Source organism: Lissotriton helveticus, chromosome 1_1 (assembly GCF_964261635.1).
Source record: "Lissotriton helveticus chromosome 1_1, aLisHel1.1, whole genome shotgun sequence".
Taxonomy (NCBI): Eukaryota; Metazoa; Chordata; class Amphibia; order Caudata; family Salamandridae; genus Lissotriton; species Lissotriton helveticus.
The window spans coordinates 2,034,526,969-2,034,599,057 of record NC_136057.1 but is presented as its reverse complement, the minus strand read 5'-3'; positions in this window follow the sequence as shown (position 1 = coordinate 2,034,599,057).

Here is a 72,089-nt window from a genome sequence, read left to right as displayed (position 1 = left end):
GCTATTGATGGAAAACTGGCGATATCGGCAGTTTTCAACAGGTTGAGAATGGGATGATAATTTAAAATCACAGAAAAAACGTTAGGTTGAATTAACATTATAATTAGAAATTAGCATTTAAAAAACCTTTGAAATTCACAGAAAAAACATAGGTTTCAGGCACATTATAGTTAGAAATTAGCATTTAAAAAACCTTTGAAATTCACTGAAAAAAACATAGGTTTCAGGCATGTTATAGTTAGAAAGTAGCATTTAAAAAACCTTAGAAATTCACTGAAAAAACCATAGGTTTCAGGGATGTTATAGTTAGTTGGACATTTCTCTCGTACAAAACCATAGAAATGCCCCCGTTATAGTTAGTTCAGCTAGCTATAACTCACCTCCCTCCAATGCAGTGCTGCTAATATAACCTTTGATACACCTACTGTAAAATACAGACTATCATTTTCAAAACCATTGACACACCAATACCATTTACTACATACGCACTCCCTGATTCCTAGGTCTACAAACACATCGACTTATTCACCCACGCAGTCACTCATCAATACAACACTATCATGAGCACTCAAACACCTATACAGACACTCACACACCACTTCTCATCCAGAGTTACTCACGCACCTAGTCAGTCATGCAAAGATCAATCACAATTCCATTTACTGACCTATACAGTTATACACACACACCACATCACTTTTTCAAATAGTAACTAATGCATATTTACTCTCTTATACAATCACTGATACAAGTGCACACTCATCCATACAGCCACTCTCACAATCACTGACTCTCACGTAGAGTCATTTATATACTTTAACTTTCACACACACTGCATTTTATATCTGTATTTACTTGGACATGTACCATTGAGACATCCATTCTTCCACCAACACACACATACACACACTCACCCACCCATACAGATGTTTCTACATGCACTCTTGAACCCATACACACAGTGAATCAACCATTCAAACATCTATGCACAGAGTCACACACCTCCCACACACACACTCAGGCACACATACAAATACTCAGGCAACCAATCAATAACCCATATAGAAGCTCATGAAGCTACTGATCAACCCATGCAGCAGCTTATACAACAACAGACTAATACAGACATTCACAAAGTTTAGTCACTAGCCCTTGCATTCAGTAAGACACATGTAATAACTCACTTAAACAGCCAGTCACGCACCTATTAAATCCTCCATTCAGACACTTATATACCCACTCATTCTTCAATTCACCTTGGCATATCTATAATACATATTTAAACTTAAAAGAAACACACAGGCACTGGATGATGTCATCAGTGATGTCATTTGAGATGTCATCAGTGATGTCATCAGTGATGTCACTGACCATGTCATGAATGATGTAATATGTGATGTCATCAGCAGTGCGTTGCGGGGGCACGAGTTATAGTTAGCTGAACTAACTATAACGGGGAATTTCTATGGTTTTGTATGAGAGAAATGTCCAACTAACTATAACGTCCCTGAAACCTATGATTTGTCAGTGAATATATATATATATATATATATATATATATATATATACATTAACAAAAACATAAATTATCGTGCATAAGCCTACTGATTTGAACGGTTTGAAATCTTTCACACAAGATGTATATACATGAAATTTTAATGTATATGTTTATGCGTTTTTTATAGAGTAACATATTTTTGATATTTATATATATATTTATATGTTTTCTATGGAATAATGTATAAATGTATATATATTTTTGACATTTTTGATGGATATTTTTGATATTCATATTTATGTGTAAATAACTATGTATATATAATGAGGATGCATTCAATTTTATGTATCAATTTATGTGGGATTAGAGTAATTGGGCACTTTGCCCTCAATCATGTTTCAAATTTAGAATAAGGTGAAATGATTTAAATATGCACTGTTCACTTTAAATGAAGCCTTATATGCCACGCCCCTATTTTGAATATGTATACCCTTGTCTGTTTCACTGTCACGTCATGTGATCAAGCCTCGTTTTGGAGGCAAAACGCGTCATGGCGGATGGCTGGCAACAACTTGCACAAATAAATCTGCGAACTCCTGCAAAGAGATCTTTAATATTGTGAGGGAGTTTACGATCCCCAGCTCCCATCCGCCCCCACCAGCTTCGGCGGATGCTTGGGCATGCGATCTCGCTGGTTTCTTCACAAATAAGATCAAGGCCATTCAGGCCACCTTTGTGGAGGAACCGGATGGAGGTAGTGGTGTGAGGCTGGATTGTGGACTGCCGCAGATTTCGGTGGCGGTGCTGTCCGACTTCCCCACTGTTTCCAGTGAGGCCTCTTTTACGTTGTTGGCCAACCTTAAATCTGGTTCGCCACTTGACCCCTGCCCTGCTAAATTTTTGGCCGGGATGGCGGCAGTGGTGAACCCTCTGGTCAACTTCATCCTCAATGCCTCCCTGAGGGAGGGACGGGTCCCCAGCTCTTGGAAAAGAGCGATGGTGATCCCCCTCCTAAAAAAACCGGGCCTTGACACCGAAGTTTTGGCGAACTACAGGCCAATCTCGTTGCTACCTGCACTGGCGAAGCTGACGGAAAAGCATGCCCATGGGGTTCTCTCTAGTTTTTTGGAAGCTAATAATCTGCTCCATCCATCTCAGTCGGGCTTCCGTCCTAATTTTAGTACGGAAACAGCCTTGTTAGAGGTGACTGAGATCATTAGGGAGACTCTGGATGTCGGCGGAAGGGCCATGTTGGTCATGCTAGACCTTTCGGCGGCTTTCGACACCGTTCCCCATAAGGCGCTTCTAGCCAGGCTTTATGACATCGGCCTGAGGGGGACGGTGTTCAGGTGGTTTACTTCTTTCCTGGAAGGCCGCCGCCAGACGGTCTGGGTTTCCCAGAGCTCCGCCGAGATGCCGCCATTGGGAGTTGGGGTTCCACAGGGTTCTGTGTTGAGCCCCACATTATTCAACATCTTTATGTCCCCTTTGGCCGCCTTGGTGGAGGCGTATGGGGCCCAGATCGTCTCCTATGCCGACGACACGCAACTCCTCTTCACATGCGGGAAAGATCAAGAGTTTGTGGGAGAGAGAATCCGGGACTGCCTGGCGCTGGTCTTCGACTGGTTCCAACGGAACGGTCTGAGGGCCAACTCAGGCAAGTCCGAGATTTTATTTTTTGGTTGCGTTGCCGATCCAGAGTGGCAGCATTGGTGGCCGCCCGACATGAGTCCTCCGGCACAGTCCTCCGTGGTGGCCAAAAATTTGGGCGTCAAGCTAGACAATCAGCTGTCGCTCCGAACTCACATTCTTGGCCTGGCCGGCACTTGCTACGGATTACTGAAAATGCTCCGCAAATTTTTGCCTTTGTTATCTGAGGAGCACAGGAGGATTACTGTGCAGGCTCTGGTCGGCTCGAGGCTAGATTATGCCAACGCTCTCTTTCTCGGCCTCCCTGACTATCTGGTCCAGCGCCTACAGGTGGTGCAGAACTCTGCTGCCCGGGCGATCTTTGGCTTAGGGAGACGAGCACGAGCTTCTGGCCTGCTCCAGACGCTTCACTGGCTCCCCATCAGGAAGAGGATCCAGTTTAAATCCTTGACCCTGATGCATAAAGCTCTGCATTGTTCAGGAGCGGGCTATCTGCAGCAGAGATTATCTTTCTATCGTCCAGCTCGTTCCCTCCGCTCGGAAGCTCTTTTTAAAGCGGTGGTCCCACGGGTGAGAAAGGCCCGTGCGGGAGGGCGGTCTTTTGGCTGCAGAGCCCCCCAGCTCTGGAATCTGCTTCCTTTTTCTCTTCGGAGTACTGTCAATCTGCTCCAGTTTAGGAGGGGCCTGAAGACCTGGCTTTTTAACTCTTAGTCTGGTTTTTAATTTTTCACTGTTTCTGCGTTGTTTGTTGTTGGTTTTTAGCTGTGTTGTGTTATTTCCTATGAGTTGAGGGTGGAAAGCGTCGGGACACTCCCTGTGAGTAGCTGTACGCTATACAAAAACTGAATAACATAACATAACATAACATAACATAACATAAATCACTGAGCAATTATCACGAAATTTGGGCTTGCTCGGAGTTATTCTTTTCTGGGGAGGAAAGATTTGTGAATAACGGTTCCATTATCTAATGTACCAAGGAGCGTTCGTGGTACGAGTAAGAAGCCCCTCTCCAAGTTTTGGGCGTGGAGCAGCAGGAAGCTAGGATCCCGTAAACCGGAATCGGAAACTGTACTCCGGTAGGAGGAAGCTGCCCGAGCCCCTGTGAGGAAAACACACGTACCTGTCGGGACGAAAGGAGTCCGAGCCAACCTGATATTCATGGAGAAGCTGCCGACAGCCGAGTCCAGGTAGGACAGTGAATGAAAGTCACAGAGGAGAGAGTGTCTAGCAATCAGCGCCGTATACTTTAAGGGAGCGCAAACTGCTTGTTTCTTCAGTGTGTGCCAAAAAACGCTGCCATTGAAAGCCAACATGTCCGATGACGTGCTGAAACGCAGAGAGGAAGTTGCGGGCCACATGTTTGTGGAAAACCCAGAGGGGGCAAGTCTTGTACCCATTTCGGAGCATGACGTCAGAGGTGAAAGTGGCCCCAACGTGAGAGAAACATTTCGGAAGCTAGAAAAGCTCATGAAACGCGAGCAATCAAAGTGGTGGGAACATAAATCCCTGACTCGCTATCTATGAGTTAAACGTGTCTCACGAGGTCTCAGAAGCACATTGGCTCCGAGCTATGAGAGCCCGGACCCAGCTATGCTGGCTGAATTGGCTGAGACCAATTTGGAGTACTCTGCACGCTTGATGGGCATTTTGGCCAAATATGCTAAAGAAGAAGATGTGATAAAGAAGAGAAAAACTTTTAAATTTGAGCGGGACTGACTTGATTATCTTCACGGACAAATTTTTACCTTTGCGCACCGTTATGATAACATTAAGGCGCCGGTCAGCAAAGGTGGTCAAAAAGTAAGGCAAGGCACTACTGCATCTGCTTACTCGACGGATCTCATTTCAGCCGCCGAAAGCGATTCAGATAATGATCCAAGAAAAAACATGCAGGCGGGGTTTACCAAACTGTCTCTAGCGCAAGAGGTAAATTGCCTCTGCGAAAGTCGCCAGGACACACTGAGATCAAAATCGAAAGTAGACCCCAAACAAAATGGCAAAGGGCCAACAACAAGCGGCTCCAACGACGCAAGTGCCACCAGAGGAAATATAAATGGAGGGAAGAGGGGCAATCGGGGAAACAGAGGCAAATGGAAAAGATTTCAGAACCAGACACAAGCCTTAACCCAACAGCAATCATAACCGTAACCGACATTGTTCTAACTCCCAAGGAAAAACAGATCTTGGGACTTGGATTATCATACTGTCCCCCGAGCAATATGAATTATGCTAATCTGAGGATGGATACCTTCAGGTTTATCAGGAAACTAAAACTAAGCAAGTACCATCGTTTGCAACCATATAAAAAACAAAGGAATCAGGCTGTACAAAGTCCCACGTTGCTCTCAACTGGAGCAGACACAGCCCTGAACGAAATATGGGATTTACAACAGGAGGGTCAAGATTTGGTACAGCCCCTGATATCTGGCACATATTCTGATAATGCTTTAGGCTACACTTCCTTCAAAAAGAAATCAACTTTTTTGCCAATCATGACACATGACAGTCTGGATTTATATCAGGATTTTGTTAAAAAAGATTTAAAGAAATGATATGCCACTACCAATAAAAAGCATACCATCATAAGCCGACAGAATCAATGTTACAATAACTTGATTGAAAAACTTAAATCCGACAAAAATGTAATTGTGAAACAGGCGGACAAAGGGGGAAATATTGTCCTTTGGCACCGTGATGACTATGTGAAAGAAGCTGAATCACAATTGGGAGACCCGGATTGTTAAAAGAAAAGTAATCTTACAGCGATTAAAACGGCTTGGTCGGAACAAAACTCAAAATTGATGGCATGGAGGAGTGGGGGTTTAATCTCGAATGACGAATTCAGATATTTAAAGAAAGACTGTCCAGTGATACCGACTTTATATTTATTGCCGAAAGTTCACAAGAATTCATTAACACCACCCGGAAGACCTATTTTATCGGCAATAAATAGCTCCACAGAGAATATTTCAAAGTATATTGACTTCTTTTTACAAGAATGGGTAAAAATGTTGCCTTCTTATGTGAGAGACACAACAGACTTCATTTGTAAACTGAGTAATCTAGAATGGGAGGACAATTATATTTTAATGACTCTAGACGTTACCTCTTTATATACGTCGATAAGACATTGCGATGGTATAAAAGCCGCTGAGCACTATTTATACAGACGTCCTGAGAACTGTTCCAGTCACAATCGGATGATTGTAGGCATGTTGAAACTTTGTTTGGAGCAGAATTACTTTGTTTTCAATGGACAGATATACCAGCAATTGAGGGGTGTGGCCATGGGGGCCTGTTTTTACCCCAGCTTCGCGTGCTTGCACATGGGGCTGTGGGAGGAGCAGGTCCTCATGGGGTTACATGGCCAAGTCATGAGAACAAATGTTATGATGTATCTGAGATACATCGATGATCTCTTCTTAGTTTGGAAGGGATCGAGATCCAGTGCCGAAGAATTTGTGAAACTGATAAATGTTAATTCTTTAAATTTGCAATTTACCTCTCAAATAGACAATGTCTCTGTAAACTTTTTGGACGTAGAGGTCTTCGTTAGAGATCACAAAATAGGGACCAGATTACATAGGAAAAAGACAGCGGGGAACACAGTACTTCACGCTACAAGTCAACACCCGGGTCACCTCATCAACAGCATCCCCTATAGGGAAATGCTTAGGTTGAGGAGAATTTGTAGCTCAGACAGCGATTGTGAGATTGCACAACTAGCAAGCAAACATCGCTTCCTAGAAAGGGGGTATAAAGAAAACATTCTGGATAAAGCCATCAGACGAACTAGAGCCAAAACAAGAGAAGAGGCCCTAATTCCTAAAATCAAAGAACCGGTAACAAACCCCGACAGCACTCACATTAACTCCAGAATCATAGTCCCGTATAGTCAGCAACACTCAGAAATTAAAAAGATCTTCCTCAAGAATTGGAACCTAGTAAAGGGGGATCCAATAATTGGAGGAGATGTCTCCATAAGACCAGAAATTACCTTTCGTAGGTCTCCTACTATGGCGGATGCCCTAGTTAACAATAACTTGGAGACAGCCCTGTCCGGCACATGGGAGGCCCTAAACAAGGGCTTCAGGAAATGTGCTTATTGCAAAGCCTGTCGCTTCGGAGTGAATAAAACTCACTATGTGAATCCATTCAGGGAAAAACCTATACCCATCACTAAACGCTTGACCTGCAAGATGGAGTTTGTAATTTACGTTTTGCAGTGCCCCTGCGGTTTAAATTACGTAGGTAGCACGCGACCCCCTGCGCATAAACGTATACTCCAACACATTAGAGCAATACCTGGCAAGGATCAATCCTACCCGGTAGCACGTCACTTTGAATTATAGGATAACAGTGACCCTAGTAGTCTCCAATACTATCTGATTGACACAGTATTACCCTTAAAACGGGGAGGGGATAGAGAGGGCAAATTACGCCTCTTGGAGACTAGATACATCTTAGAAATGAATAGCAAGAGCCCAGCAGGACTCAAAGACCGGGAAGATTTACACACTTGCTTAAAGGAATTATGATGCTTACTTTACGATAATGTGTTTATTTCTGATACAATTGATAACAGGTTTACTAGCTGATTGCATGTGTTTCTCCTCGCTGTGTGCGTATGGTCGCCTTTTACTCTGTTCTGATCAGGGAAGTTAGACATACCTCTGCTGATGCTTAAGAATAATCTAGCTCAGCTATAATAGAAAAGTATGAACCTTTAAAATTCCGGCATCTAAAACTTCCATCTTTTCTGTGAAATGATTTTATAATAATGATGTTATCATTAGAAATCTCTTTTTTTTATCCTTTGCACCAGCACTTTATGTTATACACTTTATGCACATTTAACAGCTATTATTATGGGTTGTTTGTAAAAAGAATATAAGCGGATTAGGCGATGGCTTCTCCCTTGTTTCTTGGATTAGTTGCTCACTTGAGCACTTCCAGGAAATTGATTAACAAAAACATAAATTATCGTGCATAAGCCTACTGATTTGAACGGTTTGAAATCTTTCACACAAGATGTATATACATGAAATTTTAATGTATATGTTTATGCGTTTTTTATAGAGTAACATATTTTTGATATTTATATATATATTTATATGTTTTCTATGAAATAATGTATATATATTTTTGACATTTTTGATACTTTGGATATTTTTGATATTCATATTTATGTGTAAATAACTATGTATATATAATTAGGATGTATTCAATTGTATGTATCAATTTATGTGGGATTAGAGTAATTGGGCACTTTGCCCTCAATCATGTTTCAAATTTAGAATAAGGTGAAACTATTTAAATATGCACTGTTCACTTTTAATGAAGCCTTATATGCCACGCCCCTATTTTGAATATTTATACCCTTGTCTGTTTCACTGTCACGTCATGTGATCAAGCCTCATTTTGGAGGCGAAACGCGTAATGGCGGATGGCTGGCAACAACTTGCACAAATAAATCACGGAGGAATTATCACGAAATTTGGGCTTGCTCTGCGTTATTCTTTTCTGGGGAGGAAAGATTTGTGAATAACGGTTCCGTTATATATATATTACCTACTGGCGGTCGCCAGTAGGTATATATAGTTAGGATTTTTTCTCTATGGGTTTTTTGAAAATTCTATGTCTAATAACTTTGGCGTTTGTGGACGGAATTGGCTGAAATTTTCAGGAAAATGGCACATTTTGTTTCTGAGCAGCCCTTGAAAATTTGGGGGGGTTCGTCAAGGGGGGGCTGAGAAAAAAGGGGGGTCCCAAAACATGTTTTTAACATTGAGTTTTCCATAGGGCGGTTGGCCTCACTTTTAGCCCGAACGGCTGAATGGATTTGCACGAAACTTGGCAAAATTGTAGGGACTGGTAGCCCGATGTGCCTTTTGTAGGTCTCAATATATGTGCTCCAGTGGATTTTGAGAAATTAACGTTTAAAAAAAGATATATATCTGTAACAGCGGACCGGGCAGCGCTCCAGGACGCGTACTTTTCGCGCAACGGAGCTTTGTGAAGCGAAGCTGATTGGTTCTCCGGCGTCTGTCAACATTCCAAACAGTCCGTAGCGGCCGCCATCTTGTCTCTCGGTAGGATCGAGAGACAAGAGGAGGCCAAAGCGAAGGGGCAAATGACCATAAGGGGGAATAGTAGATCCTCGCTGACCCCCTACGTTTGATGTGGAGGTTTTAAAAGGGCCCCGCGGGGCAAAAAAAATAATAATAATAATAATCGAACGGCTGAATGGATTTGCACGAAACTTGGCAAAATATTAGGGACTGGTAGCCCGATGTGCCTTTGCTAGGTCTCAATATATGTGCTCCAGTGGATTTTGAGAAATTAACGTTCAAAAAAAGATATATATCTGTAACAGCGCTCCGCTTCGCATACTTTTTGCGTTACGGAGCTTTGCGAAGCTGATTGGTTCTCCGGCGTCTGTCAACATTCCAAACAGTCCGTAGCGGCCGCCATCTTGTCTCTCGGTAGGATTGAGAGACAAGAGGAGGCCAAAGCGAAGGGGGAAATGACCATAAGGGGGCATAGTAGATCCTTCCTGACCTCTTAGGTTTGATGTACCATTTTGCCAAGTTTGGTGTAATTCCGTTCAGCCATTCAGGCTGTAGACGTATGTAAATGTCCTATGGAAAATTGCATGGGGAAAACACATTTGAAAGTGTTGAAATTTAGAACCAATTAAAATGTTACTTTGGTTTTGTATTTGTGTGTGATGAAAGTTAATTGGTTATGTATATATTTCAAATGAGAGGAAACCACAGCCATTTTGTGATACTACTGTCTGAGGTACATTTGTGAGGAATTTTTGGTGGTGAATTTCTGGTGTTTGATTTACACAGTACTAACACTTCTCCTACTTTTAAAAAGGTGAGTTGTTAATTTGTAAGGGGAACTATGTTGTACACTTGAAGATAATTTGAAAAATGTTTTCTGTTATTTATTTGCAGTCCTTCTGTTATACTAAATACTTGATAAAGTTAGTTTTATATTATGTATTACTAAAAACGATAAATGAAAGTGATTATTTTTTTCTGCAATTTACAGCAAGCAATTTCAAAATAAAATGGCTCACAATGAAGAGACCGTGGCAATTTCTTTTGAATTGTCCACTACATTGATTGAAATTGAGAGCACCAATAATGAAATATTGTCACAAGGAGGACATGACTTGTATGATTCCATTAGATTGATTGAAATGGACAGCACCAAGAATGAAATATTGTCACAAGGAGATGACTTGAATGATTCCACTACATTGATTGAAATTGAGAGCACCAATAATGAAATATTGTCACAAGGAGGAGATGACTTGTATGATTCCATTAGATTGATTGAAATGGACAGCACCAATAATGAAATATTGTCACAAGGAGGAGATGACTTGAATGATTCCACTACATTGATTGAAATTGAGAGCACCAATAATGAAATATTGTCACGAGGAGATGACTTGAATGATTCCACTACATTGATTGAAATTGACAGCACCAATAATGAAATATTGTCACAAGGAGGAGATGACTTGAATGATTTTTTTGATCAATCTCTTGATGGCGAATTTATCGAGTGTTTGGAGACCATAGAGTTACAAGAATCATCATTGGAGACTTTTCATGAGGACATTGCTGATGAGGACATGTTACTAGTTCTTTCAAATTTAGAAAATTCTGAAGAATAAATTTATATTTAGAAATCAAAAATTGTTTGAGACATTATTCATTTTTATTTTTAATTTATGAGGTTGTAGCGAAGTGATTGTAGTATAAAATGAGACTTATAGTATAGAGTGCAACATTTTTATGTTACATGGTAAGTTTACTCATATTTACTTCCCTTCTGCCACTATATTATCTCCAATGTGTATTTGACATCTCTTCTTCATCTCCGGCCTCCTTTCTCTCACTGTGTGTCTCCGATGCATCTTATCGCTGCTATTTTGTGTAATTACAGAAGAGAGTAAAATAAAATAGTTCGGAACGTGAAAAGGGGGCAAAGTAGAGTACTCCTCACCCCCTAGGCCTTTTTAGGCGGTCCCAAAAGGATCAGTTTCTGCTTTCCTGAGAGATTATGGTATGAGTTCCATATACCACAATAACTTGCATTACAACATGCAAGATATCTATCTCCTATTACCAACTTTTGGAGATATTCGCGCTAATCGCGAATATCTCCAAAAAGTAACACCTGCCCTGAGCAGTTCTTAGCCATGTTATCCAATGGGAGGTGGATAACATGGCTAAGAGCATTAGCTCGGTAATGCATGAATATCGCTGAGTTTTTAGCGATATTCATGCATTGCGGCCGTTTATTATCGCATTTGCGATAAACCTTGATAATAGCAAGGTTTATCTTCGATAATTTCTGACGATGCTTAGTGGTAAAAAATTCGTTGGTAAGCATCGTTAGCGATAAATATCGCTTAACTTTGGTAATATGCCCCAACGTCTGTTAACGTTCGATTCGAAGGAAATGAGGAAGTGTTGAAAAACATTGTCTGCGCCATCTTGCCTTTTTTGAAATGCCACACTTTTGTCGTGCACGGCAGCCATTTTAGATGTCTTGACCAGACCCACTCTCTGCACGCTGTCGATTCGTAGCATGGCTCCTCACCCACGCAAGCATCTTCCCCAGGCACTGGTCACCACCGCTCTCTGTCTTATGCATGGGCAATAAACCTCCCCCCATCTGCGCTGCTCTTCCCTGAGAATCACACTCTGTGCCCGCCCGACACCTCCCTTTCGCCCTATTCACTACCGCACCCTCTGACACTCCTCTTTCTCTGTGTCCGATTGTCCAGGCTATCAGCTAGCCCTGCAGATGTAGGTTATGGCCCCAGCTGTAAAGAATCACCCCTCTTCAAAGGAGTTATAGTAGATCAAGGCCCACACCCGATGAGATCCGTCACACCACACGTGTTCCTACTATCTGAAAACCATCCTGTATTGTGATTGGGGAGGGGACCGAGCCTGAAGCGGAAGATTCCAGGAATGACTCTTTGTACATCAAAGTTTTTACAATTATGTGTCACATTAAAAATATATAGCACTCCAACAAAGTAGTAGGAATATAAAACTTTAATAACATATAAATATATACAACAAAACAAAAACAGTAAAAACATTTAAACAACGAAGAGACCGTGGCAATTTCTTTTGAATTATCCAATAGATTTATTGAAATTGACAGCACCAATAATGAAATATTCTTGTCAGTAGCGGTCTGTTGTGCGAATAGTTCCAAGGCAGCAGAACGCGCTGAAATCTAGATGGCACGAAGGTGATGTCTAGTAAGTTGCCGCCCAGCAAATAACGGCGTGGGGCGCCGCGGGGGTGAGTGAGTCCAGTAGGCACCACAGCTATTCTTACCGGCATTGCAGAATTACTGCTGGGGACAATGCCTGTGCTGTAGCAGGGTCACAGCAGAAACAAAAAGGATTCTGTTGAAGATGTTGTTGCTTTTCAATTTGAAAACAGTTCTGGTGTCAACTGCTATGCTAATGTAGTGGTTAATGTTTTGTTTTCTCTAGAAAATGTAAAAGAGGGGGAGGCAGTCCAAAGTTACGTTAAAAGGGCAAAGGAAAGGATCGGTGGTTTGAACTATCAGTCAAAAAGGGGAGGGGGTGCAATAATTTTTCCTACCGGGTCACACTGTGCTTTCACCGGAAGTGAGGTCTGCAGGATTCTAGTAATTCAAAGTGAGGCTGGCGCCAGCATGGGAGCGCCGACGTCCCGCGGATACAGTTTCGTCACTCCACGGGCGATCATGGCAGTCATTCCCCATCGGGGGTCGGAGACTCCCGCGGCTCCTCTAGAATCTTCAAGGTCGTGGAGGACTACGGTGGTGGAGTCAACCAGTGACCGGTCCATTTCTTTATGCTGGGCCCGCTCTTGCCAGGTCGACCGCCATTTTGAGAGTTCGGCAGCTACCGGCGATCGCGGGGTCACATGAGCGGACGGGCTCCACCCTGCCGGGCGAGACGTTGCAGCATGGCCACAGTGGAAGAACCCTTTTCCGGGCGCCTGGAGCGCTGAGGGTGCAGCTGGGAAGCCTCCACCTGGGGAGGCGGGAGAGGCCTGTTCGCACCGTCTCTCCCTCCCAGTGCACCCCACGGCGTCTCGCTTGAGATTTGTTATGGCCGGACCAGGCGATGAGGACGAGGGGGGGGGGGGTCGGAGGCATGTGCAAGACATCCCCCCCCAGTGTTGTCGCAGCCATTATTCAAGAAAGAAGAAGTGTCCCGTCCGTCTTCGGGCCGGGCTTCCGGTAGATGTCGGCCGGACGCCCCTGGCTCTGGCCCCATGAACGGGTTTCTTGGTTTATCGGCTGCAGCCGGATCCCGTCGGCCTCGGCCCTCCGACCGTTGGTGGCCGGACCGGAAGAGCATGTGGCGGGACTACCTGCAACTCTCAAGGGCCACCGCGGCCGGACTGGGAGAGAGAGGGGAGGGTCGAGGAGACATTCCCCCCCCTGCAACTGTTCAGCGTTGTAAAGGCAATCCCCTGGCCGGGTCCCGCTGGCCTCGGCCTCTCCTCCGGCTACACCCTACGTTAGGATCTCCTGGCCGAGGCGTGGCAGCAGGACCTGCCTTATATGGGCTGCTCCCGGCTGGGCGTAGTCGGAACCCTGCCCCACCTTGGAAGTTTCCAGAGTGGGGGCGGATGTTCTACTGACTTGCATTTTCCCTAGTCTATCGATTTTTTTGGCGTGGCAGGCGGTGGGACAGCGAGGGGTGATTTGGTTTCTCTTACTGTTTTTCTGGTCTCTCACCACTGGCATATTTTAATGTTTTCTTGTTTCTAGGACATTAATAGGTTTTATCATTACGTTATGTTATCGTTTCTTTGTTCGTTGTTTAATAAAAGTTCATGTTCATCAGTGGCCTACTGATTTTCGTTTTCCTATTCTTTTCTTTCCGGGTTGTTTCATGCTAAAGTTTCTGTTAACAGGATACAGTGATCACTTCGTTATTATTGCATATGTCCTTTTCACTAGGGGTGCTCTCTGGTCGGGCCAGATGACGTATCTCTAGTAAATGGTCCGGGTGAAACAGGTGCATCAATCAGTGGGGAGTAGATAGGCATGACAGATTACAACGGGGGAGAAAGGTCCGCATTACGTACCCTTTCACTACTTGCAAAGATTTTCCTACGTTTATTTGCAAACAGGGAATACCTCCAAAAAGAACTAATTCCCAAACAGTCAATGTTAGGACAATCAATCAATCAATGAGGAATGAAATAGGTACGACGTGTTAAAGGCTTGCGTTACCTACCCTTCACTATCTGCAAAGGGAGAGAGAATATTCCTATTCTTCCTCGTTTGCAGGCAGAGAAGATCCTTAAGAGAATTAACTTCGAACAATTCAATGCTCGATTCAAACAATCAACAAGGGGTACTGTGAACACAAATGAACGCCGCTTATGTACATACGCATTGCTATTTTCAACAGGTTGTTCCTAATGTTTCTATTTTAGCGAGGTCAAAAAGAGATCCCATTAGTGGCCTACTGATTTTGCTCGATTCCTTTTGTTTTTTTACACGATTTTTCGCTATCTGCAAAGACTAAACAGAGTATTGCGACTCTGTGCTTGTTTGTAAATAGAGAATGAACCAAAGAGAACAATCAATCAAATGGAGAGAGAAGCAGGCACGACGGATTACAAAGGGGGCAAAGGGCTGCGTTAACTACCCTTCACTATCTGCAAAGAGAGAGTACTCCTAATAGAAATGAGGGGTGGGGGGCAGCATTCAAAGCAGATCAGTGTGCATATGCTCTCCATGTGACCCTCTGCCAATTAACATTCTGAGCCAATTGGATGATGCCGCTCTGGGGATTATTGCCGAGACACTTAACTCCTCCATTCGCTTGGCATCCGTCCCGGCGTCCTGGAAGCATGCCATGGTCAGCCCTCTGCTGAAGAAACCATCTGCTGACCCAGAGGTATTGGCAAACTACCGTCCGATATCCCTGCTGCCTGCCTTCTCTAAAATTCTAAAGAAGCACATCCACAGTGTACTGTCATCTTACACGGAGAAAAACAACTTACTCCATTTTACCCAGTCGGGTTTCAGGGCAGGCCATTCCACCGAATCTGCCCTCCTGGGAGTTACGGAAAAGATCAGGGGGCTCTTGGACGATGGGCAAACAGTTGCTCTTGTCCTGCTCGACCTGAGCGCAGCCTTCGACACCATCTCTCACAACAGACTGCTTGCCAGGCTGAGTGGGGATGGTGTCGGAGGCACTGCGCTGGACTGGATTAGATCATATTTGAGCAGCCGGACGTTTCAAATCTCGTCCTCACAGGCCCAGTCGGATGTCTTTCTGTCACCCCATGGCGTGCCCCAGGGCTCAATTTTAAGTCCGTTGTTCTTCAACCTCTATCTCCGCCCCCTTGCTGACTTAGCAGAACGGGTAGGTCTTGAACTCATGACCTATGCGGACGATTCGCAGATCATTTTTTCCCTTACCAACTCAGAGTCTTCATCCCCGTCTGTACTGAAATTAGGTCTTCAGGAAGTCTTCAGCTGGATGTCAGCTAACCAGCTGAAGCTAAACGGGGAGAAGACGGAGATTCTTCTCCTAGGGAAAAAGCGTGATCTGTGGCAGGACTTTCATTGGCCGCCCTCTCTAGGCACATTCCCTACACCAGCAACCCAGGTTAGAAACCTAGGGGTGTGCATCGATGATTCTTTGTCGATGAAGCAGCAGGCCAACAAAGTGGCTGGGACTTGCTTCACGATCCTCAAATGGTTGCGGAAGATTATCTGGATGCTGCCCGTGGATACCCAGAAGACCGTAGTCAATGCACTAATTACATCTAGGCTTGACTACGGTAACATCTTATACCTGGGTTCCAATTTGGCAGTAATCAGACGGCTACAGCTTGTCCAGAACTCCGCAGCCAGGCTGTTATGTAAGATCCCGAGGACAGCGAGGATCTCGAAGCACCTCAGAGATCTTCATTGGTTGAAGGTGGAGAATAGGGTCAGGTTTAAAGCCTTGACTTATATGTTTAAGATCAGAGCAGGAACTGCCCCTAAATATCTGCAAAAATTGGTTAGGCCCCATGTCCCTGTACGAAATCTCCGTTCTCTCAGTGGAGCAACTTTCGTGGTCCCTAGATTTAAACTGGCCCGAATGGGGGGGAAATCTTTCTCCCATATGGGACCAGTTCTTTGGAACTCCCTCCCTCTAGCCCTTCGCAAAGATGACAATTTTGCCAGTTTTAAAAAAAATGTCAAAACGTGGCTGTTTAACAAGTAATTGTGGTTATTGACAGCTGTTGCCTTTTGTGGTTTGATCTTTGAGCCCTGGCGCCGGAAAACCCTTTGTGGGTATCTGTGCGCATTACAAATGCAAAAAATAAATAAATAAATAAATAAATAAATACGAAAATGTTTTTACTTACCACGTACTTGACATTCGACAGCTTATGATATTTGCTATTAAAAAACCATTGAAATTCACTGAAAAAACCATAGGTTATAGACCATATATAGTTAGGAATTAGCATTTACAAAACCTTGAAAATTCACTGAAAAAACCATAGGTTATACACCATATATAGTTAGGAATTAGCATTTAAAAAACCTTATTTTACTCACACAAAACCATTGAAATTCCATATATAGTTAGTTGCACTAACTATATATCGCGCACCCGCAATCCACTGCTGATCATGTCACATATTACATCATTCATGACATGGTCAGTGACATCACTGATGACATCTCAAATGACATCACTGATGAGATCACTGATGACATCTCATTTGACATCAATGACCACATCACTGATGATATCATTCATGTGACAATACAATGCATCTCCTCACGTTTTAATATAACCTCTGTTTCACCCAGTGGTAAATACAGAGTATAATTTTTGAAACCATTGACACACCAATACTAGTTACTACATACGTACTCACTGATTCCTACGTCTACACACACATTCACTCATTCACCCATACAATCATTCATACATACAATCACTCATCCTTACAACACTATCATATGCACTCATACACCTATACAGACACTTACACTCTGCCACTCATCCATGGAGTTACTCACACACCTAGTCAGTCCTGTAAAGAATCAATCACACTTCCATTTTCTTGTCTATACAGTTAAACATAGAGCACCTTACATTTTCAAACATATACTAACACATACTTACTTTCTTATACAATCATTGATACAAGTACACATTGATCTGCACAGAGTCACACACCTCCCAGCCAGCCACACACACACTCAGTCTCCTATACAAATACTTGGACAATCAATCAATAACCCATATAGTTAATCATATAGCTACTGATCAACACATGCAGCAGTTTACAGAACAACAGACATAATGATGCACAAATTAAGACAGTTTAGTCACTAACCCATGCACTCAGTGAGACACATTTAATCACTCACTCATACATTCAGTCATGCACCTACTAAATCCTTCGTCCAGACACTTATACATCTACTCATTCTTCAATATGTAAAACATATTTAAACTTTACAGAAACACACAGTCACTGGATGATGTCATCAGTGATCTCATCAGTGATGTCATTTGAGATGTCATCAGTGATGTCACTGACCATGTCATGAATGATGTAATATGTGACATGATCAGCAGTGGATTGCGGGTGCGCGATATATAGTTAGTGCAACTAACTATATATGGAATTTCAATGGTTTTGTGTGAGTAAAATAAGGTTTTTTAAATGCTAATTCCTAACTATATATGGTGTATAACCTATGGTTTTTTCAGTGAATACATATATACATATATATTTTTATATATAAATACATATATATCAAAGCTCCAAGGTTCCCACCAGTTGGAGACGCACTCTGACATCCACTGTAGCAACCTTCATGAGGTAAAAGCCGGATCGGCGGGCGGATCTAGTTTACAGCATGCCTGTCGATTTACGCCGGACGCGTTTCGTGCTCATTGCACTCTTCAGCTGTTCATTTATTTATCTTCATTTGTAAAGCGCACAGTTACATCATATCTAATGTCACAGCAATCGGGAGAAAGGAAAAGGAGATCAGGGCTTTCAAATCTGCTCAAAAAGAGACCAGGAATAAACAGACCGTATCAATTGCCTGCTAGTGTCATGAATAGCCAGGTTTTAAGCCTTTTGCGAAAGGACCTTACCACTGGTTCTGCTCTCAAGTTCGGTGGTAAGGAGTTCCAAGCCTTGGCTGCCAGATAACTGAAGGACTGGGCCCCCAGTCTGGCACTCTGCATTCAAGGCTCTCTTAGTAGATTAGCCCTAGTGGATCTGAGGTTCTGTGTGGGTGTGTAAGGTATTACCATAGAGCAAAGGTATCTAGGGCCTTTGTCCATCAGGATTTAGTGACAATAGCGCATGGCCTTGTAAATGATTCTCTTCTCCACTGGAAGCCGGTGAAGAGTAGTCAAGGCATTTGAGATGGATATCTTTCTGGGAAGATGTAGAACTAGGTGGGCCATCTCATTTTGTTTCTGTTGGAGTTTTTTCAGACTACCCTTAGAAGCCCCAAGTAAAAGGACATTACAGTAATCTACTTGACAGGTTACTAGAGCATGTAAAACGGTTTTCCTGATGCTATTGACAGTAGGTTCAGGTTTTCCCTCAGGTCCTTAACCCCTTAGCTGCGGCGGCTATTCCGCTGCAGCGCTAAGGGGGAGACGGGGCCGCGTGGCGCTCCCGTATTCATGACGGAACCGCTCCATCACGGCCCTCGGGTGAGCTGTGCTTGTGACGGAACGGTTCCGTCACGGCCCCGCCCGCTCTTTAGAACGCTCAGTGCAGGCGTGGAATTCGCGCCACGCAGGCACGGCGAGCGGGCCGTGACGGAACCGTTCCGTCACCAGCACAGCCCACCCGAGGCTCGTGACGGAACGGTTCCGTCACGAGCACGCAACGGGTAAGAGTCCCAAAGCATTTTCCAGCTGCACTATTTATTTGGCTCTCAAACATGAGTTTGGGTTCAAACCATACACCCATATTTTAGGTTTTAAATTTAGGGGTGGGGGTTTGGCCCACAACTGCAGGCCACCAAGCTGATGAAAAAACAGAAGGTTGTTTGCAAACTATCATTACCTCCATTTTGTTGCTATTTAATTTAAGGCAGTTATTTGTCATCCAGGAGGAAAGTTCTTCTAGGCATAGAGGGAATTGGTCCTTAGCAGCATCCGCATGTTGTGATAAAGTGACTATGAGCTGCCTATAGTCTGCATATGACACAATTGTGATATTGTGCCTTTCTACAATTTCCGCTAAGGGAAAATATATTAGTTGAATAACGTTGGGTTCCATATTGAGCCCTGTGGTACCCCTTGTGTTTAAGATATGCTATTTGACATATGTGGGCTTTGGGCAACTTGTAAGCTATGGGATTGGATAAATGAAGTCATCCAGCACAGTGTTGTATAACTGACAGCACACAGCCTGAGTCTCTGAAGGAGTAGGTAGTGTAATACGGTGTTGAAGGCTGCAATAATCTAATAACAGCAGTGTGACTGTATGCTGTTCATCTACACACCATCTCACAGTTTCGGTGCCAAGCACGAGGGCAGACTCAGGTGAGTAGGAAGACCTGAAGCCAGATTGAATTGGGTGAAGCAGATCATTTGAGCCGATAAAACTTGTGAGTTGGCCATTCACAGTACTCTATTTTATTTTCTTGAAGAATGGTAGTAGCGAGATGGGGGCGCAGATTTTCTAGTTACCGGGGATCGGTTGAAGGTTTTTTTCTGTAGTGGACCCACCTGCTTCCATTTTTGCAGGATCACACCTGACTAGAAGGACAACAAGATCAGCTGCTGTAGATGGGGAAGAATAACCTCCATCCCTTGCAACAAAATTTTAGGTGATGCAGGTTCTACAGGAGAACCTGATTTAATTATCATAAAGAGTCTTTTTAGATCTTCCAAAGAAGGAGCCTTAATTCATTGAGACTCGCTTAGATGGTAGAATCATCTAAAAGGGTGCCTCAGTCTCTGCAATTGTAAGCATCTGCTGGAAAGGTGTCATAAATCATTGCTACTTTAGAAGGCAATCTGTTAGAACTGGTGTTCTCTAGTTGGCAGGGGTAGGTACCTTTGACCAAATAGGGACACTTGCTTCTAGTCAGGGAAAGGGGATTACACTCCTGGATAACCCCTGCTCACCCCCTTGATAGTTTGGCACGAGCAGACAGGCTTATCTCAGAGGCAGTGTGTAAAGCATTTGTGAACACATACAGTAATACAGTGAAAACACTACAGATGGACACCACACAGGTTTTATAAAAATAAGTATTCTTTATATAGACTTAACACAAGACCATAAATGACAAAAATCCACAATAGTGTACTCAAAATAGACTTAAAGATGGTAGAAGTAACTTAGTTCAAGTTGATGATAAATGCAACACGTTTCTCACAACAGTACCGTGGATGCGTAACGCAAAACAAACAAAAGGTCCGTAGGGAGGCTGATGCGTCGGTTCCTTGCTTCGGGGGAGGCGGTGTGTCACGTTACAATGCTTGTGCAAAGTAGGAGGTGCGTCTGTTCCTTCCCAGAGAGGAGGTGATGCCTTGATTCTCCTACTGCGTTGCGGTTGCAATGCGGCAAGATGGCGCCTCGATGCGATGCAACAATCCGGTGCGATGCGATAAGGTGGCGCCCATGATGCGATGAGACAGCGTGAAGACTATGCATGCACGCCCGACTGCAACAGGCCTTGCAACACGCTTCTCCGGTGATGCAACGGTGACCCTTACGGTGGTGACACGCTTCTCCGGTGATGCGACGGCACACAACTGCGACGAAGACATGCTTCTCTGGTGATGAGGCAGCGACCTCTGCGGCGGCGACACGCTTCTCCGGCGATGCGACGGCAACAGCTGTGGTGGCGACAAGCTTCTTCTCATTGAATCATGCTTCCAGCTCCCAGCGACATGCAGGCTTCTGCAGACAGAATTCCCAGCAAGGAATTTAAGAGGGGAGCTGGTGGAGAAGTCTTGTAGCCCTGAAACTTCAGCAGGAGGCAAGCACAAGTTCAAGCTCTTGGAGAAATATTCTGCAAGATGATGGAAGTTCCTTAAAAGTTCCTTTTCCTTTCCTTGGCAATGAAGACACCACAGCAGGCCAACCCAGCAAACAGCACACTGGCAGAGGAGCAGTCCAAACTCCTGCAGCTTCCTTGATTCTTCTCCTTGGCAAAGGTTTGTCTTGTTGTTCCAGAAGTGATCTAAGATCCTGGACCCCAATATTTATACAGCAAAATCCTTTGTCCTCTGAAGGCAGAGGGTCCTGTACCTAGTCCAAACCAGTTCCGTGCCGTCCTGGAGCACTTTGTTTACAAGACTTCTTTTTCCTTTGTCATTGTGGGCCACGGTCCTCAGAGACACCACAGGAGGTAGAGCCAGCATTGTGGAAGGCAAGCACATTCCTGTTCAGGCCCAGGTGCTACTCCTCCCACCACTCTAAATGCAGATAGGTCTATTTAGCCCTGTGCTGACTCACCCTGTCTCCTGGAGCCTTCACAGCCTCTGTCACTCACAAACCAGACATGTAATACACAAGCTAGCAGAGGCAGGCTGGATGGTTAGGTAAGAAAATACCCACTTTCTATAAGTGGCATTTTCAAACACAGAATGTTAAAACCAACTTTACTAAAAGATGTATTTTTCCATCCTGAGTTCAGGCATACTAAATTCGAATTTCTACTATGTTCCCTGGGTCAGTTAGGATTATAAGATTTTATAATCAAACTGCCCATTCTGGCCTATGGGGACAGGTAGCCTTGCAATAGTGAAAAATGAAAATGGCTGTAATTCACTATCAGGCATAACGGCCCGTGGTTAGAGTGCTGCTGGGTGCTGACATGGGGTGGGGGAGGGGTAGGGTGGATGGTAGTAAACTACAGATTACGGCCGATTAGAGGTAAGTAAACATATAAATGTATAAAATGAATTTCGTTGCGGGCGCTGCATCGCCAAATGTGATGCAGCGTGCACAACTAAATTCTTTTCATTTATATGTTTACTTACCTCTAATCAGGCGTAATCCGTAGTTTACTACACCCCACCCTGCCCCTCCCTTGCCCCACTTCAGTGCCCAGCAGCACACCCACCAGGGGCCGCTACTGCTATTAGGACACGCCACACAAATAATGGCATGTCCTATCTTTTACATACAATGCACCTGCCCTTGGCCCTACTTTAGGGGTGACTAAAATGTAGAAAAGGGAAGGTTTAGGGACTGGCAAGTGGGTGCACTTACCAAGTCAACATGGCACATAGGCTCTGCAGTGGCAGGCTTGAGACACACTTTACAAGCTGCTTCTGTGGGTGGCACAATCAGTGCTGCAAGCTCACCAGCAGCATGTGATTTACAGGCCTTGGGTACACATGGTGCACTGTACTAAGGTCTGACAAGTAAATCAAATAAGCCAATCAAGGAGTCACTAATCAGTACAACAATTGAACATAGGGAGCACTTGCACTGCGGCACGGAATACCGGTGGCTCAGTGCTCAAAGCATCTTAAACCAGCAAAACATATCAGAAACAGAGGAGGCAATCAGTGAAAAATGGAAGGGAGACTCACGCCAATGGTACCAGGTCTAACACAATCTTATTGCAACTGTCTACGGATGGAGGTACTGTGGCTGCATGGCACGTTCTAGGGGGGACAGTGAGTTAAGGATAGAGAACAATTCTTTGAAAGAATTATTAGCATTCTCTATTTTTTTAGTGTAAAAGTCACACAGTGTTTTTCTAATAAACATATGGTACTGCTTGAGCTCACTTTTATACCTAGCTCAACTGATTGTGCCGAAGTCCTTCTGCTGGATATGCTCTGGGCGTTTGTAGGTCTTCATGGCTGCAGCTAAGGAGTCATTGAACCAAGGTGCAGAGGTACATGTGCTAGATTGGTTTCTAGTAGTCATTGGGGGTATCATGTCCAGTGCTCCTGTTAACTGTTTATAGCTAAAAATTCATAGTATTAACACCTTCCCCATCTCAAAATTGGTTTCCAGGAGTGCCTTAGAGAAGGTCTCAGGGTTGACCTTTGTCAACTTTCTTGTGGTTGTCATTTGGTTGGTCTTGTTGGTAGGTGTGAGCTCTCATAATGGTATGCTGAATGCTATCATATAATGGTCAGATCAGGGAACTACTGTTCGGATTTCAGTCTTAGTGGTCTACATTTTGAGATAATAGGTTCTATGGTGTGGCCAGATACATGGGTAGGCCTATTACCCTTTGGGCTAAATGGACTCTTTCAAGCTCCCTGCTTAGGTATTGAGCCTCAGGATTGAGGCCATTATCAAAGTGCAGGTTAAGGTCACCCCAAGTATCATCAGATTATTAAAATGTAGAGCTGGTTGCACAATGTTCTCAACTAGACCAGAAATGAAATGGGCAGTAGACCGGGGGGGAGAGATACATTAAATAGCCTGTTAAGATACAGTCATTAGATAGAGTTTGAGAAACGAAAGCAGCCTCACAGTTTGCTAGATTGGTCTCCTTCATTTCAGAGTCAATTTATAGTGTATTGCGTTGCTTCCTCACCTTTTCAAGGGATGATCACATCTCAACAGTCCATAGCTCTGCGGGATAGCATCTAAAATATTCAGTGCTGAGGATTCCGTGAGCCACATTTCCGTCATGAATAGAGCATCCGGCTGTTTATCCGTGAGTACCTCAAAAATTAAATTTTTGTGTTTGACAAGTGACGGGCAGTTGATCGAGGGAAATTGCTTTTTATAGTCGGTTGCCGGTGCTACCTCCTCATGATTAAAATTAAGCCCTCAATAAATACCTTTCAGTGGGGGAGTGAATCCCTTAAGCGCGTGCAGCCAGACTTCTGGATCTTTAGGAGCTAGTTGAGCTATATGGCTAAGTAGCAGATAGGCTGGATGTGAAACAGGCAGGGGGTTGAACTATATGCATATTCACACAAAAAACAAAGGTTACAGGGATGTTATAGTTAGGAATTAGCAAGTAAGAAACTTTAGAAATTCACAGAGAAAAATCAAAGGTTACAAGGACATTATAGTTAGCAAATAGACTTTAAAAAAACCTTAGACATTTACTAAAAAAACAACAGGTTACTGAGATGTTATAGATGGGGTCAGATTTTATTAATACAAAACCAGAGAAATTCAGCCATTATAGTTACCTGAGATCATTCTAACTCGCACCCCTGCAATGACCTGCTTATGACCTCACATATTACAACACTCATGACATGATCAGTAACATCACCGATGACATCTCAAATGACAGTAAGTCCTATACAGCAGGATTGCTTAGCTCTGTAAGCAGGCCACACCCACTTTCTCCACCACTCTGCAAACACTCCTCCAGACGCACTACTAGTAGGGTGATGAAGTTCCCTTGGCTAATGATGGTCCTTAGGGGCCAACTACCCCCTCCTGTTACCTTTTTTAAGGGAAGGGGGCCACATGGCCCCCCTTCCCAGGTCTATTATGGCCCCAAGAAACCCATCCCTGGGGGCCCGGCCATTTCTTTTTTTAAAAAAAAAGGTCAGGGGCCAAACCCCCGACAGGGCTACTTTTGGCTCAGGAGACCCCATCCCCGGGGAATGGCCATCGGCTGGTGGGCCATGGGTGTGCCTGATGCCCCTCCGTCCCCTTTGGATCCTTCCTCCTGTGAGAGCCACCATTGTTTTTTACATGTTAGCCACTCCCTGGGTGCAAATAGCAAAGTGTGCTCTGCTTTGAGCAAACGGGAGCAAAGTGTTCTCGCTTGTCCAAAGCAAGCACACTTATTTGCTATAGCATGGTAGGAGCTCCCAACATCCCATAGCAAACTGCAATGTCCTGGGGGCATACTGGGACAGTGCTGGAGCTGGACCTGGGGGTGGCAGTCATTTATGGCTCCAGGAGGTGGACCACATGGCCCCCTCCCATTTTTCAAATACCCCGGGTAATTGATGTTCTACAGGGCTGCATGGGGGACCCCATGTATCTTATTTCAGTATAGCTCTGGGGAGGTGGTGGTCCCCGTGGCTGCGGGGGGCCATGTGGCCCCTCGCATTTTACAAAATTAGCCCCGGGGAGGTGGCGGTCTCCGGGGCCGTGGGCGGGCACGTGGTCCCCCACACTTCAAACAATTAGCCTCAAACAAATAACCTCAGAGAGGAGGTTATCCCCAGGCTGTGGGGCCCCACATCTTTATTTTTAAATGCCCCTGGAATCTGGCCCACCCAGGGGCCTAAAATAAACGTGCTTCATTTAAAAAAAGAATTCTGGACGGATCCACCACGAATCCCACCAAATATGTTCTCAAAAAATGCTCTTTGGGCCAAGAGGCCCAGGAGATCAGGGTGTTTCTACCCTACCCTCTTAGTTAGGTCAGCTTTTTGATATAAATCAGGTCCTAACTATAACTATCTACTGGTGATCACCAGTAATATATATAGCGTTTTCTGTTTTCTCAATATCTTTGGTGCCGGTTGGCGAATTTTCACGAAATTTTCAAAACTAGTGGCCCGCTCCTGTCTTGAAAGTTTCGGAGGAATTCAACAAGCGGGGTTTGAGATAAATGGGGGGTCCCAAAACATGTTTCACCTATGTAATTTTCCGTAGGAAACTTTAGAAACAGCTACAGCCCGAACTGCTGAACGGAATTACACCAAATTTGGCAAAAAGGTAGCCCTTGGTTCGAAAAGAGACCTTTTTTAAATGGTGTAAATCTGTTCAGTAGTTCCTGAGAAATTTGAAAAAGGAAAAGTTTTGATATCTAGTGACGCAGTGAAGTCGTGACCGCTTCCGAGCATGAGCTTCACTGTGATAGGCTGCCAACACTAAAAACCAGGAAGTGTTGGCAGCCATCTTATGATTCAGTAGAACCGAGTCACAAAAAACAGTGAAACACAGTGAAAAAACAAGAAAAGGGGGCAGGGTAGAAACATCCTGACCTCCTAGGCCTGCTCAGGGGTCCCACAAGGACCCCATGGGCCCAAAAAAGCATTTAAAAAAATAAAAAAAGAATTGGCCTGGGGTCGCAATCCGGCCGAGAAAATAAAATAAATGAAGCGCAGGCTCCCACGCTTCGTTGTATGTAAGCTCCCGGTTGGGCCAGGTCCCGGGGCACTGAAAAAAATGCATTGGGGGCACCAATTCCCTCCATGGTGTCCCGGGGACTGCCACCTCCTTGGGCCTCAGTTTAATAATAAAAAAAATTAAAATGTGTTGGGAGGGCATGAGCCGCTCCACACGCCCTGGGGACCACCACCTCCCATTGGGCACTGTATATTTAAATTTGGAGGTCCGTTACTGACCCCCAAGCCCCGGGGACCACCACCTCCCCGGGGCTTTCTAAAGGAAGGGAGGGGAGCCGTGCGGCCACACCTCCAGAAGCCCTTGATGGCCCTGGAGACCCTGACCCCCCAGGGCCAGCTCCTGCAGTGTCCCGGGGTGCCCAGCCACAGGACACTGCTGTTTGCTATGGCAGGACGGGAGCCGTGCAGCTCTCGCCCTGTCATAGCAAACACTGGTTTGGATTTTGTAAGCGAGTGCAGGTTTCATGCTCTCCCTTACAAAATCCAAACAGAGCAGCTCCCCTTGTGGAAAAGCAATGCCGGCTCCTGCAGGAGGCGGGGAGCCGGCAGGACCATGGGGGCATTGGGGCTCCCCCCACAGTCCTCAATGAAAAGGGCCAGCCTCAGGGGATGGGGTCCCCGGGGCCAGAAGTGGACCAGGAGGTGGGCTACGCGGCCAACCCCCAATAACAAAATAAATAAAAAAGAGGCACAGCCCCGGGGGATGGAGTCCCCAGGGCTAATAGAGGCATCAGGAGGTGGGCCACGCAGTCCCCCTCCTAAAAAATGTTATATAAAGGAAAATGCATTTATGGCAATTGCCCAGGGGATGGGGTACACAGGGACAAAATTGGCCTTGGGAGGGGGACTTCTGTTGCCCCTTTCTGCATTTATCTTCCTTCTTTCTGCACTTTTCTTCCTCTTTCTTCATATGCCCTACCTTTGTAGGCATAGTTAGAAATTAGCATTTTAAAAACCTTAGAAATGCACTGAAAAAAACCATAGGTTTCATGGATGTTATAGTTAGAAATGAACATTTAATAAACCTTTGAAATTCACTGCAAAAACCATAGGTTTCTAGAACGTTATAGTTAGAAATTTTCATTTAAAAAACCTTTGAAATTCACGGAAAAAAACATAGATTTCAGGGACGTTATAGTTAGAAATTAGCATTAAAAAAAACCTTATACATTCACTGAAAAAAACATAGGTTTCAGGGACATTATAGGTAGTTGGAGATTTCACTCATACAAAACCATAGAAATGTGGCCGTTATAGTTAGTAGACCTAAATATGACTCATGCCCCAACAATGCACTGCTGATGATATCACTCATGACATGCTCAGTTACATCACTGATGACATCTCAAATAACATCACTGATGACATCACTGACGACATCATCCACGTGATCATCTGATGCACCTCCTCATACCGTAATAAAACCTTTCATACACCCACTCTAAAATTCAGACCACCAATATCGAAACCATAGACAGACCACTAGCAGTTAGTACATACCTGCTCAGTGATTCATACGTCTACACACACATCCACCCACTAACCCATACAGTCATTCATACACACAGTCATTCATCTATACAGCCACTGATATATCCACTCATACATGCATATAGACACTCACACACTGCCACTCACCCAAAGAGTTACTCATACACCTAGTTAGTCATGTAAAGAAACTATCACACACCTATTTCCTTGCTTATACAGTCAATACACAAACCACCACACTTATTTATACAGATACTAACACATACTTATCACCCTTAGAAACACACACTCATCCATACAGATATTTTTGCAATCACTCACTCTCACATACAGTCATTTATATACTCCAAAACTCACATATACTGCTTTAAAACATATGTAGTTACTCACACATGCACCACTGAGACATTCATTCACTCCCCAACATACCCATACACACACTCACCCACCCATAGAGCTATTTCCATTTCCACTCTTGAACCCATATGTCCAGTGAAACAACCACTCACATATCTATGCACAGAGTCACACACCCCCCCCCCACCCACCCACAAAGACACTCGGGCACCCATACAGATACTCAGACAACCAATAAATAACCCATATAAACACTCATGTAGCTACTCACAAAGCCATGCAGCCGCTTACACACCAACTAACAGACTAGTAAACAGACATTCACACAGTTTAGTCACTAACCTATGCATTCAGTAGGACACATTTAATCACTCACTTATACAGTCAGTCACACACCTACTAAATAATCCATTCAAACACTCATACACCCACTCATACTTCAATATATATATATATAAAACATATTTTTATACTTTACAGAAACACACATTCACTGGTTGATGTCATCACTGGTGTCATCAGTGATGTCATTTGAGACTATAACGGCTGAATTTCTATGGTTTTATACAAGTGAAATCTCCAACTAACTATAACGTCCCTGAAACCTGTTTTTTTAGTGAATTTCCAAGGTTTTTTAATGCTAATTTCTAACTATAACATCTTTGAAACCTATGGTTTTTTCAGTGAATATTTATATATCTATATATATATATATATTTTATTATAAACACAGTCCTGATATTGTCAAGCGCCAGATCCTCTTTATTTTCAGGAAAGCGACACCAGGAAACGGACCACCACACAGCAGATGAAGTATTCAGTGCTTTATTTTTCCACCAAAGTAGACATGACGCGTTTCGACAGGGAAACCCCTGTCTTGATCACATGACATGCCCCAACCCATCAAGTGAATTTATACTGAATATTAGAGCATGTGCTCCTCCCCCACGGTCATAGAGGTGGACAACAGACTGTGCAATGTAGTGAGTATATAAATATTAACTCACCAAAACAAATTATAAAACCGTATTGTAGATAAATGTTGTTGCATAAATTCAAATGAATCCATTGTTGGAGTAAATAACTTGAATGACCTTTCAATGATTATATTTATAGACAGAATAATGGGCTAGTGCCCTTGTTAAATCTAACCAATGAAAAATCAATATTCTACTCAATAAAACAACAACATATATTGATAGAACTAATGATATTGCAAAAGTGCTGTGTGCTCTGAACAGTATAATAAATAAAATTAAATTGCATTAATTTAAAAAAACAGTGCGTGTTAAAATGATCTAACATAAAAGCAACTCCATCATTAAATTCATGAATAGCTTGCCATTATTTTTGAAAAAAATATATATATACGTATTCACTGTAATAAAAACCTGAGGTAATAGTGACGGACTACATTGATTACATAGATATTGCACAAAAATAAAGTGCTCAGTGCTTACTTAGTGCAAAGCCAACAGACATTAAATAAGTAAAGTGCTAGTATTTCAAATAAATCAGGATCATCAGAATTATTCAATTCATATCTACTTGTTGAATCAGTATGGATGCGATTAATGGACATGTCTCAGGTAAGAATATTCATTAACTGAACAGAGCCAATGATTTTATAGGACAAAGGTTAAAATCATGTGCAAATAGCAGTCAACGGCCCCCTCACTCCACAAACACCAGTAAAAACCAGTAAAACCAACAATAAGTAAAACCGGTTAAAATCCATTACAAGTAAAGCTAAAAAACCGCTAAAAACTACCCACCCACAATTAAAACCCCCATCCGTAAAAATCATTATCACACAGTGTATCATGGAATGTATCATTTCAACAAGAGCATAGCAGCAGGTATAAAGATTCCCAAGAGCGTCCTGATACTTTGTTTTTAAAAATTATCTCACTTGTGTCACGATTGTTGTTTGTGTACTTTTTAACTTACGCTGCTTCCTGGCAGTACTCAGACCTTTGGGGGGTACTTGAACGCACTGCACAGAGGATTGTAGCGCTGTTAGCGGAGCCCAGGCCCAGGCACGTAAACATTCCTTGGTCGCCATTGTCGGCGAGGCAACAGGCCACGCCCACCTCGAGGCCAGGCCCCCCCAGTATAAAAGCTCTGTTTAAAGCGCATTCACCGGAACCTGCATACTCCTGAGGCGGAAGCCGGGAGCGTCCTGATACTTTGTTTTTAAAAATTATCTCACTTGTGTCACGATTGTTGTTTGTGTACTTTTTAACTTACGCTGCTTCCTGGCAGTACTCAGACCTTTGGGGGGTACTTGAACGCACTGCACAGCGGATTGTAGCGCTGTTAGCGGAGCCCAGGCCCAGGCACGTAAACATTCCTTGGTCGCCATTGTCGGCGAGGCAACAGGCCACGCCCACCTCGAGGCCACGCCCCCGCCCCCTCCAGTATAAAAGCTCTGTTTAAAGCGCATTCACCGGAACCTGCATACTCCTGAGGCGGAAGCCGGGAGCGTCCTGATACTTTGTTTTTAAAAATTATCTCACTTGTGTCACGATTGTTGTTTGTGTACTTTTTAACTTACGCTGCTTCCTGGCAGTACTCAGACCTTTGGGGGTACTTGAACGCACTGCACAGCGGATTGTAGCGCTGTTAGCGGAGCCCAGGCCCAGGCACGTAAACATTCCTTGGTCGCCATTGTCGGCGAGGCAACAGGCCACGCCCACCTTGAGGCCACGCCCCCGCCCCTGCTTCGGGGCTAGAAATCATGTGCATCCACCGTACGCGCAGCGGACGGGTGCAGCGGGCGCGCCTAAGGCAAGCCCGTCTTCGCCCGTCCTCGCAAAGTCTTCGCCTCTCGCCAGACCCCCTGCTCAAAAAATACATGTATACGATAGCGACCTACTGTGGTCACTTAACCCTGGTCCCAGATGTAACTATCTAGAAGGATGTATTGGTCAAACCGCCCTTCAATGCAAATTCTGCAATTTGACTATACCTGAGCCACGACCTATCAGCCACAAATCGCCTAGGAGAAGCCAAGCTTTGCTTACCATCTTACAGCTTAACGTGAGATCCCTGGTTAAACACCATGCGGAGGTAAGAACGCTTCTAATAGACGAAAACCCTGATATCTTGTTTCTGTGTGAAACCTGGATGAGAGATGACCTTACCAGCATCCCTAATTTAGCATTACCGGAGGGGTTTTCCATGATCACCATCAATAGGGCCTCGAGAGGAGGGGGCATTGCTGCGATTTATAGATCGTCCTTCACATGCTCTTTCCTACCGGAAAGCATAACGGGCAGTGAATGCGCATGCTTTACTATATCCACAAGCCCTCATTTCTCTCTTTCGGGGCTATTCATATACAGACCACCGGGGCCTTCCACGAAATTCAGAGAAGAGCTTATTGATATTGCCCATGCTTTGATTACCAGCTCAGCTAACTTTACCATCCTAGGGGATCTAAATCTTCATTTCGACGACACCGATGATGTTAATATTAGTAACTTCTTAGCTGACTTAGCAGCTCTACAGCTGACCCCTCTTATTCAAACCTCCACTCATACGGCGGGTCACTTACTTGACCCGGTGTTTACTAATATCCCAGATGCCAGAGCAGACGACCCGAAACCCATGGCCTGGACCGACCACTCCTTGATCAGTTTCTCGATCCCGAGTGTCTCCCCTCCCGTGATAAAGGCACCTACTTCATGCCTAAAACGGCCTTGGCATAAATTGCAACATCTTAACCTTGCGGATAGCCTGGGCGAGCTTAACTTGGAGGGTATGAGCGACATTGATACGTCGTATGCGTCCTTCCAGGAATGGCTCAACAAGGGACTGGACGCTGTTATACCGGCCAAGTGGACCAAGGGCCGCAACTGATGGAGCGAGATAGAAAACAAAATTTTGTTTAAACTCGTGAAGTCACATTTCCATAACATGAATAATAATATTAATGATTTGTGATTTGTCGTGCTAATACAACTTAGATTAAACTTTACACATGGGGGGACTAACATGTGTGCTCATAAACGTGCATAATTGTTGCATCTTTTTGTTCGTGCAAAATAATAAAATAATTTATTGTTTTCGTTTTTGTCATTACTAACTGCTGCAAACTTAAAAGAAGCATGTGCTTGTTTTGCTTTTCCTTGTCTGTGTGATGTCATTTCTACTATTCTAGGTGCATATAAGTCTCATGGAATAACGGAGACTGGTAGATATAAACGCTGCTTTATTTGTTTGCATTGGCTAGGTAACATTTTGATTAATCGGGTGGGTTAATTAATTAGTAAATCTTGGGGTGGATACAGAATCTACCTTATTTCTTACATTAATACTTTTCTTGTGTTTGTTTTATACTAGAAAACATAAGTTGTCTGCTTTTGGGCCTAGTCTGCCCGAGCTTCAAAATGCTGAATTTTACTTCTGCAAAAGTGCTGAGACGCCCATTCTGAAATAAATTGTTCGTCAAAAGCTGCGTTCACAAAGCAAAAACTGACGTGCTATCATCATTCTGTCGGACATGGCCAAGGTCGAAAAAGAACATTTTGTCAGCCCTTAACTTGGCATCCGCGGAAGTCAATTGGAAGTTAATGGACGCAGCGAGAACGACTTTATACAAATGTTGCAATCCTAGGAAGCTCCTGGTTGCACTTGGAAGGGACAATGGTCTCTAAGAAAAGTGACTTAATGGAAGTTTTGAAAAGTGGGTGACATGTCACTTGTCACTCTCAGCCAATGGGACGTCGAAGATTTCTGAAAACTTTCCTTTGCGTAGTTTAGTTAGCGTAGAAAGGTATAAAAAGTCATGCCCCTAGGGATGGGCTGGCTGCTGCTTTCTGACTTTCCGATGAGGGTGAAGTGCTGTCGGACTTTGCGTGGAGCACGTAAGAATCTTCAAAGAACTTTACTTTAATTTCTATCTATTTAGCTCAGTTAGGGAATTAGGTTTTAGAAATGCTAAACTTCTTTAATTTTGATTCACTTGCTTAAATTGTATTTTACTTACGTCTTTTTACAATCATGTTTGCTTTATTGCTAATAAAATTCATTTATAAAACTATCAACTTATATACCATAATTTAGTAAATAAAATCTTACTTTTGACAAACAAGCTGGTCTTGGTTATTCAGGAGTGTAGGTTACTATTAGCTAGATCACGTCGCCAATGGTGGTCGTTTAAATGATTAGGTTTTATTATAATGACAATATTCTTTCCGCAGATGTATAAAATTGTATATAGTTTGTAGATAATGTGTATATAGATTTAATTTGACCACCTGATTCAGTAGGCCCAAAATATGTCAGGTTTATAAATGGGTCCATATTTAGTATAGAATTTTGTTTATAGGTTAATGAAGTTGGGTAGCGTTGTTTATGATATATTTTCTATAGGCCGCTGGATCAATTCTCTGGTAGCAGAAATTGATGGTTGCTAAGGGTAACCAAGGTAATATGTTGGTTGCTAAGGGTTACTAAAACGTTATGGTATGGAAATAGGATCGATGTTTTAACACATGTTAAGTTCATTTTTCGTGCTATCTGTAAGCTATACCGGTATAGATTGTGTGGCGAGAAATTAGTCACGCAAGCCATCTGTTCTGTTTGTAGTGATATCGCCGAGTATCACAAGAGGTATCGCCGTGTACCATAGTGTTGTCGCCGAGCAACACAGTTTTAGGGCTAGGTGTGAATCTTGTATAGTGAGGGTTTTCTAAGAAATTAAAGCAGCATGAGAATAGGGACAAAGTGCCTTCCATAAAACTCACTGTGATAATAGTATTAGTTATATCCGAGCTTGAGTGAAGGGTAAATTAGCGTCGGTGCATGATTATCTATAAACAGGTTAGAGTCCTGTACGGGTACATGTTTCATATCTATAAACAGGTGAGAGCCCTGTACGGATAACGTCGTTATTTTGCTAACGGTGCATGATCTCTATAAACAGGTGAGAGTCCTGTACGGATTTCATGTGTGTTTGAAATTAGGGAATTTTCAGTGTGAAAGTGCGAGTTTGAATTGTATTTTATGTTCAAGTGGAACTCTTAGAACTTTCACTTCGCGGTGGGTTCAGAGCAAAGCGAGTTCATAATTATACGTGTTAGAAGGGTGGGGTAAGGGTTACTCTACTGACGATTGGATATTATCCTTAGTGTGAATAGCGCCGTCTATTTCGAAGTGTGGATACTTGAATGTATGTAAACTATCCTAAATAGAGAAACGAACAGATGTTGTCCTTATAGTCATTGTTAAGAATTAATTTACACTGAAAAGTATTCTTAAAATGGCGCTGTGAAAAGATTTTGTGAAGGAGGGGTAAGCGCCAGGAGTGAGAAACGAGAAACCGCAGCTGCTGTGTACGTCACAGAGCCGCGCTGGGATTGGGTGACCTACGTCACAAGCTATATTCTGATTGGCTCTTGAGTCTCTGACGACCTGTGAGCTGATTGGTCCTTCAGAAAAACTCCAATTTTATTGGTTGAGCTGAAAAGTGACGTAGCTCAACTGTCATTGGCTTGTTGGTGTGTTTCGCGCACGGATTGGTTGTTTTGCGGAACATCCCGGAAATATTTTACGAACGATTTTGTGAATTAGATTTAACTCTTAAAAATGAGTTATCATTTTAAACATGTTGAGAAAAAGCCAACATTATTTCAGAAGTTTAAGAATTTATTTTCACCTGACAAGAAAATAGAAACGCGAGGTGGTAAACTACTTCATAAGTATAAAACACCTGCAGCGTATATGGAAGGTGAATATGGATATCATACTGTCTTATGGTTCGATAGTTGGAAACGCTATACTAAGAACGACGGTGTTTTAACTTGGCCTGATGATGGTTCATTTAATGTAAAAGTCTTGAGAAATTTACGAGAGAAAATGAATGCTCTTGTTCCGAAACCGAGACCAACTCAATTTGAAGCTTTAGTTGAGTGGGAAGATGAGATGTATCAGTTACAAAGAGAAGCTAGTGGAATTAAAAGACCTTCTAAAAATCCAACTTGGAGAAGAGAAACTCATGAAGATAGATTGCGAATGTGGAGACAGGGAAACATGAGTGAAGGATTGTATTTAATACAGGAAATGGTAATGGGTACTCCTACAGGGAAATCTATGGAAAGTGAATCTGAGGATGCAGTTATGGAAGAAATATATACAACTGCTAGAAAGAATCAGCCTTTGAGACCTCCTAGATCATGGTCTACTCCGGTGGTTTCTACTGAAACTTCACCGAGTGCACCTCCAATTAATGAAGCTCCTAAACTTTATCCAAATAATTGTGAAATTATTGAAACTCCTAGAAGACCAGAATTCGAGAATGCTCGAAATGAAGGTAAACATTTTTCAATGACTCCAAGAGCAAGAGAAGCTCCAAAAGATTATATAAGAGAGGCAAGAAATGTTGAAGATGTTGATTATAATGAATATTTAAGATCTAAAGAAGAACTAATAAAAAGAATGACAAAAGGCATGGAAGCTGTGACAGTTCCAGTAACAATTGGTCCTGTTCAGCCTGTATTTGACCAAAAGGAAACAAACAAAACTGGATTAACTATTCCTTTAAATACAGAAATTCAAAAGGCTGCTGAAAAATTTTATTCAGACTTATCTGAAATAAACTCTTCTAAATCGAGAATGCCTGATTTAACCTTTAATCAGGATTTATCTCCAAAAACACCAATGGGTGCTATATCAGATATAGGGAGTCCTGAAGTCAGGGTAACCACACCAAAACTTGATGTGGCCAAATTAAAAGCGAATATCGAAGAATTAATAATTGGAACAATCGGACCAGATAGTTTAAATTACTATTGAGATGATGAACTACTGTTCATTTGCAAAAGCATACAATGGAAAACAAAAAATAAATATGATCAACTAGAGGATCTAGCAGCTGAACTTGAAATTGATGTGAGCAAACAAAAGAATTTTGCAAAGCATTACAGATTAGACTTTTCAGAAAGTGACATTGAGAGTTTGAACTCAATGGGAAGAATAGTTCATATTAAAGATTTGATTGTCTATATCAAAAAGCTAGGAGAACTGAATAAATGGAGAGTAAAATGGACGAAAAAGAAGGAAGATGAAAGATTGGAAAAATTGTCAAAACAATTTCCAATGAGAGAAATTGCAGGTGGAGGATATGTTCATGTCCCTTGGTCGAGACAGGACATTCTGTTATTTACAAATGACTTTCCGAAATTGAGGGAGAAACCAGTTGAGTGGTACAGGCAAGTTGATAGATTTATCAAAGTGTCAAAAGTTCTGTGGATTGATTTAGATGGATTTTTTGATATTGTCGTTCCATCTGATCTTTGGACAGAATGTAAAATATCGATTAGTTGGCCAAAAACAGAACCTGAGCGAATTAAAGAAACAGGTGCTCCAAATCCACTTGTAATGGATTTTTATGAAAAAGTAATTGTTTGGATGAAAAATAAAATTCCACCCAAAGAAGTCGATTGGGTTAAAATAGAAAGGACAGAACAGGAAACAAAAGAATCAGTTCATTCTTTTTATGAAAGACTACTGTTAATCTTTAAACAATACAGTGGTTATGAAAAACTAGATGAAAAAGACATGAGCCATTTTGTCTATAGATTTGTTTATGGACTAAAACCTGAAATTGGAGAAATGATTAGAAATAGTATTGTCGGATGGCAATCACTATCTGTAGATGATATTCTAAGAAAGGCTAAGTATTGTAGTGATGAAATAGAAGTAAAACAAAAGAAGCTCAAGGAGAAAGCCATGTGGGCTCAGGTAAAGGTGGCTGAGCAACAGATTGCCAGCATGGGTAATAAGAACACTAATTTCGTTCAAACTGGAAATACAAACCAGATACAAGGAAAGTTTAAAAATAATAATTTCCCAAAGAAATTTAGCCCAAAGATTGAGGAATTGAAACAAAGATTACCTTGTTTTAATTGTGGCGAAATTGGACATTGGAGAGACGAGTGTCCTCATCCTCCTAAAAACTTAAAGAATCCCTTATTGAATCCACAGATGCAGAATGGTGTTGACCTGCAGCGACAGCTACAGATGCAACAGGGGTTAAACGAATTTAATATTCAGCGACAGTTACAACAACAGCAACAACAACAGGTGAATAATCGTCAAGACCAATTGCCACAACCACCTTTTCCGAATTGTGGGGGAGTTCAAAAATATAATCCAAACGTGGGATTTCAGGGAAGTGAACAGGTAATAAAACCACAAAAACAGCAAAAGCAACAAAGGGTTCAAATGCAAAATGCTTCACAACAATTTTTATTAGCAGAAAGTCAAGACAGCGATTCTGATGATTATTGCTGACGGTGCCCGAGAGAGGAGGAAGAGTGTGTTGTTGGAGCCACTCTTGAGGTTGACCAGTCAGGTCCTTTTGTAAACGGGAAAGTTAATGATGTAGACATCACTTTTCTAGTGGACACTGGTGCTACCCGTTCTACTGTTAGATCAGTGGAAATTGAAAACCTACCTCTCTCTGGGGATACCATCCAAGTTGTCGGAGTAAGTAATCAACAAATTAAAACTGACTTAACTGATCCAGTACCAGTTGAAATTGGAAATTACAGAGACAAACACAGATTTGTGGTTTGTAATAGTAGTCCAGTGAATCTATTGGGCAGAGACATCCTATGTAAAATGAATTGTAGAATATATTGTTCTCCTGATGGAGTTGAGTTACAAACAATGGAGGAAGATGGTTTATATAGAATGACAATGATGATGATGGAAGCAGAAGAAACAAAATTGTTTCCTGCATTTGAAGAAAAGGATTTACCTGAAGAACTCAAGGGAACAGTGAAATCTGAAATATGGGATTTTACTGGAAATGAGATGGGTCTGATGAAAAACGTAGATCCAGTAAAAATTACATTGAAACAGGGAATAGAATTTCCAAACATTCCACAATATAAAATGAAAACAGAAACAATTGAAGGTATTACACCTATAATTGAAAAATTAATCAAGCAAGGTGTATTAAAAGAAATGGAGAGTAGTCCTTGTAATTCACCAATTATGGGAGTTAAAAAGTCTAACGGAACATTTAGAATCGTACAAGATTTGAGAAAGGTTAATCAAATTGTCGTTCCATGTTGCCCTGTGGTTCCAAATCCAGCAGTAATTCTATTCCAGATTCCACATGATGCTGAATGGTATACAGTCATTGACCTTTGCAATGCATTCTTTACTGTTCCATTACATCCAGACAGTTATGAAATCTTTGCTTTCAGATTCCAAGGTAAGACCCTCGGATGGTCAAGAATCCCTCAGGGCTATACAGAAAGTCCTTCAATCTTTAATGAATTGTTAAAAAGATCATTAGAAGACCTAGACTTACCTGGTAGGTCTACGCTAGTGCAGTATATTGATGATTTGTTAATAGCTGCAAAGACAAGAGAAAATTGTGTGACAGACACAATAATTCTATTAAATCGCCTTGCAGAAGAAGGACATAAAGTGTCCCCAGCAAAACTACAGTTTTGCAAACAAGAAGTAAAATATCTTGGTCACAGAATTGCAAAGGGAAAAAGACAAGTAACAATAGAGAGAATAAAAATGATTCAAGCAATGTTACCACCAAGAACACAAAGACAGGTCAGAATGTTCTTGGGAATGGTTGGTTACTGTTGACAATGGATAAGTGGATTTTCAGTAATTGCAAAACCACTACAAAGACTGACAAAGTCAGATGTAAAAGATCCAATTATTCTCAATGATGCTGAGATGGATTCTTTTGAGAACCTGAAAAAGAGCTTATGCCAAGCTCCTGCTTTAGGTATGCCAAATTATGAGAAAGATTTCGAACTGTATTGCAGTGAGAGAGAAGGATGTGCATTATCTGTGTTAATTCAGAGACATGGAAATTTAAAGAAACCCATTGCATACTTCTCTGCAGTTCTTGATCCAATTGCAAAAGCATTACCAGGTTGCTTGAAAGCAGTTGCAGCTACAAGTATCAGCCTCGAACAAAGTGAAGGGATCATTATGGGATTTCCTGTGAAAGTTTTTGTGCCTCATTCAGTAGAAATATTGCTGACAAGAGGTAAGACTCAACATTTAACAAGTAGCAGATTGACAAAGTATGAGAAAATCATACTAGGAGCAGATAATGTTTCGATTTCAAGATGTTTAAATCTGAATCCTTCTACATTACTGCCTGATTCTGAAATTGTTGATGACATTGAAACAGAACATGAATGTTTAGATGTCATGGAATTTTGCACCAAACCAAGAAAAGACATCAAAGACAGACCTTTGTCTGAATCGGATTTTGTATACTTTGTAGATGGGTCATGCTTAAGATCCGAAGGAGGTGTCTTAAAAGCTTCATATTCAGTTTGTACAGTCGTAGATGTTGAAGAAGCATCATGTCTTGAAGGAGTTCGTTCAGCACAAGTGGCTGAATTAATTGCTTTAATTCGTGCATGTGAAATATCAAAGGATATAAGAGTTACCATCATTACTGATAGTCAGTATGGGTACGAAGTTGTACATGATTATGGACAACTCTGGTCACAGAGAGGATACATGACATCAGCAGGATCACCAATTAAAAATGCAGTTTTCATTAGGAGATTAATTGAAGCAATACAATTGCCAAAAGAAATCGCCATTGTTAAGTGTGCAGCGCACACTAGAGGAACTGATTATATTTCCAAGGGAAATGCCTTCGCAGATGAAACAGCTAAATACTGCGCAAGGAAAAATTATTCCTACAATCGGGAGAGGAGTAAAGAAACTGATTCAAATTCATTAATGCTAACAACTGTTGTAGAAACATGGCATGAGATTAGAGATTTACAAAATGAAGCAGAAGATGAAGAAAAAGACTTGTGGTTAAGATCAGATTGTAGACCACGTGAAGAAGATGGAGTATGGGTTTACAAAGATGGCAGAGTAGTTTTACCAAATTGTTTGATTGCTGACATGGCCAGATTATATCATGGTCCAGCACATCTGGGGAGAGATTCTATGGTTAGACTTTTCAGAGAAACATGGTTCAATACCAAGTTTAGAACTATTGCAGAATCATTTTGTCAAAGGTGTTTGTCATGCCAACAAATGAATCCAAACAGAAAATCAGTGGTGGGGACAGGAATAATTGGTCGAGAGGGTGGTCCCTTTACCAGGTTACAAATGGATTTCATTGAAATGCCCTTACACAATTGTTTGAAATATGTGCTTGTAATTGTGTGCTTATTTTCAAGATGGGTAGAGGCTTTCCCTACAAGACATTGTGATTCAATTACAGTGGCAAAACTAATGCTCAGAGAAATCATCCCAAGGTACGGTTTTCCAGTCACTATTGAGAGTGATGGAGGAAGCCATTTTGATAACAAACTGATGAAGTTAATTTGCGAAGCTTTGAGCATTGAGCAGAAAATACACTGTGCATACAGACCAGAGGCATCAGGAGTGGTTGAACAAATAAATGGAACAATTAAAAACAGAATTGGAAAAATGTGTCTTGAAACAGGTGTAAAGTGGACTGATGCTCTTCCACTTGTTTTGATGTCATTAAGAAGTACACCAGATAAAAAGACAGGTTTGAGTCCTCATGAAATTTTAATGGGAAGAGTTATGAGGCAAGCTTTTGTACCTGTAGGTAAACTGTTGAGCATAAATGACAGTGCTATTTTGGATTACTGTAAAAGGTTATCTGATATGGTAACTTCTGTGTCTAATCAGGTGGGAACTGAAGCTCAATCAGATGAAAAGGTTTTGACACATGATCTGAGACCTGGCGATTGGGTCAGAACGAAAGTACATCGGAGAAGGAATTGTCTAGCTCCTAGATGGCAGAAACCTAGGCAGATAATTTTGATCACTACTAATGCTGTAAAGTGCAGAGGATTGAAACGTTGGATTCATCCTAGTCATACTATTCCAGTACCAACTCCTGAGAGTTCAGATGTTGAAAGTGATACCACAGATGATTCTGATTCTGAAGCAGAAGGCGAAACAGAAGGTGAAATAATTCCAGATTCTGAAGATCGACAAGAAAGTCGACATCTGGAAACTGTGCCAGTGAATGGAAATTTGACAAGAAAAGACTTGGAAATAATTGAAATAGATTCTGAAGGTGAAGAGAATCTGTTAAAAGGAAAGATAACTGAGGATTCAGTTGTCTCTATTGAAGACAAAGAAGCAGAACAAAAAGAAGTTTCAGACCAGGAGAGTATCGAAAGGCAGAGAACAAACTCTGAAGTAAGGGACAAAAATCCGAAATCTGGGAAGTTGGGGGTAATTGAGGAAGAGGAGGAAGACGAATTACCGAGTACCAGTGATGGAAGACAAAGTGAAGTTCCTGAAGGAGTGAAATTGCCGAATAGAGAAGTTCCTGAGTCAATTGAAATTTCAGATTACGAAACTGAAGAAAGTGACGTGGAAGGTGAAAGTGAAAACAGAAAGAAAAGGACTTGGAAGTCAGAATCAAATAATTCTGAACCAAAGAAGAAGTACGTGAGAAAAGCAGACTACTGGCCTGGTGGAAGATTGAGAGTCAGATTGATCAAGAAGCCAAGAGAACAAGTTGAAGAAATCAGTAGTCAAAAGAGTCCTGGAAAAGAAGTTGGAGTTGGAAGAAAAATTGAAGTGATATCGAGAAAAGGGAAGAGAATAATAAGACCAAACCAAAAATACAAGTCTCCTGAGTGGACTTACTTAGTAATTCCACCTGTTATTGACATATATGATAGTAGTGAAGAAGAAAACGAAATCCAAGAAATTAGTGACAATGATTGAAGTACAGAAATATTAAATTGGCAAAAGGCTGAAGAAAATTTGTTAGTTGACACAAGGTCGAAGAAAAACTGTTTAGTTGAAGAAAACTTATGTATGACATAAGGTCGAAGAAATCTTGTCTAGGGTTTTAAAAAAAAAAATATATATATTTTAAAAGGGGGTTGTAAATATAAATTTAGAAGAATTTTAAAATTTATTTTTATTTTTTGAGGCTAAAATTAACCAAAAATGCCTTATGTTAAGGAGAGCACTTCAAAGTGTTCTGTTTTTAAAAGATGCTGTAAGATGACTCTGGTGTGTCTGCTCATTTTAATTCTGCTCTGGTTGGTTCTAGCTGTGATTATCCCTTTGGAGATGAATAGAGAATTACACAAAGTTAACATAACAAGCAAAGCTCTGGTTAGCCAAACTAAACATAGCGCGTCTACAAAAGTTATTGATCATCAGCCTAACATTCATCAAGATAAATCAATTGGTGATTTCTCAAGTAATACATTCACAAAGCTATTGAGTGAATATGTTAAGGTAATGGATGCAAAAGACTGCTACGTCTGCGTTAAGTTACCTGCTTCTGTTTCTGAGGGAGTAACATATAATATGCTTCCTCTCACTTATGCTGTAACATGTAGTGTGTTAACTAGTTTATTTTATCAAACTGGACGTTTAGAATATTACTATTCAAATTATGATGAAATTTTTGCAAATATTAAGATTGATAATGCTTTAAATAAGCATAAGAAAGCAAAACAAATGAGAGAATTTTTCCTTGTTACTAACGAACTTACTTATGAGTATGCTTATAAAAATAATTTAACTTGCAAATTAAGTGCAGAAGGAAAGAAATTTTTGAACATGGTTGAAGAGAGAAGAGCAATTTATAAGAGGAATGAATTAGTCAAGCAGACTAAGTCAAGTTTCTGGCAGAAAGAGGATGAGAAGTTAAATGGCAAAATGCTTGAAAATATTGCAATTCACATAGACAAACCAGTTAGTGGAAAGCTTTGCATTAGAAGAGATAATACACTTTTTGATAATTATTTTGTAGGTGCAAGTAACTGTGAAGATACTTATCAGATTTTGGGAGGTTGGGGATTTAAAGGTGGAAAAGATCCTATCTTTCCTGGGATTTATTTTGTTTGTGGTGACAAAGCCTACTACAACCTTCCAGACCACTGGTATGGAACTTGTTATGTGGGAATTGTTTTTCCTAAAGTGTTTCATGTTGACAGAGATTCAGAAGGATTGTTTAAAATTCATAATTATGTAAATAGAGTCAAAAGAGAAACTTTTACTGAAGTTCTGGGAGATATTTTTCAAGCAGTAATACCTTTTGTTGGTATAACCCTAAATGCAGGGAGAATCAGAAAATTGTCCACTATAGTTGATAGATTATCAACTGATACAGCTGACGGGTTTCAATTAGTAAATGTTGAAGTTATTGCAATTAGATCCATGGTAATTCAAGACCGCCTTGCTTTAGACATACTCCTAGCAAAAGAGGGAGGAGTCTGTGGCATTTTACATGTACAACATTGTTGTACATATATACCTGACGAAAGTAAGAATATTGAAATGTACATTAAAAATATTACACAAATGCATTCAGAAATAATTCCTTTAGAAGAAGAAGATTTTACAGGGAAACTTTCAAAAAGGTTTCAAGCAATTAAAAACTGGTTTCATGATATCGGAAGTTCAATTCTTGGCAAGATTTTGGCACCTTTGATTATAATAGTATTCATTTTTATTTTGACCAAAATAGGTTGTTTGTTACATAAAAGAAAGAAACAGTTGAAAGAAAAGAAAAGAATCTATAAACTTAGAAAAGAAGAAGAAAGAGAGATCGAATTACAGGAGTTACATAGAGAGCGTTATGTTAATTCCAAAGATTATGCAGAAACAGACTTTTAGGTTTACTGATACAAATGAATTTGAATCGATTTCTTAGAAATTTAAATAATCAAAATTTTGAGTGCTGGTGTGGTGATTTGTTAATCACCAGATGAGGGAGTTGATGGAGCGAGATAGAAAACAAAATTTTGTTTAAACTCGTGAAGTCACATTTCCATAACATGAATAATAATATTAATGATTTGTGATTTGTCGTGCTAATACAACTTAGATTAAACTTTACACATGGGGGGACTAACATGTGTGCTCATAAACGTGCATAATTGTTGCATCTTTTTGTTCGTGCAAAATAATAAAATAATTTATTGTTTTCGTTTTTGTCATTACTAACTGCTGCAAACTTAAAAGAAGCATGTGCTTGTTTTGCTTTTCCTTGTCTGTGTGATGTCATTTCTACTATTCTAGGTGCATATAAGTCTCATGGAATAACGGAGACTGGTAGATATAAACGCTGCTTTATTTGTTTGCATTGGCTAGGTAACATTTTGATTAATCGGGTGGGTTAATTAATTAGTAAATCTTGGGGTGGATACAGAATCTACATTATTTCTTACATTAATACTTTTCTTGTGTTTGTTTTATACTAGAAAACATAAGTTGTCTGCTTTTGGGCCTAGTCTGCCCGAGCTTCAAAATGCTGAATTTTACTTCTGCAAAAGTGCTGAGACGCCCATTCTGAAATAAATTGTTCGTCAAAAGCTGCGTTCACAAAGCAAAAACTGACGTGCTATCATCATTCTGTCGGACATGGCCAAGGTCGAAAAAGAACATTTTGTCAGCCCTTAACTTGGCATCCGCGGAAGTCAATTGGAAGTTAATGGACGCAGCGAGAACGACTTTATACAAATGTTGCAATCCTAGGAAGCTCCTGGTTGCACTTGGAAGGGACAATGGTCTCTAAGAAAAGTGACTTAATGGAAGTTTTGAAAAGTGGGTGACATGTCACTTGTCACTCTCAGCCAATGGGACGTCGAAGATTTCTGAAAACTTTCCTTTGCGTAGTTTAGTTAGCGTAGAAAGGTATAAAAAGTCATGCCCCTAGGGATGGGCTGGCTGCTGCTTTCTGACTTTCCGATGAGGGTGAAGTGCTGTCGGACTTTGCGTGGAGCACGTAAGAATCTTCAAAGAACTTTACTTTAATTTCTATCTATTTAGCTCAGTTAGGGAATTAGGTTTTAGAAATGCTAAACTTCTTTAATTTTGATTCACTTGCTTAAATTGTATTTTACTTACGTCTTTTTACAATCATGTTTGCTTTATTGCTAATAAAATTCATTTATAAAACTATCAACTTATATACCATAATTTAGTAAATAAAATCGTACTTTTGACAAACAAGCTGGTCTTGGTTATTCAGGAGTGTAGGTTACTATTAGCTAGATCACGTCGCCAATGGTGGTCGTTTAAATGATTAGGTTTTATTATAATGACAATATTCTTTCCGCAGATGTATAAAATTGTATATAGTTTGTAGATAATGTGTATATAGATTTAATTTGACCACCTGATTCAGTAGGCCCAAAATATGTCAGGTTTATAAATGGGTCCATATTTAGTATAGAATTTTGTTTATAGGTTAATGAAGTTGGGTAGCGTTGTTTATGATATATTTTCTATAGGCCGCTGGATCACAACTCCCCCTCTAACCCCTGGTACGATGAAAAGCTGAAAACTATGAGGAGGGCATGTAAGAAAGCAGAACGCCAATGGAGGAAAGAATACAAGCTGGAGGAAAAAAACGCGTATCTGGCTCTGCTTAAAACATACCATAAAGCCATACGCTTAACTCGCGCAGCCTTCTTCGCGAATGAAATTAAAACAAGTCCTAACCCCATGAAAACCATTTTTAAAATTGTGCAAAAACTGCAACATGGAGATAAACCAGCCTCCCACATCACTTCTACTCAGCAATGCGATGATCTAGCAACTTTCTTCACCGATAAAGTGAAGAAGATCTACAATTCTTTCACTCATGATCTGCCAGAGGACATTAAATCTCCCAAAGTCATTGGTGAGAGCTGTGGGCTTTCCCGCATTCCAGCCATCTCTCGCGAGGAATTAACTATTATATGCAGGAAGGTTAAATCTGGCGCACCTGCAGACCCTATGAAACCAGTCTACTTTCAAGGAGCCTTGGAATTCTTCCTTCCACCCCTGACCTCTCTTATCAACCTTTCATTTGCTTCGGCCACGGTACCCACCTGCTGGAAGCAGGCGTGGATCACACCCATTATAAACAAACCCACCTTAGACCCCTCGAAGCCGGAGAATTACCGGCCGGTTTCATTGTTACCTTGGGTAGCAAAGCTAGCAGAGGCCCATGCGAACAAAGTGCTGAACGACCACATGGCAAAAAATAACATCCTGGACCCTTCCCAACACGGGTTCAGGCCGGGCCACAGCACGGAGTCCGCTCTCCTTAACTCCACTGAAAGCCTGCGAGAAATCATGGACACCGGTAAAAGTGCCGCGCTGATTTTGCTCGATCTCAGCGCGGCCTTTGATACGGTCTCACATGCTATTTTACTTAAACGACTGGAAAATATCGGGATCACAGACTCAGCACTAGAGTGGTTTCGTTCATTTCTCTCAAACAGATCCTTCCAGGTATCTGCACCCCCCTTTATTTCTAAACCCCAAGAAATAGGACAAGGAGTACCCCAGGGCTCTGCCCTCAGTCCATCCCTTTTCAATCTTTACATGCAACCCCTGGCGGAAGTCGCCAAAAAATGGGATCTTATAATGGTATCGTATGCCGACGACACCCAGTTGGTCATCAGCCTCAAGGAGGCTCCCGCCCCTGAGGCCACTAGATTTAGGGATGGACTGACCGCGGTCGCCAATTGGATGACAGCGAATTGCCTCCAACTCAATGGCGGTAAAACGGAGGTGCTGATTTTGGGAAAAAATTCCAACAGCTGGAGCAATCTTTGGTGGCCTTGCGCTTTGGGTCCAGTCCCTCCTCCAAAAAAGCTGGCAAAAAACTTGGGAGTCTGGCTAGACTCTGCACTTAACTTTCAGGCTCACACTAAAAAAGTAGCCGCGACTTGCATTGGATTATTGAGAAGCCTTAATCCCATCTTAGGCTTCTTTGACCCCAAAACGAGACAACTGATTGTTCAATCGACCATCCTGGCCAGATTGGACTACGCCAGTGTTCTGCTGTTAGGAGCCAATAAAGCGGAAATTAAGAGATTCCAACGGATTCAGAATTCCGCAGCCAGGGCTATAGTAGGCCTGCCTAGAAGGTGCTCCGCGAGAGCTGCTATTCATAGAATGCACTGGCTGCCTGTGGAAGCCCGTATCCAATTCAAGGCCCTCATCTTTGCCTTTAGGATTCTGCGAGGGGAGGGACCTGAGCTCCTGCGCCCACTGCTTACGCCTTATAACCCCCAACGAAATCTTCGCTCTAAAGGACAACACTTAGTCCTGGTCCCCTACACGAAATACTGCCGTGTAGGAGGGCGCTCGTTCAGACTGCTAGGGGCTAAGTTATGGAACTCCCTCCCCCTCCATATTCGGAGCATTAACAACCTAATGGCTTTCCGCAAAGCTATAAAAACTTACCTTTTTCCCCCCCTGTAGATGTCCTCCTGTTTTGGTCCCAGTTGTTATGTTGGTTTTAGCGCCATGAATTCTGTTCTATTGACACCAAATTTCCATGCTCTGCAGGAGCTACATTTAAAGAATCCAGTCCTATTAGACAGCCAATTTCCTTTGTCCCACACTTCAGGACTAGATTTAACAAAGGCATCCCTCATGGAGGGAGCCCGTCTAAATGTAATGGCTGGTGAGACTCCTATTTCAGGTGCTACTGTAATGTCAGATTTAAGAAAGGCCAGTTCTTACTGATAATACGTCTGACCAATCTATGGTGACAACTATAGGTTGTTATTAATCTGACTGGAGCTTTTCCTACAGTAGGCTCACTCTGTGCGATAGACGTGCTTATTCTATCTACACTGGACGTTACTGCTGAGTTGTGTTGGTTATCTATTTTGGATAGAGCTGATTTCAAATCTGCCATTTTGCAGCCTCTAACTAGGAATCTCTGTACAGATTTGTTTAAGCACGTAATTAAATCATTTTCGTTGCTGCATATCCGTTTGATTCTTAAAAATTCCGCATAGGGGATGCTCTTGATGAAGTGTCTGGGGTGTGTGCTGGTAGCGTGGAGAGTTGAATTCCCAGCTTTTACCTTCCTATGGAGTCTAGTGTGAATGTTATTATCTTTGATATACGCTTCTACATCTAGGAATTCTATCCTCTCCCTGCTGATGTGGGCTATAAACTCCTAGTTAAGTGTATTGTCATTGATGACATCAACAAACTCCTGTGCAGATTTGACAGATCCCTTCCAAACTGCACAGACGTCGTCTATTAACCGCCACCACTCTATAACGTTTTCCATGAACGAGCCACCTTGGACGTGGTGAAGGACATGCTCCTCCCACCAGCCTACATGTAAACATGCATAGCTGGGGAGAAGCATGCCCCCATCGCCACGCCCCGGAGTTGCTGGTGGATCTCTTCATTGAAGAGAAAGTAATTATTAGTCAAGTATATACATATCATGGTCAATAACATCTTATTGTGTTCATTGAATCTGACATCTCTATTGGAAAGATATTGTTGGACAGCTCTAAGGCCATCCTCATGATTTATGCTGGTGTATAAGGAGCATATATCCATAACAATGAAACAATATGTATCATCCCAAGTGATCTCCCTGACTTTATTCACAAAATGACCAGTATCCCTTATATAGGAAGGAAGGCTCTCTACATATCCTCTAAGAAAAAAGTCCACATATTTGGACATACTTTCTAGTAGTCCTCGCTGTGCAGATATTATAGGACGACCTGGCACAGGATTAATCTGCTTGTGTACTTTAGGTATAAAGTATAAAGTGGGTGTGATGGGGTGGACAACCTTAAGAAAATTAAATTAATCTTTATTAATGAGACCCTCCCTCTTCCACTGAGCTAGTTCCTTGAAGGCTCGATCTTTTAAAACTTTTAAATCATTAAAAGAAGCCTTCTTATAACATGCTAGGTCATTTAGGTGTCTATTAGCCTCCGTCATATATGCCTCACGGGGCCATAGAACAATATTACCCCCTCTATCCGCGTTGTTGACAATTATGTTGTTGTGGTCATTTATTTTTCTCATTAGTTTGGAATATTGTTGTTCCCTATAGCTCCTGTGCTTGTTCTTAACTATAATACTTCCATTCAAAGTTGTCAAATCATCAATGACACAGTCACTAAAAATATCAATAGCGTCACGAGGCATGACTGGAATAAAAGTCGATGGAGGACGGAATGGGCTGATAGCTGGACTCATAGTAGTAACCCCTATCTCACGCAGTTCTTCCTGAGTGCTGCCTGGTGATTCTTCTGAGTGTCCTGCCAATGAATAAATATTTTTTAACATTGGAACATCTGATACGTGTAACTGGACACTTGGTCGATTTGTAGCCCCCAACTCACTCGCCATGTTGTTTGGTTTGTTCAGTTTATGAGATTTTAAAAGTTTCCGTTTTCGAATAAACTTAAAAACGGCAATCCGAGACTGTACATACTTGAATCCTGATTTGGACAAAATGAAAGTCGTAAGGCCAAAAGTTGGGTTTCAGCGGTGTCGAGGTCTAAGTCCGTTAGATTGATTACTGTATTGGTAATAGTTGTATCACCTATTCCTGCTGTTTCGGCTGAGATTTCCCCCTGCCTTTTTTCCCTCTCCAGCTGCCTCTTCCCCCTGCGCCTCTGCTTGCGGCGCTCGTTGCATTTGATTCTTTTGGCTTCTGTGGCATTCTTGGTCTTAGGGTGTGTCTCCGGTCCTCTATGATAAAACCCAATTCCTCTGATGGGGTAAAGTTGGTGGGTTGTATATTTCCTTCAATTCCTTGACCACTATTATCAGATTCTACCCTGCTGATTATAGAACTTGCATCAGTATCAGACAAAACAATGTCATCTTGATAGTGTATATATATTTATATATATATATATATATATTGCGCTTTAAAAATGCTCATGCCAGCTGGGAGTGGACTTCAGATCTGGTTCTCTGCCCAGAGTGATGCTGGCAGGGAATCAAATCTGAAAATGTCTCCCGCCCCAGGGAGCAGCATTTCTAGTAGCTCCGTGTGGATGGGAGATATACCAGTCCCTTTGGATGCAGGAAGCAGGTTTGCGGAGGCTGCAGGGCTCCCCCTGGCCCCATTAAGGATATGGCGGGTGCCCCAGAGGATGTGGTACAGCATGGTGGAAGGTAACTATAACTCATGCCCTCACTATGCACTGGACTGCTAATTACCCCCTTATCACATCACTCATCACATCTTCTATGAGATCCTTGATAATATCACTGCAACATTTGCTGTAAAATTATTGATGAGAAAATTGCACGGCGAGGGCGGGAGTTACAGTTATCTTAGGGAACGAGTTATAGTTACTTAAGATAACTCTAACTGTAACTACTTAATTTATATGGTTTTGTGCGTGTAAAATCTAAACCTAACTATATTTTCCTTGTAACCTTTGTTTTTTTTTTGTTGACACCTAAGGATCTTTTAATTCTATTTCCTATCTATAATGTCCCTGCAAACTTTGTTTTTTTCAGTGAATTTTTACCGTTTATTATTCTGTTTCCTAACTACAACATACCTGTAACAAGAGAAGTTCACACACAGAGTTTCACTTTTAGATGCATTTTATTCTGCTTTTTTTTACATAATTTATTCATCACTCTATGTCTGAAAGGGTATTGTTTTGACTTATACTGGGTGCTCCCTTGTGTCTGGACAAAGCTAAACCTCTCTGAAGAGCTATAATGATAGCGAAACATGTGTCAGGGGTTGCTTTTATTCATTTCAGGTTTGCTTGGATGGTATTTTACCAATCAAAAGCTGTAATACTGTGCCTGGATAGTAAAAGGCTTTTGTCATTTTACAGCTTGGCATGGATAGCACTGTGCCAATCCTGTGCATACAGAATTTGCTGTAAAAATGACAAAAGACTGGGGGGCATATCACCAAGCAATAGCGATAATAATCGCTACTGCTTGGTTAGAGACAAAATTTTACCGCTGAGCTGCGGCGATTTTTACCGCAGATAAACCTTGGTATTACCAAGGTTTATCGCAAATGCGATAAAAAACGGCCGCAATGCATGAATATTGCTGAAAAGTCAGTGATATTCATGCATTACCGAGCTAATGCTCTTAGCCATGTTATCCACCTCATATTGGATAACATGGCTAAGAACTGCTCAGAAAAAGAAATGAGTATTACTGCACACCTAATTTTAAATGGTAAACCTCAATGTTATCTGTACTCCGTAGTTGAATGTGTGTACGCGTGCTACCGTGGTGTGGAGTGAGTAGACCCCTCTCACTCAAACTGTATACAATGTGAAGAAGGCTCTGGACTACCAGAGTCTGAACACGGTGCACTGCTTGAAGGACAACTAGCTGTTGTCTCCCAATTTTTTACAATATTTTGAACAATAAACCAAATTTTGAACAATAAACCAAATGGACTCAATTGTCATTCAAAGCTTAATTCATTATTTATATGATAATTTCAGCAAAGCAATGTGATTATTGCAAAAAGAATTGATGAACATAATCAACAATTTCAACAAAGCAAATGTCTAATGTGTTTCATACAGTCTTTAAAATATCATTGAGCAACTGTACAATGACATCATTGAAACCGAACCAGACTTTAAAGACTTGTTTCAAGGTCCTCCACTTTTTGCTCATACCAGACCTAGGAATTTAAGATAACTGTTAAAAACCACTCCTCCTAAACCTGTTACACATAAGGGCATGAGGAAATGTTGTAATTGTGGGCAATGCGGCAATGTAATTCAGGGTAACACTTTTGCACATCCTCAAATAGGCAAAACAATCAAACTACATCACACATCTGATTGTAATACCGAACAGGTTATCTATGCCATAAAATGCCCCTGTGGATTGGTATACGTTGGAAGAACCAGCCGTAAAATCAAGACCAGAATAGTACAGCACAAGAGTCGGATACGTAATCAGAATACCACCTCACCACTGGCAGTTCATTGGACTCAGGCAGGTCACACCATACCACAGCTAAGATTCACAGTGCTAGAACGCATAAACACACTTTCTGGAACTGACACACATACAGCTTTAGCACGGCGAGAAACATTTTGGATCAAAATGTTGGGAACGGTGGCGCCAGCAGGTTTAAATGACCATTATGAAATGATATGTTTTCTGTGAAATAACTGTTAACTTCGATACAAACTGACATCATTGTACAGAATTTGCACTCATGCTTTACTTTACCTTTACGTACTTTTTTCGTACATGTGTAACCCCTTTTTAGTTCACTTTTTCCAGAGTAATTCACATAGATCACGATATTATTCGTGATTTTTTATAATTCTCTCATTCTCTAACTCCAATTGACCCATATCTTAGTGGCCACATATTTACTCATATAGCATTCCCAATTTTGCAACATCAACACACATACCAGGACATTACACCATTTTACCCATATGTAAATACTATTTCGTTTACAATCACATTTTTTCTGGATATATAGCCCACATTTAGTCCGGTAACGTAGTTTACCCCGAGTTTGCAACAGCGGGATTCGAACCCTGTTTAGAACTTAGATTACCGGTGATGATACCCCTTTAAAACGGCAAAGGACACTGGGATAGCGTCTTTCGTATGCGGAAGCGCTAACCGAGAACACGAGCACGGACCCGAGATTGAAGGTAACATTCTGTTACTCTCTCGCACATATATCGTGGCAACTACTTTTCCTTAACACCATTTACATTAGTTTCATTTACTTATTTTTTCATTTTGCACAGCATTTGAGGCTAAGTTCAGTGACGGATACTAAACGATAAACACGAAGATTACAACTCTCGCATTGACATTGATTACCGGTAAGCGGCTTGTCACAATAACCTTACGCACATCCTAGCGTATTATGTAACAACTAGATGAGTGAAACTGTTTTTCTACCCTCTAGTGAGAATTATCACACGTCTTTTTTAACGTGTATCTAAACCACCCTGAGTTCAACTTTTCCTCTGTCTCATTGCCTCCAAACACGGGTAAGAATACAGTATATTTAACCCGTTGGGGTTCAGGTAGATCGTTCACTTTATTTCATCTTGTGGTTTTACAACATGAATGACACAGCTTATTATCACTTTGCACTGGACATAATTCACGAGCATCACCATACACAACTCTCACCCTTCGGGGACTTTACATTTTTATAAACTCTTTATCTCCTTTTTCTATTCCATTTTCCCAGCATGTTTCACTTACCACATGAGTGCAAATTCTATTTTTCACTTTGTAAAAGGTGAAGGTTTTGGGTATGACTAAGCATACCATTTAGAACTGATAGTAGTCAACTTTTGTGTTGTAGACTTCCTGCGGATGATGATAACAATTGGAGGTTTTTGCTGATTCTTAGAAACATGTCTATTGTTTGTTCATCCATTGTTTTCCCCTGACGAAGGGTTCAAATGTAGGAACCCGAAATGCATTGGGATTTGGGATTTTCGTTTCGTCAAATCAGCATTTACCTCATTGTACAGTTGCTCAATGATATTTTAAAGACTGTATGAAACACATTAGACATTTGCTTTGTTGAAATTGTTGATTATGTTCATCAATTCTTTTTGCAATATTCACATTGCTTTGCTGAAATTATCATATAAATAATGAATTAAGCTTTGAATGACAATTGAGTCCATTTGGTTTATTTGTTCAAAATGTGGTTTATTGTTCAAAATATTGTAAAAAATTGGGAGACAACAGGTAGTTGTCCTTCAAGCAGTGCACCGTGTTCAGACTCTGGTAGTCCAGAGCCTTCTTCACATTAAGAACTGCTCAGGGCAGGTGTTAGCTTTTGGAGATATTCGCGCTTAGCGCGAATATCTCCAAAAGTTGGTAATAGGAGATAGCGATGTTAGCGACTGTTTCCAGTCGCTAACATCTTGGCACGCCCACTTTGCATGTCATTAGTGATAAATATCTCTGACATGCAAAGTGGGGCCCAAGATGGTCGCTATCTCCTACTAGCTGTCGCTAACTGGTGTTAGCGACAGCTAGGTAATAGGGAGATAATTTTATCTCTGCTTTTTTGGCTTTTAAAGCCAAAAAAGCGGAGATAAATCCCCTTGATAATATGCCCCTTTGTCCCTTTCTATCTCGGAGTCTATGGCACTGTGCTAATCCTATGCTTAAAAACTTTGATAGAAAAGCAGACATTTGAGGCGAGCAAATTTAGAGTGTTGCTGGTGTTGTAGGGTGCTCTATACAGGAACTGCTCTCCACCTAAACTTGGGAACTACCCAGGCCATGCATTGGCTACATAAAGACAATCTGTGAAGATTAAAAGAAAGAAAATGTGTTGTTGATGATACAACAAGAAAGACATACTGTTTTGGGACTTTCCTCCCAACTTTGAGGAGTATTAGTGCAACTACCTTCACCTCTTGAAGGGCACCCTATGTGGACCCCACATTAAGTGACTATATGTGAAACAGAGCAGTTGGGGTGAGGCGTGCATCAACAAAGTACTTTTTTCCCTTTTATAGTTATAACATCACTTTAACCTTTGTTTTTTCAGTGAATCTTCTGAGGTTTTTATATATAAGATATGATCTAATTACCATACCTAACTATAACATCATTTTAATCTTTGTTTTTTAGTCAAAATATGTCTGTATGGACATTTTCTATGGGAGGGTGTTGCAGTACTTGTGAGTGGCCACCTGTGGTGCTTTACTTACTCCAAGACTCCTGTTTGACACATTTATGGTTGTAGTAACTTTAGAAGTGCAGTTTGGGCACAGCAATGATCTTATTATTTTTGCACGTGTGTTTGTTTTAGGTTGTCAGTCGTGACAGCCCACCTTAAATTCCTCCCTCCTATTAAATAGAAACTATTCCCCATTTTCTAGCCACTCCCCATTGCTCCACTCCAATTACTACTGATATGTATATCTAAGTGTGCGGAGTCTGCCACTGTGGAGGACACTTCCACATAGAGAAAATAGGGAAGGGGAAGATTTACTCAAGTATATTTGTGAATAGCAGTTTCTAGTATGTGGGGAGCACTCCTGTTGTACTACTTTACCTTCTTGTGAATAGTTCACTAAATATTCAAGTTGTTAATGCTAACTGACTGGTAAGAGGGAAAGGTATTTGCAGAAATGTGGTAATCATCGCCACCACCAAACACAAGATAGTTCCGAACGTCAGTTCATGAAAGATGAAATTTGCAAACATCAAACTTGTACCAAAAATCGACAGCTATTTTAAATTAGCGTGGTGCTGTTTTGAGAGAGCTAGAATAGCGACTACTCGCCATCACCAAGTGTTAATGCTTCTTGCATTACCAGCGTGAAGCCAATGGATTCTTGCTGGGAGAATTATTTATTTTTACTGCACCAAGCCTAAAATACACTTTAAAGTGCTTTAAGTCCTTGGCTGGCGCTGCAAAAATTCTCAGTGTGATTCAAATAAATAAATTAATAAATAAAGGAAAGAAATACGTTTCCTCCTAAGTGTCACCACTTTTTCACGTTTTGCGAATCCTTCCCCGGGCATTTGGCACAGTTCTTAAGGCGGACATATTTTTATGACAGTTTTTCAGGCCCGAGGTTGGAGCGCTAGAACAAAATGGCTTTTTGTTAATGGTGGCCACAGAATTCCCTCCTGGATAGCTCGAGTGTTACTGCTCCCCTAGCAAATAGACTAGCTGCACGCAGGAATAAACATAGCATGAATAAAACATGATGCTATTGTTGGAATATGTTATTTTTTTTTCCAATAGACCACTCCCGTAAATGTAATCTTTCATACTGATAATACATAATTATAGCACTTTTCCCCTCTGTGATACATATTTTTTCTTAGCTGTACCATTACTGCAAAGATACTGTTCCAGCAGTGTGCAGTTGTGTTCGGAATCAGGCTGGAAGTAATGAGTTACAATAAATGACACCTCACGAGTTTTCATAGTTGTCATTTGAATTATTTTCATAGTTGTCATTTGAATTATTACATTTGTCAGTTTTCATTTGTGCATCAGCTTTTGGTATTTCCACATAGATAGAATCTATTCTTTATGCTGCTAATAACATTTTTTTTTAAAGTTCAGTCCTTTCACTTCTGAAAAGAGTCTGTCTGCTTTGCAATGAAAACCATTAAAAGAGAACTCGCATGCTGTGCTCAGGAGTGTTTGGAATGAACTATTCAAATGCCTAAGAGATGCATATATCAGACCCCTATTGTAGCATCGTATGATGCTTCATCAAACACAACCTCCATTTCTAGGCGCTGTAAATATGTATAAACTTTATCGAATTTAATGACAATCCTTTTCCAAACTTAGGAGGATGGAAGCATGAGCTGATCTTGTGGGGTTTCTGAAATCGTGACCCCTGATCACCACATGGTGTGGGGAATGTGCTGTTCGATGGACCGTTCTTCCTTCTCAATGGCCACTAATACTAGACTGCTGTTACTCTGCAATCTTACTTTTATATAGTACAAGGGATACCCAAAAGGAGCAATAGGCGAGGGACCTTGGGTGCAAGTATTACTTCAAAAAACAGTGGTCCCTGACATTCAGAGAGTATTGAAAAAAATCCATATAGACCAAAATTGGAATCTATAGCGTCTGTCCAGCCGGACAGGGTTTAATTACACAATTTGTATAGATAGTCAGTATTTACAGTAAAATATCAAAGTGGAACACAGCCGTGTCCTACCACTGTACAAAGACATCTGTGACATACATAGACAAGTGAGGCAAGAGTGGGCTGTCTGCATCTATTCGGAATGTAACAGACAATATTTTCAAGAAATACACTGTTGTGATTTAGTAAGTAATAAAATCAAATCATCCAGTGTGAGTCAATACTCTCTGAATGTCAGGGACCACTGTTTTTGAAGTGCTACTCTGCAATCAGCATCACGCAGGCTGCATGAAGGTTTAGTCATTTTTAAACTGAAGTAAATACGCACAGATTTAGAAGCAAGGGGCCTCATTTATGAAAAGTGACGCATCGCTGCGTGAAAACAGCGATGCGTCACCTTTCACTGCGCCCTCCTTGCACCACCAATGATGCGTCATATTTACAGTATGACACATCATTGCGCAAGGAGTTACAGATACGTCAGTATTTCTGACGTATCTGTATGGCAAAAAAGTGGCGCATTGCTGGAGTGTTTCACCAAAGTGACGCAACTCCAGCAATGTATCCTTTCACATGGGGCAAGCCCCATGTGAAAGGGCCTGCGTCAGTCTTACGCCTGCTGTGAGGCAGGCGTAAGAAATTGACGCATTTGTGTCCTAGAAGTGGGGCAGTGAAATCACATAGATTTCACTGCGTCACTTCTACGACCCTTTCTTGCGTCAATACGCCCCCTTGCATACATTATACCTGGTGCAGGTATAATGTGGCGCAGGGGTTTACAAAGTGACGCATCTACCTAGATGTGTCACTTTGTAAATATGGCGCAACAAGGCGCATTTGTTTACGAAACTGGTGCGTCACGAAAAGTGACGCACCAGCGGCGTAAAAGGGACGCATAGCCTCATAAATGAGGCCCAAGGACTTTAAAAGACCGAAGTCTACCTGAAATGCAAATTAGTAATGAGAAGAATAAATGAGGCAATCGAAATTTAAGCCTAAATCCTGCCCAAAAAAAGTGAGGGAATATATTGTATCAATGATAATGAAGACGTTTGGATTAGAACAACATCTACGATCTATTTAAATAGGGCAAACAGAACTAAAGGCCCTCGTGCGCCTACTGAGAGCACATGAGAGCTTTCTAGTCAAATAAACCGAACGTATTATTTGTTTAAACGGGATCACTGACATAATATAGAATGACAAAATATAGACTTACCAAAATATAGTCACCAAAATATAGAATGACAAAATATCGAAATCCTATCTACAAAAAGGTAAGTACAAAAATATCGAATCCAAATTATAGTCTGTAAAAAATATAGTAAGTCAAAATATCGAATTTTTTAAAATGTCTTAAAAGTAATTTAAAATTAATGAAATAATAAATATAATTAACTAAAACATACTTAAAAATACTCAAATAACCTTAAAATTAAGATATAATTAATTTAAGTTATTAATAAAAAATGTACAATATTTTACCGTAGGGTAGCAGGAGGGTAACATTTAATATTACCACTCCAGTGAGTGCAACAGTAGGGAAAGCGTTGGATAGCGTAGGGGTAAAAAATACAATTCCCACTCCAGTGAGTTCAACAATAGAGAAAGCGTTGGATAGCGTAGGGGTAAAAAATACTATTCCCACTCCGGAGAGTGCAACAGTAGGGAAAGCGTTGGATAGCGTAGGGGTAAAAATTACTATTCCCACTCCAGAGAGTGCAACAGTAGGGAAAGCGTTGGATAGCGTAGGGGAAAAAATACTATTCCCACTCCAGTGAGTGCAACAGTAGGGAAAGCGTTGGATAGCGTAAGGGTAAATATTACTATTCCCACTCCAGAGAGTGCAACAGTAGGGAAAGCGTTGGATAGCGGGAGGGTAAAAAATACTATTCCCACTCCAGTGAGTGCAACAGTAGGGAAAGAGTTGGATAGCGTAGGGGTAAAAAATACTATTGCCACTCCAGAGAGTGCAACAGTAGGGAAAGCGTTGGATAGCGTAGGGGTAAAAATGACTATTCCCACTCCAGAGAGTGCAACAGTAGGGAAAGTGTTGGATAGCATAGGGGTAAAAAATACTATTCCCACTCCAGTGAGTGCAACAGTAGGGAAAGCGTTGGATAGCATAAGGGTAAAAATTACTATTCCCACGCCAGAGAGTGCAACAGTAGGGAAAGCGTTGGATAGCGGGAGGGTAAAAATTACTATTCCAACTCCAGAGAGTGCAACAGTAGGGAAAGCGTTGGATAGCGTAGGGGTAAAAAATACTATTCCCACTCCAGAGAGTCCAACAGTAGGGAAAGCGTTGGATAGCGGGAGTGTGAAAATTACTATTCCCACTCCAGATAGTGCAACAGTAGGGAAAGCTTTGGATAGCGTAGGGGTAAAAATTACTATTCCCACTCCAGAGAGTGCAACAGTAGGGAAAGCGTTGGATAGCGTAGGGGTAAAAAATACTATTCCCACTCCAGAGAGTGCAACAGCAGGGAAAGTGTTGGATAGCGGGAGGGTGAAAATTACTATTCCCACTCCAGATAGTGCAACAGTAGGGAAAGCTTTGGATAGCGTAGGGGTAAAAATTACTATTCCCACTCCAGAGAGTGCAACAGTAGGGAAAGCGTTGGATAGCGTAGGGATAAAAAATACTATTCCCACTTCAGAGAGTGCAAAAGTAGGGAAAGCGTTGGATAGCGGGAGGGTGAAAATTACTATTCCCACTCCAGTGAGTTTAACAGTAGGGAAAGTAATGATTTAATATATTATTAAAAATAAATTAAATATCAATACCAATAAAACATTAATTGAAATGAATAACCAATTTAATATTATGTAATAATTAATTAGAAATACAACTACATATTAGTTATTAAAAAGTAATAACCTATTCATAATTATTTAACAACTAATTAGTTTTCAATAACAAAAACTAATTAATAATAAAAATTAATACCAATAAAAAATTAACAGTAAATTAATTATCAATACACAAAAAGTATTTTTAATATGTAATTAATTACAATTACATTACTTCCCACCCTATTCCCCTATAAACCCACATCCCACTACAGAAAATACATTAATACAATTATCATAATTATCAAATATTTAATTAATACAAAATAATTACCAATTAATAAAATTAATTGCCAATTAAAAATTAATTAACAATAAATTTAAAATCAATACCAATAAATGAAAAAAATTATTTACTTAATTACAATTAAATTACTTCCCACCCTATTCCCCTATAAACCCACAACCCGCTACAGAAAATAAATTTAGAAAATTAACATATTTAACAATTAATCAATTAATACAAATTAATTGGCAATTAATAAAAATGAATTACCAATTAAAAAATAACAGCAAATTCAAAATGAATACCAATAAATAAATAAAAATATTTAATTAATTACAATTAAATTACTTCCCACCCTATTCCCCTATAAACCCACAACCCGCTACAGAACTAAAAAGCAAAATTTAATTAAAAATTAATAATAATTGCTCAAAATTAATATTTAATTTAATATAATTAAATTACTTCCCACCCTATTCCCCTATAAACCCACAACCCGCTACAGAATTAAATTACGCAAAAATTAAATAACATAAAATTCATTACTTAAAATACATTAAACATACATTACAAAAATTAATATACACTTTTCACACATATACTAACATACAAAACACTTTAAAAAATTGATATTATTACAAAATCGATATATTTAATGCCTATATTGTATACTTCGATATTTTGACTTCTATATTTTGAAAATCGATATTACTTACCTTAAATTCGATATTTTTAACCACTATATTGTGTCCATTCGATATTTTGTCCATTCTATATTTTTACTTCGATATTATGTCCATTCTATATTTTGGAATCGATATTATGACTGTTTACCGTTTGAACGATGCCTTAACACTCAATACTATAGCACTTGCTACCTCAAAATATGTCTGTCAAAACAAAAACAATTAGAAATAACAGTGGAACCTTCTCGCTGCCAACACCTAACCTATTATCACTCCAACAGTATTATCCCTTCGGTACTTGCAAGGGGCCATATGCACACCGAATAGCACCCACCGTCACATTGCTTGTTCCCTCAGGAACCCAACAGTTTGAACAAGAAGCACAGGTGCACCACACAACAAAATTGAATCAGTGAGAACAATTATAATGTCCATATTCAATAGAAAGAGAAAAAGATTCCTCAGTTTTTTCTCTTTATTCCATTTTCATTTTGAGTAGAAAAAATAGAGTCCAATCCAAACATACAGTACAGTCGACGCATTTCGTCCTAGTATAGGACTTCTTCAAGGCACTGGATAATGGTGGAGTCAAAAGTCTCCATGGGCTGAAGAGGACATAGAAGAAATTCTGTTCTTTGGCTGTTTCCCGTCCAGCAAAATATTATATCAAGTCTTTTAAAAGGCGTCTGTATAGAGCCACGACGGGTCAATAATTACAAAGCACGGCAAATCTGGAGTCCAAAAATTGCCACAGTGTATTTTTAATGGGGTTCACCTTTAAAACCTATAAAGAATGGTCTTCAATGTATCACAAGGAGGTCTAGGGATAAGCTGAATAACACCAAATAATGAGAAGTAGACTTGTAAGGTGGAAAATGCCGCTGGACCTGAATCTCTAACAGCTCCCGCGGGGTGCCGCGCGAAGTGAGGGTGTGCTGTCATCACGACACTCTCTCACTCACAACTGGGCTGTATTATATGCAGTGTCCCTTTGGTGCAACTGGCCTGCGAGCCCGTATCCTGGGCCTCAGTTGCTGAAGTATTACAGATGGGGCCACAGGCGCTTGTGCAGTTTTTACTCTCTTACAGGTAGCGCCACCACACATACAGCAAAAGCTCTACCTTATGGGGACATTCTCTCAATTGCATGGGCATTTGGCCCCATGCAAAAGGTGAAAACATTTTGCCTCCGCCTCCATGACATATTTTGGACACAGGTGCAAAGGGAAAGAGGACAATATGCCACAAAAAGGTGGCACAGGATTAGTGCAACCGCTGAGTACAGCCCTCTAGAGATGATCAATGGGGTCCCATGAACCACCAAGACATCCATCTGCAGGTGTGTGTGTACCTTTCAAGTTCAGGCAGGTGACATCTGACCAGTGAAAGATGGACCGGCTGCTTGAAGCAGCTGCTCCATTTTTTCACTAATGCACTGTCCCCAGGGCAGCCGTAAGTTTGGAGTTGCCATAGGGACAGCACAATGGGGCCAATGCACAAAGGTAATCTTAGACCTGAAGTCTAAGTTTAGACATCAAGTCTAATGGTCCAATTCACAAAGGTGAATTTATACTTGAAGTCTAAGGGCCTAATTTATATTTCGTCAAATGGGATTTCCGTCACCGTTGTGATGGAGTAACCCGTCCCCTGAAATCTAAATCAGATCCTAAGTTTAGACCTGAAGTCTAAGGGCCCAATTCACAAAGGTAAACTTACACTTCAGGTCTAAGTTTACCTTTATGAATTGGGCCCTTTAACTTCAGGCCTAAACTTAGGCTTCTGGTCTAAACTTAGACTTCAGGTCTAAGTTGACCTCCACTTATGGAATCAAAAACTTTGCATTCTCCTTGACAAGTGGAATTTGTTCCCTCATATCTGAAAATGTAATATTCACAACCTATGCACTTAACCAAAATCGGTAAAGTATTCTTCCTAAGTGAGCTTTTGAAAGTTTAAGGATCTAAGGGCCTGATGTGCGAAAGTATTTTAGAGTCACTTGGCAGAATTGGACCGTTTGCAACTGAAAAATTGTCTTTTGGTGTGTACCAAACCCAAATTACGATTCTGTAACAAGTTACCACTTTGCAATTTCGGTTTGCAACTACATACCGCATCTCTACTTGCAATGGGTGTATTTGGGGTGTGCCTTCCAAAATGCAATTTACAATGAAATGTATTAATATTTTGAGACTGAAATCTGGTCACAAAATATTAATATATTATAGACTACTGAAAGGTAGTAATAACCCTCTCACAAAGGGGAGGGAGGTGGTTCCCAGGGGATCCCTTCCTTCCCCTTTGTTAATGTTGACAAACATATTTTTTAAGAGAAGGACCTAGAACCATGAACTGCTACCTAGTCTTAACAAAAGTTTGTAAAACTTTCCATGTTTTCTTAAATGCAGCCGTTTTCCTTTAAGGAAAAAATGGCTGCATTTAATCAAAATGATTGCTTTATTTAAAAGCAATCACAGACATGGTGGTCTGCTGAACCCAGCAAACCATAATCTCTTTGATGCTTGTGAATCATAGTGTGTCGCAGCTTGCAACCTACCTCATGCTACTCTAAAAAATCACTGCTTATTAAAACAGTGCAGCCTTGAGTTTTAATAATGGTGGGTTCCACCCTGGATTTCAGGAAGCCCAGTTAGCTCTGGGTAGTTAGCTCTGGTACCCTTTGCCTGTAAGGCGTTTGAGAACTGTTCCTCCCCAAATGTGTCTAGACTGCAACCTGTTCCTGAGACACAGATTTAGGTGGCCCCACCTGTCTTCTGTTCACTGCAGGCACCAGTGAAGAAGCTGCTCCAGTCCTTATCTTTGTCGGCCATTTCCTGACTTTCCTATCTGCTAAGAGCACAGATATGCTAGGGAGGTTACCTCATCTGCTCCGGGCTCTCTTCTTGCTCCTGTCTACTGGCCAATTTCTAGCTCCTGGCACATCATGAACGACTTCTCTTGCATCAGGGTCTTGCTTTCCTCTGGTCCAGTGCCTGTCTGTGCCAGGACCCTGTGTCCTACCAGGGGCTGGATCCTCCTCCTCTCCTATACCCTGCCTGTTATCCTCAAATCCTTGAGTCCAAACTCTTTCTTCTTCTGTGTGTGCCTTGCTTGCCCTTGCTTTGTTCTGGATCACAACTAGATGCTTCATAGCTTTGATATTCCTCTCTTCAAATTCATTACTTCATTCTGTGACAAGCAGACACTGGGGTAAAAGTCCAAGTGCTCCTAAGCAGTGCAGATGCTGTTACTGCTGCTGAACGTCTGACTGCTCCAGTGCTTAATTTGTGCTGGTGGTTTACAGTGCTGAGCACGGCACTTATTTCACAGGGCTGAGACTACAAATGTCTTCACCTGCGGTTGGAATTCCTGATAACGTTAAAAATAAATATAACTAGGTGGGTGACTGTTTGACTCCCTGTGGGTAGGATTACTGTTTAATCTTGTGTGATTGGAAGATCAGGGAAGTCCTCTGGTAGGGTGACTTAGTGGTAAAGGAGCCAATCTATTATTAATGACCGGTCTGGCCAGAAAGAAAGAACATGTTGCTCAAAATGAAGACCTGTGATATGCAGACCTGACGGAGTGCAACACAACTGTTTGTGCCTTTTACTGGAGAAATGCACGATGAGCGAGAGTGTACAGGACTAGCAGCTTATAGAACGGTTGTAATCCTTGCCGATGTTCGATGTCAGGGATGTAAACTGCACCCCGCAGCCCACACAAACTGTGATGGTCGGGGGCAGTGGGTGGCGATCCTTGTATTCCTGAGGGGGGCCCTTCGGGTTGTGTGTGTAGTTGCTGCAAGGCTGTCTGACACTGTATCGTTAACTGACAGTGCTGTGTGCATTAGACTCGTGCCAAGCTGCTGACAAAGTAAAAAACAAAAATAATGCATATTGTTCGAAATGGGAGGATGCTCCTTCAGCCAGGGGCGTAAGAGAGGACCCAGCGGTGCGGGTGGAACTCCCAGGTTTACACATACTGAAGTGGGCCCCTCAGCACCTACTGATGTGAGTGTATAGGGTCCCATTTGCATATCTTGCGGTGTGGGGGCTCATTTTTTGTTACGCCACCGCCTTCAGCGACTAAATAGGACCGTCCTGTCATTGTGCTAATATTAACCCCTTGGCCGCGGCGGTAATTCTGCCGCGGCGCTGGGGGGGAGGGGGGCCACGCCATCACCAGCCACGGGCGCGCTGTGCTTGTGACGGAGTGGTTCGTCACGGCCCTGCCCGCTCAATGGAACGCTCAGCGCAGGTGCGTAATTAATGCCGCGCAGGCGCGGCGGCGAGGCCGTGACGGAACCACTCCGTCACCAGCACAGCGCGTCCGTGGCTGGTGACGGAGTAGTTCCGTCACCAGCATTCTAGGGGTTAAGAGTTACGAGGATGGTCAGTCAGTAGCAGAGGAAACACCCACGTTCTCGAAGCCCATCTAGGGCAAAACAAGTAAAATAAAGTTTTAAAGACAAACAGGGCTCTCGCTGCTGGCTGTAGGATAGGATTTCATGGGCAATGGGAGACGCTTCCGAGGTGGGGGTGGGCAATAGTGGCGCCGCGGCCAGGGCGACTGACGCTGGAATCTGGGGACCACGGTTCGATCCCCGGCTCCGGCGGCAGGTTAGCCCAGCACCATGTGACTCTGGGCAATAGCTCGCTTAATCTTCCCGACGGCCCCCAGCGCCTAGAGACCCTTACGGGTGATTGTGCGCTTTACAAATGTGGACTTTACTTTACTTTACTTCACTAGCACTTATATTTCCTCATCACACTTTGACGAAAAACAAAAGAGAGAAAAACACAAAAGTGAGAAAGGAGGACGAAAAGAAATAATGAAATACAGTGACAAAGGAATAGAGCAGAGATGACAAAGAATGTGCAGGGGTAAGCTAGAGGGACAGGGAGTGTCTGGTGGTGGGTTAAAGATGCAGGAAGAGCGCTCAAGCCTACCCAGCCTTGGTTTTCGGCACCACGACCTTCTGCAGTGCTGGCGGTGGCTTCTGGGGAAAACTTTGAGCCCCGGCACTTATTATTTTAAGAATTAAGCACTGGACTGCTGGAGTATGAGTTTGATGCAGGTCAACGCACGTGACAGCCCAAGCGGAGTAGTCCCAAGACAATCCGTTTCGCCCATTGGCACAGTGACAGCTTTAATTGCTCCACAGCTCCACTGTGGTCCCACAGATTTCATGGTACATTGGGACTGGCAAGATGGCTCTCTGTGACGCTCACTACTGTCGAGGTGAGCTGAAGTTCACAAGATCGAACCATGGCAGGGCCGACTCAGCCTCCCATCCTCTAAATGTTGCTAAGCTCAGAACCATTAAACTATGCAACTGTATTACCTGGTAAATACAATAGCTACTGATACGAAGCACTAGCCAAAAAACAAATTAGCTTCTAAAAATATTTCTCTAAAGCCAATCATATTTCTTTTTTCTTTAATGTTTAGCCTCTCTGGAAACTTTAAGAAAAACACTTTATTTTGCTGTACTTTCATAATACTTTGATAGCGCACCCTTGCTATTTTCGTAGGATTAATGCAAGCCAATTAAATCCATTATTGCTAAAATATTGTTTTGCATCCATGATGTCCCCGTCAGCGGAGGCTGTGTAGCACCAGGCCAAGGAGGCCTGCCTGCGTCGATTTGACTATGTTGAAAGGTGAAGCAGTCAACGCATTGCTGCTGGTGACATAAATGTTTTAAAAGCCTTCCCTGTGTAGTGCGGAAGCAGAAGCACAGTTGGTATTTTCCTCAATGGCCTCATTAGGGTTTCAAGGGGAAAGTCTTCTTGAATCTAGAGGCAGCTGCTATAGAGGAGCTGACAATCAAATTTATAGTGCAGAGTGACCATTAACTCCCACTCTCCCACACGGTTTCTCTTAGAGTCCTTGACAGGTAGACATAGGACGATTGTGTAGTTTATTGACTATAGTAAAAGGGAAAATAATTATTCTGCATCCAGACATTTACAAAAGGAACTCATGGATGACCTGAACTTATAAGTCTGTAAACAATCACCGACATTTAATGAAATAAATACTATGGAAATGTATTTGCTATAAAGTTGGCGGAAGCTACATTACCGCCTTGCCAATGACAGAAAAGGTTTTGCCCGCTACTGATGTGGCCCATGGGAAAGTTGAAACCTAAATGTTCTGCACTCTGTGCCTCTGAGAGGGCCCAATCAGCTGGAATCCTTGATTGTAGATCATTTAGGCCATTTATACCAGAGCCATAGAACACCAAGGCAGTAATACTACACCTGCAGATACTCATTATGAGAACTGTATTACCCACCAATCCGAGGCCTCTTTACTTGGAATGGTTCCCTTATTTGTGTAAAACAAAAAAAAAGGGTTGAATTGCTTGAATTGATTCAGTCTTTAGCAGATATTCTGATCAGCATTCCAGTCCATAATTGTTTGTTGCTCGGTGTGAAACTTTAAACAGGGACCAACAGCATGAAATCAGATAGGTCCTGTTCCTATACTAATAGTCATAAAATGGTCATATGTGGGAACGTGAGCAGATCAGGACATACATATTCCTACTTTACTGGGCCTCGTCCTTAAGGTGAAGCGTAAGTACTATGCTAGTGCCTGCATGGGAACCACATCTAGTCATGCAAATACAACTTAGGGAACCTCACTTAGAAACTCTCCCAAAAAACTGATGGTTGGAATTGGTAAATTAATCTCAGCAACTACAAATATCAAATGTCTACATTACAGTCCATGATTCTTGCTGCAATGCTACACATTAGGTCCACCCTTACTGAAATCAGACTTGGTCCTGGTCAAAACTGAACAATTCCTTCCCAAACTGCTTGGCTACGGCCCCCTGAAAAGAAACCAAAGCAACCCAGGGCTGGAGTCAGCCTCACATTCAGGTGTGTGTGTTTGTCACCGTTGCTCATCGAATGTGGCACAGCATAATTTTAGCTCCACCCTTACACTTCACAGAAGCGTAATATGCACATTTTGTTTTACTAAAGTTAGCCTGACCAAAGGCCTTAAGCTTTTGGGCTTCATTCTTTAACCTTTAACATGAAAGTTTTGCTTGCTGTGCATGTTCTCTCCTCTGCAGGTGCAGTCAAAGGCTTTGTAAGTGTAGTGAAAGGCAAATTGGGTGTTGAAGAGATAGTGAGATACGGGATGAAACTTTGGCAAGAAGAGGATGTGTTAACGCAGTAGGAGATAGACTCCCATGGCTGAAAATGATGCTAAAGGTTGCCCTGATGCTCCAACTGGAAGCTGGGAGAAATGAAGGATGTAGCCAATTTCTAGTGTGAGAAGATGGAATTCTACTGGAGACAATTACATAGATGTTGTGTGTTAATTGGTGTTCACATTGTACTTAGGCAGAAGATACCTTTTAGGTTCTGAGAGGTACAGACTTCTTGATATATTTCCCATTTCGTGGCTTTATGCTACGCAGTGTTTTGATTTTGGAGAACCTTTACTGAAGTCTCCATTCTTCTGACACCTTCTCTTGCGTCCCTGATTTAATTAGGGTTTCCCCGATCCCCAGGTCAGGATAGGATTAATCAGGTGGCTTTAAAGATCCTCATGTATGGATAGGAGAATCGAAGCCTGAAATCCAATCATCCGATTCTCTTTCTCATCTTTTGTATTGTTGCTACTGAACTTCCCTTATACTTCTTATTATTGAGGTTGAAAATGTTTCGACAATTTGGATTTTAATTAGTGATTCTGTATTTCTACAATATGTTTCTGTGACTCATTTATATTAGTCTGGCTTTGAGTCAATAATCAACACTTTTAGTCTTACTCATTGTTTTGGATCCTCATTGTGTAATTGTGAGGATTACACTGTAACTTGATTAGATGTTAAATCCCTTCTACCTCTCAGGCAACTGCAAAGGTCCAATGACAGGATAGTGATTGCAAGAACAGCCCAGTGCTCTGTCAGATGTCAAATCTGCAGTGTCAATGCAAATCTAGTCAGTGTTGCAGTTGCAAGACTGACAGGATGTCGTAGTTGCATGACTGGCTAGGTTTCATAGATACATACCTGATTTTACATTGCATTTGTAGCAGCTGGCAAATATTGTAAATGAAGGAACACGATTGATGTTACAGTTCCAATAGAGGATAGATGCCACAGTAACCTTGAATGAGGCAAAGAGCATGAGCTGTCTGCACCAGCACAGAGGCCAGGGCCAAAGGTTTCTGAGGGTTGGTAAACATTTGCAGATATGTATGCCTGGGGCATTGGACCTGGATGAATGGTACTGTACAGTTACTCCATGGAAAGTTATTTAATTCCACAAGTTGAGACCTACTGGGACTTTTATGAAAATGTTTGAATGTGAAAAAGCCCCATACCAAAATATACAATCTGAGGGAAAAAACCGGAGACGTTAAAATTGAAATTTAGCACACAATAATCGATCTGTCACCTTATTGTGGCTAGATCTCTTTTTCTTATCTAGTTCTAATTAAAATATTTGATTCTATCTTTTTCATGCAAGAAACCCTCCACATCTTTTTGTCAACCACCCTTCTAGTTTGTTCTAGTAGCGCTGCTTCTCAACTCGTGTACCTTTCGTCATACATATTTTTAGCAATTCCTTTGCGTCACTATACCCTTTTGCTGTTTTTTCCATTCACTTATATTTCTGACAACCCAGCTCTGCCCTTATTTTCCATTTCGGCCAATTCACTGACATGGGTTCCTTTCAAAGAACTCATATATGGATTGAAGTAGTCGCCTGATCGGGAGCAGCAACTCAGCTTGTGCTGTAGTCGATAAGTTACTTTAGAATGTTTGGTGCCAGAGTAGTTAAGGGGAAAGGAGGAACAAGAAAAACCTAGCCTAGCCAGATATAGTATGTCCATTTTGTTTATACTGATATTACGTAATGTGAGGGGGTCTCTATTCCCTTAGCTAATGCCAAAAGTTGTGGAGAGATACTAGGCATCATGATCACAATATTGTGTTCTTGCAGTAAACACACTTGGTATTCAAAGACCAATGCTGACTGCAGGATAAACCACACCCCTCAGAATTCAGAGCCTCATCTCTTCTACAGTGGCAAGTAATAACATACTGAGCAAACAACACATTAGAGGGTCTGAATCCAAAGTACAATAAGACCCAGTGTGGTTTCATCTCAAAGTTTAGTTTACTATAGCTCATTCTCCCATAGCTGAAAATTATCTATGCACCAAATTAAATGAAAAGCAGTTTTCAAAATAATGTGGTAGACCATTAGTATGCAACACTTGCTATTCGCAGGAAAGAAACAGCATGGAAAATAATGGTACCATATTGTAGGAATTATACAGATTCGGATACCTTCCCGCAATTAACTGAGATACCTTCAACCCCATGATAAGGGGGTAGCCATAACAATGTCGACTGGGACAGGGAGAGAAGAAAAAAGTAATAGAAAAAGTTAAGTAGGCTCCAAAAACAAAGGCTGGATAATATCAGTGTATGGCACCCCTAAACAAGAGTTAGAAAAATAGCTTACGATCAATGACTTTGGGACAAGAGACAGGGATGTCCCCCTTGCCTTCTTTGTTTGTTCTACTGTTTGTTTCGTTTCATAGTTTATTCCATTTCCCTATAAAATTATAGAAGTGCAGTGAATTACATTGGTAAACAGTCAAAATATCGAGTCCAAAATATCGATTGGACATAATATCGAGTTTTAAATATAGATTGGACAAAATATCGAATGGACAGAATATAGACAGCAAAAATATTGTTTTTAAGGTAAGTAATGTAATATCGAATGTTAAAAATATAGAAAGTTAAAATATCGAAGTATATAATATAGGTTATTAAAATTATCGAATTTTTATAGTATCGAATTTTTTATAGTGTTTTTATGTTATTATATGTGTGAAAGGTGTGTATTTATGTTATAATGAATTGTAAAATAATCAATTTTGTGTTTTTTAATTTTTGCGTAATTTAATTCTGTAGCGGGTTGTGATTTTATAGGGGAATAGGGTGGGAAGTAATTTAATTATAATTAATTAAATATGTAAATTTATTAATGGTATTAATTATTAAATAATTGTCATTTAATTTATATTTGGTAATTAATTAAATTTTAATTGGCAATTCATTTTAAATAATTGATTAATTGCTAATTATGTTAATTTTACTAATTTATTTTCTGTAGCGGGTTGTGGGTTTATAGGGGAATTGGGTGGGAAGTAATTTAATTATAAATAATTAAATATGTAAAATTAATTATTGGTATTTATTTAGAATTAATTGTTAATTACGTTTTTATGTGTAATTAATAAAATTTTAATTGACAATTAATTTAATTGAATTGAATAATTGCTAATTATGTTAATTTTAATATTTTTTTCTGTAGCGGGTTGTGGGTTTATAGGGGAATAGGGTGGGAAGTAATTTATTCATAATTAATTAAATAATTAAAAAATTTTAATTGTATTTAATTAGAATTAATTGTTAATTAATTTTTTATTGTTAAATAATTATTTGTTAATTTGTAATTAATTTGTATTAATAGGTAACTTATTGTGATAATTAATGTTAATTAGTAATTTTAATAGGTTAATTATTATATTATATTAAATTGTTAATAACTTTTAAATATGTTTTTATAGATATTAATTTATATTTTTGTAAATAATATATTAAGTATTTACTTTCCCTACTGTTGCACTCTCGGGAGTGGAAATAGTAATTTTAACCCCTACGCTATCCAATGCTTTCCTTACTGTTGCACTCTTTGGAGTGGGAATAGTAATTTTTACCCCTACGCTATCCAACGCTTTCCCTACTGTTGCACTCTTTGGAGTGGGAATAGTAATTTGTACCCCTACGCTATCCAACGCTTTCCCTACTGTTGCACTCACTGGAGTGGGAATAGTAATTTTTACCCCTACGCTATCCAACGCTTTCCCTACTGTTGCACTCACTGGAGTGGGAATAGTAATTTTTACCCCTACGCTATCCAACGCTTTCCCTACTGTTGCACCCACTGGAGTGGGAATAGTAATTTTTACCTCTACGCTATCCAACGCTTTCCCTACTGTTGCACTCATTGGAGTTGGAATAGTAATTTTTGCACCTACGCTATCCAACGCTTTCCCTACTGTTGCTCCCACTGGAGTGGGAATAGTAAATTTTACCCCTACGCTATCCAACGCTTTCCCTACTGTTGCACTCTTTGGAGTGGGAATAGTAATTTTAACCCCTACGCTATCCAACGCTTTCCCTACTGTTGCACTATTTGGAGTGGGAATAGTAATTTTTACCCCTACGCTATCCAACGCTTTCCCTACTGTTGCACTCTTTGGAGTGGGAATAGTAATTTTTACCCCCACGCTATCCAACGTTTTCCCTATTTTTGCACCCACTGGAGTGGGAATAGTAATTTTTACCCCTACGCTATACAACGCTTTCCCTACTGTTGTACCCACTGGAGTGGGAATAGTAAATTTTACCCCTACGCTATCCAACGCTTTCCCTACTGTTACACTCTTTGGAGTGGGAATAGTAATTTTAACCCCTACGCTATCCAACGCTTTCCCTACTGTTGCACTATTTGGAGTGGGAATAGTAATTTTTACCCCTACGCTATCCAACGCTTTCCCTACTGTTGCATTCTTTGGAGTGAGAATAATAATTTTTACCCCTACGCTATCCAACGCTTTCCCTACTGTTGCACCCACTGGAGTGGGAATAGTAATTTTCACCCCTATGCTATCCAACGCTTTCCCTACTGTTGCACCCACTGGAGTGGGAATAGTAATTTTAACCCCTACGCTATCCAACGCTTTCCCTACTGTTGTACTCTTTGGAGTGGGAATAGTAATTTTTATCCCTACG